Source organism: Oreochromis niloticus, linkage group LG11, assembly GCF_001858045.2.
Source record: "Oreochromis niloticus isolate F11D_XX linkage group LG11, O_niloticus_UMD_NMBU, whole genome shotgun sequence".
Lineage (NCBI taxonomy): Eukaryota > Metazoa > Chordata > Actinopteri > Cichliformes > Cichlidae > Oreochromis > Oreochromis niloticus.
This window is the reverse complement of record NC_031976.2, coordinates 9,461,856-9,533,944: the sequence shown is the minus strand read 5'-3', so window position 1 is coordinate 9,533,944 and position 72,089 is coordinate 9,461,856. Positions and strand designations below refer to the sequence as shown.

At 38.7% G+C, this 72,089-nt stretch overlaps 1 protein-coding gene and 1 long non-coding RNA gene across 2 annotated transcripts in view; both read left to right on the top strand.

Moving 5' to 3' along the window:
- Positions 1 to 45,982: 45,982 nt before the first annotated feature.
- On the top strand, positions 45,983 to 51,926 carry irx2a (iroquois homeobox 2a). Its single transcript, XM_005450549.4, has 3 exons — positions 45,983 to 46,537; positions 47,897 to 48,302; positions 49,022 to 51,926. The coding sequence occupies exons 1-3, from the start codon at positions 46,298 to 46,300 to the stop codon at positions 49,909 to 49,911; spliced, it is 1,536 nt and encodes a 511-aa protein (XP_005450606.1). The 5' UTR covers positions 45,983 to 46,297; the 3' UTR covers positions 49,912 to 51,926.
- An 18,537-nt stretch (positions 51,927 to 70,463) lies between these two features.
- The window catches only part of LOC112848282 (uncharacterized), a 15,972-nt gene continuing 14,346 nt past the window's right edge, over positions 70,464 to 72,089 (top strand). Inside the window, exon 1 of the long non-coding RNA XR_003222326.1 lies at positions 70,464 to 70,488. This is a non-coding gene — a long non-coding RNA (uncharacterized LOC112848282). The remainder of the gene's footprint in view (positions 70,489 to 72,089) is intronic.

The following is a 72,089-nucleotide window of genomic DNA, read 5'->3' as shown; positions in this document are numbered from 1 at the left end:
AAACTGATTAGGTCAACTTTCCACAAAAAAAGCACACACGAAGATACAAGATTTTTCATTTTTAATTTTGCATTAGACTTGCAAAGAATTAACGATTTAAATGATTTTGTCTCAGTAAGAGGCCATATGTGCATTTGCTCTTAGAATTCATGACAATCACTCGTAGTATTAATAACCAGTTGCTATCAAATTACAGTTTGCTGCAAAACCCATTATTTCTGTCCTCATATTAAATGTGATATCTGTCTGTACAACTCATGTCAGAGTCACTTTGGCGGAACAGTGATGTATTTATTTTTAGGGGATGTGAGCTTTCTCTCTCTCTCGCTCCCTTACTGTGTCTGTCATCCTTGCTCTCTCTCATAAAGTTATTGCTGAAACAAATGCAATCAAAATGTCATTGCAGGAATGAAAAGGAGCTGTTTAAAAATGCATCAGGAACCCGCCACAGAGGGTTCATTAATTCTGCTCAGGCTGTGTTGCGCAGTCGTGCTGAAAGCACTACTCTGAGACCCTATCCTCCGACACTCCCTTATCTTTATGGTGTAATTTCCCATTTAGCAAGTTAGCACCTAGGGAGAGCACAGTGTTGCTGGTCTAATTGGGCAAATGAGAACACAATACCAAACAAGCTCACTTACGTACTTTGTTTACAGATCCATTTGAACCCATGTGACAAAGCGGAATTACTAAGGACCCTATACAAGAGGCTTATCTTAAACTTTTATTTCACTACACAAATAGTTTGACACTGCATTGCAAATGAACATCTTTACACTTACCGAAATTATCAAAATACTTCCCCTTTAAAATGTTTCATTTTTGAAATTCATTGGTGTAGTATGACCATATTTTGTCAAGCCCATCAGGAAAGATCGATGGACAGTTCAGGATAGTTTGAAGAAACTATTCATAAAAGTAAATGAGCAGATTTGTTGCCATCCACATTTTCTTATTCACAGTATCAACTTCTCATCTCTAAAGTGATAGAAAAGGAATTAGCATACACACCATCAATAACTGAAGTCAGCAGTGTCACTTCATGTGATGGATAACAAAGGACTGGTGGCATGCTTCTGCAGATACTCAATTCAAACTGTCTTTGAGCCAGACCACACATTTGAATAAGTGACATTAGCACAAACATGCATATATACTTGTGTATCTATTTTACATGAAGAAACATACACCAGAAGACACAAAAAAACACACAAACTACAGTAATTTGGAAAAGCCTCAAGCCACCCACCGCTTTCTTTATTTTTGCTTCCAAGGAGCTGGATTGTTTTGTCTTTTTTTTTTTTTTGATCAATAGCTCTCATTGTCAACATGTATGAAGGAGGTCAGGGGAAAGAGGTACAACAGTGAGTGTATGCAGCCATTTGTTAAACATGATGGAGGCTCTGTTGTGGTTTAGGCTGCATTTCACCCAGGGATGTTGGGGATCTTGTCAAAATTAATGGAATTATGAATGCAGACAAGGACGACAGACATACAAATCCACCTGAAAACTGATTGGTAATAGCAAATTATGTATTATTTATCATGTAAATTATATAAATATAAGGGGGTGGGGGGTGGGGGGGCTCAAGACTTTTGCAAAGTACTGAAACTGAAACACAGAAGCAATGCAGTCCCTATAAACCCAGACACATAAAACCAGACCCCAGTCATTTACAGTCATTCCTCAAGTTGCACAAGAAAACAAGAACACACAGACAGCTGGATAATATGGTAGTGTAGCACCATTATATTGGATTGCTGGTGGGTAAATTAGGCACTCCTTTGTCACACAGAGTTGATTCAGGCTGATTCTGATTCTGACAATGACACAAGCAATCCCCCATGTCATAATTTCCTGCCGAGGCATCTGTACTGCATGTTTCTGCAATCAAGTCGAAAGTATGTGTTTACTTTTGCATACCTTTTCATGTGCACATGTGCACAGTTACTTATGTCTAAGCCTCCATCTGAATGTACATCATAGAGTGGACATTTCGAAGGGGTGTATTTGTCTGATGAAGACATGTAGAGGAAGAGAAGAACAGACAAAACTTGCTAGTGATCATACCCACACAATTTTTAGCAGTTGACTTATGGCCTGGCCCCTACCTGATGCCTCGACCAATCGGTCAGTCACAGCCTTTGCATGGCCAACTGAGAGCAAATCCATACAAGCTCACACAATCTACCATCCCTACCCTTTCACCATGCTGTGGTTCCATGGCTTTCAATCCATGGTAAGTGTAAAACACATCCATGTTGGTAAAGAGTCAGAATGAAGCTATGACAACTATACTTTGTATGTACGTACATATTTTGTGCATAATTTTTATGCTATGTTCTATGACCTATTTTTAATATGTTACAGTGCCATCAAAGTAACTATTTTCAACATGTTTTTTTTTCCCAAATCTTGTACTAATAATGTACAAAGGAGAAATCTCTTCTAAACTGGATTATTTAAATTATTTATTTAAAATTTTTGAAAGGTGATTTTAAAACTGAAAGAAAAAAATCTTACCCTTCAAACGATTTTGTTGTGGTGAATTTTAAATAAACCTGTAACTTTGATTACTGTAACATAATAGAAAACTGTGCTTTTTTATTTATTTATTTTTTATCTAATGAAGAAGAATACATTTCCATTTAGTTGCCAATGGCAAGGTCAAAATGAAACTTATTTGTTTTGATATTTGGATGCGATTAATTTTCATCACACATGTTCAAAACCATATCGCATTAGATAAAAGGAGGAAAGGTGTAACAACAGCATTGTTGCATTACTACTACATAGTTTTTGCTTTATATGTCTTTTTATCTGCAGTGTAGAAATTGTTGATCTGCCCTTTGTTGCTGCATGTTTTTTTGTTGTTGTTTTTTTTGTATCAAACTCAACTAAAGAGGCCAGAATCAACTTACCTGAAAAATTAAAAAGGTTCTTCGGAAAAAAAACCATTTTGGCTCCATTGTTTGGAATTCATTTTAACATAGATAATTTTGTTTTATGCATTATTTATACCGTGGTATTTCTGTTTGAAGAAAAGAAGCTTTAACCGATCAGTGGCATGCAAGTAAAATACAACTTTGCTCTCGGATAGATAGAATGTACATACATGCACATGCAGCAGCACACTCTCACAGTTCACAAGTGTCTGTATTGTGGTAGCTCCTATTTTCTGTATCAGACTTTTCAGGAAACAAATGTGGCCTTTAGCGAACACAAGCAAAGCCCAGCTGTGGCTGGAAGATACTATCAACTCTGTGTCTCCTTTTTTCACTTGAACGAGAGTGATAGAAATGAGAAACTGCAGTATGTATTAGTGCATAAAAAATGTGGCAAGCTCTTTCTGCGGTTGGTGTCAGTAACGCACAAGTCAAAAGCTATGCGTGCTAGATGTTATCGCTGAAAGCAGGCAGTGTTAAGTGGAAGAAAATTATGGCTTCTATTGTTTGTAGACTTGCTGAGGTTTATGTCAGATATGCAACAGTCAAATGCTGCTGATCACATGCTAGACTTGAAGAACATAAAAGGCATGCTTAAAAAAAAACCCATTTGTGGAATTGATGAAAAGGATACCAGCAAGTGTTTAGATGAGACAACAACATATATTCAAATTCAACCATGTTCAGAATAGTTCATACAAATGTAATTGTAAGAAGTAAAGTTTATGTATAATGAAAAGATGTTCAAACTTTGTGATTCAAATGTGTTCTGATTCTAATTCACGACGACTGTTGATCTATTTAAGGGTCGAAAAGCTGTTTCTTCAAATGACACACTTTTGAGAAGAAGAAGAAAACACCCAATATCAAAAGAGGAAAACGCAAAACTGAGACAAAATTCAAACAAATTTATTTCAGCTATGGCATGTTGAAAATAAACACTGACATGTTAAATTATTAAAAGCTCTTGCATATTCAGAATGATAATTCAGAGAGTAGCACGGTGTGAATTGCAATAACAAAATGTGCGTAAAGTGAATTATGTATAATAAAATTTGTTTTTGTATAACAAATGAACAACATTTCTCTATTTCTGTCCTGCCATCAGATTCAATTAGTGAGAGAAAATCATCTTCACAAGTTTTGTTTCTGGTAAGCATTGTTTTGTTTTTTACTTTGTTCTTTGAGCTCTATGAAGAGATCAGTCACACATATTTGCATGACAAGTCTCTCTGTGTACTGCTTTGAGATGGGTTTGCTACAGCACTGTACTGTTGTAGCAAACTGGGTGCATATATTCCACCATAGATTTCTGTATGTCTGTATATGCAGTTTACTGTAGCATACTTTTAGCTGTTTCTCAGATAATGAATTAAATATTTTAGAACCTCAATTATCAAAATGTGAAAGTGTGACTAACTGCACAAATTTGCTTATTATCTAGTTGGATTTATATTACAACGACCTCAGTTATCCGTACAAAGCAGAATAATGCACAGTGTAGCATAAGTAGTATATGCATTTCTACTTAGACGTGTTACTTTAAATGTAATCATATAATTATAAACAAAAAATACACTTTGTCATCTACATATATTGCAAACTTGGAAGTGCTCACACATATGGTCCCCAGGGTTATGTGTAAACCACACACAGGTCTACATTTGCAGGTTGTTATTTTTGTGAGTACCATTGCAAAAATAACAGCCCACTGTGAACACTTGTCTTCCTCAGCCGTTTCCAACTGTTAACCTAATCTTTATGATTATTGCAATGGCTTTAGCAGCAGGCCATTTCTGTCAGCAGACAGCAGTTCTCACTGTAGGGGATACTCCACACACGCGCACTAAGCCTTCAATCAGTGGGAAGACAGACAATCGGAGTTTTCCATATTTTGCATGGCGTTTTTGCATCATTAGATTATTTTGAGTGGACAGGCAGAGAAGACAGGTGAAAGAGTGATGAACAACAGGAGAGGAGACAGGTTATGATGAGCTTGCTTAAAAATAACATATGTTATGTGGTAACAACAATAAAAACTTGTGATTTGGGTGGTATGGTGGTTTAGTGGTCAGCACTCTTGCCTCTCAAGATGCCTGGTTCGAAACCTTGCTAGGGCCTTTCTGTGTGGAGTTTCACTGTGTACCTGCCTGAGTACTCTGGGTTGCTCCCACAGTCCAAAGAGATGTGAATTAAGCTAATTGGTGACTCTGATTTCGCCATGAATGAGAGGTAGATGAAGTGTTTAAAATGTATTGAACATCTGTTGCAGTCTGAAGACATTCAAACTTTTACATTAACTTTCTATATATATGTTTGGGGTTTTTTTTAATTTGTTTTACATGTTTGTTAACCACAGAGTGAATTTTAGCATTTACCATTTACAGAAACACCCATAAACTTCTACAAGAAAACAATGTACTAGCAGAAAATTCTTCTTCTTCTTCCTTCTTTTTGTTCAACAGATTTTTTGTTTATTTTTTCAATATATTTGACTCATCATGCACTGAGTAGATAAAAAAAATATTGTTTCTTATGAAAATCCAGTTTTTGAGCATTTAAACCACCCATGTTTCAATAGAAACAATGAACGAGTAGTAAATCTGCATGGTTACATTAAACACTTATCTCAGCACTCAAAGCAAAATTTCTCTAGTTCCCACACAGCAGTAAAGGCAATAATGTAACCATCTGAGAAATGTTTGTTCTTACTAATTATGTTCGGCAGTGGGTCTAACTCTCTGTTTGCTTATCTCTGTGATTACCACATGAGGTGTCACACTAAAAGAATTTCAGCCCAAGGCCAATGACCTGTGAGGCCCTTAAAGTACCAGGCAGCACTGCAGGAAATCACTGAAGATGGTTCCTGCAGAATTTAGTGAGATAATACGCCCCCTCCCACTGAATATCCTTCACAACAAACATCAGACGTGGGCTAAAACTAAAAGATGGCTGATAAGGTTATTAGCAGTTCACACTGGGAACAAAGGTTGACACACACAGCTAAGATCAATAGCAGATGTTAGCAGGTAGTCTTAAATAGTTTTATAGTACAAATACCCCCTGTCAGGATGGACTAATGCAAAACAAATTTTCTTTATACCACAAATACAAGTGTTTGTGTGAATAAGCTTGAGCTCCTGCTGGGACATTTAGCAATCTTAATGCAACTCCAATAAATTTATGAAAAGGGGAAATTAAGTTGTTAGACTGGCAACTAAATACCCTTGTGTTTGCATATACCTTTGCGCACCGTAATGTTCTCTGCTCATCATCACAGTGTCTTCACAGTGACAGCACTCAGTCAGGCATCAACTTGCATTAACCAAAGTTTAACGTCATTCAAGAGCACAAGATGACCTACTGAGAACATACACGAGTAAATCTGTAGCAATACAGCGCTTATTACTGTTCCCCCTCAGGCAAATACCTTTTGCTTAAGCCCCACGCAGGGGAACATTTTGTTTTATTACCTTGCAAGATAAGTCGTGAGTGAGGACAGGGGGAGGGCTGCTAAAAGAGAGAGTGAGCAAAAAAAGAGAGGGGTGGGGGCTCTTAAGTATCTGGGGAATTAAAATATTCCAGCTCATCATATCAGTGTCTTAGTTCTTGGTTTTCATGTGGGGTGCACGTAATTATTACAGCATTTTAAAATTGAGCCAAGAAGAAAGATGAGTTCAAGTGCAAATTAATTTCAGATTACCACAACAAAGACAATCAATTCTCAATGAGGACGCCAGCAAAATGCTCTCGAAAGGGCCCGAGGTCTCCTACATGCACACACACACGCACCCACACATAGAAAAGGACTAAACTAATAGCTCAAACAATTTGTGAAAAAAGCCCTGCTTAAATTACACTCAAGATCTAAAGCAGCGTACATGCTTACCTGGTACAGTCTTTAACTCTCTTTTTCCTCTGCCTCTCTCCTCCCCTACAGTCATCTCACACTCACTCAATAGCCGTCCCTCCCTCATTCCACTACCACCACCCAATGTCTCCTCTTTTACAGTCGTCTCACTCATTAGGAGTCCTATCACTAGTGTACCACTAGACCTCATTAAGGCAGCCTGAAAGCACAAGTGTACCTCTGACTTTAAACGTCAAAGTAAAGAAGGAGCAGGTGGTGGGGGAAATAAGGGATGAAGAGTCAGCCTGGCCTGGCTGAGTAACACAAGGTAAAGACAGGAATTGCCCATCTTAGATCTTTTCATCAGGCTAATTTTCTTGATAAACTCTGAGTCTAACATTTTCAGCAGGGTTTAAAGGAGAGGAGAAAGGTTAGCATAAAAAGTGGTCTTCACCCTTATGGTAAAGTCTACTTTTTAGTTTTTGCACAGGTTAACCTCTTGTGTAGTATAAGAATGGTCAGCTGATTTTAGTTATAACTGGATTTACAGTGAACCATTTAAAATGGCATTAATTACTCACTGGAGAGGATTAAGAGCTATGAAACTGGCTCCAGAAATAGCATGCAAAAGACTTCACATAAAAACATTTGTATGTGTTTCAACTTGTATTGATTACTAACCTCAGGGGTCAGGAAATGTGATACTCAACTGTAATCTATGTACATATACACTTATTCAGCAGTAGGCTAATTTCAATCTGTTTGTATATTCTGTATAACTACCAGTTTACTAACAAACTTATTTATTTATTGAAATAGAAAAGTAAACCTACAATATATATATGCTATGTAGCAGAATATGCTTGCAAGAGTGCTAACCACTAAGATGAGAACAGTGTGCTGTTGGAATGCTACTATGCAAGTAACAGCAGCAGAAGGGGTTCCATGAATAGGATGTGGGACCTATGGAATCTTTGATACCCAGAATCCAGATTGATGGCGATCTAAGAGCAGACCACAGCAACCTCCCTAAACAAGGTGCAGTAACCATCACAGTGGCAGACATCCAAGAGAAGGTCTCCAGTATGAAGAGCTGGACAACACCAGGCCCTGACATGCTTACATGCCGACTGGCTGAAGATGCTGACTGCACTCCATGAGCATCTCGCAGAACAATTGAGCCATATACATATATGTATATATGTATATATGTGTGTGTGTGTGTGTTTATTCACTGGTGATCAGATAATTCAAGAAAGCAAAATTAATTATTTAATTAATTATAACAATGATTCAATAATGTTTTTATAGACTTGTATATTTGTCAGAAACAATGTGTCAACATGATGCACTATAATGATGATTTAGTAACAGAATAAGCACTGCAATTTTACTCCAGCCATTAGTTACAATGTTATGATTTGCCAGGTAGTGAAAAATGCAGTGCCAGTATAACCAGCCTCTGTTACCTCTCACCAGTGGAATAAACTTCACATTTCATGTGATTTCCTGGAATTTTTCACAAACTAACAAAGTAGCAAAATTGTTCATGAGTTTGGCCTCCTCATTAAGTATATAAGGAGGAAAAAAAGTAAGTCACTTCAGACAGAAAACAAGTTTAGAGTTAAGAGCACTCTTACGACTTCAAAAGATTTAGGAATATGTAAAACTCTTAATGATACTTCAGATGGTAGAGATGATTTTATCTCTTTCAGATCAACTCTTGCGTTTATTTCAACACATAAGATTTAAAATGTTTCAGTTTTTTCATGCCTTATTTTTCATTTTAAGAACAGTCGAAAGCCTGTCTACTTTTTGACATCAGAGTAAAGACATCACAAATACAACCAATCAGATTATTTAGAACACATCCTGGACACTAATTATTACTTTATTATTATTAAGCAAGGCCAATTTTATTATTATTGGAATAATAGCTCATTCATTTATTGCCTCAGACTAGATATCATTTTAAGATAACATCATCAGGATGAGTAACAATTACTGTGACAGGAGGTTGACTTTGAATCAAAGACTGTGTAAATTTAACTGTTTAGTTCTGCCTTTCCAAACACTTCTTTTACGATCCCCTTCGCTTCACCAGCTTTCCTCAACTTACAATACACCCTTGCTGTGAAAAGAGGTTATCCACACTCCTGTCAAGCTGGCTCAAGCCCCACAGTCCTCCAACTATACCCCTTACTTTCCACAATCCCTTCCCCTCTCTGTCTGTCTTTGCTTCCTGCTCTCACTCCACTCCGCACTCATACCTTGACCCCTCACACCTCCTTTCCCTTCCTCTCTCACAACCTCCACCATTCATCCCTCTATCTATCCATCAACGCACCCTGACTAGAAAGGCCTAAGCATTTCTCCCATCCTGCATGCTTTTCCTTAGGGAACCTGTTGTAGAGTTGAGAGCTGAATGGCTCCTAACGCTGAAGGGGAAAAAAAGAAGTCAAGCCTCATTAGATTCTCATTACCTTTGCATACTGAAAGCAGCAGAGATTGTTTTTTTTTCTCTATAAAATTGCAGCTTCTGAGCTCCCTGGGAATTGCACTGAACACCCCTCCCCACTTTCACCACCCTCCCCCCATGTCCCAATCCTACTATCAAGCAACACCCCCTCCAATATTCCCTCTTTCCTTCTATCCTCTTCCGCCCTTCCTATATAATGACTACGCAACACAGACTACAGACTGACTTAGTGAAGGGAATTAAAGTTTTATTTCAATTCCAGTGGCACAATAAATCCCATCATTAGAATAGTCTCTTAAAGTTTAACATCTCTTGAGCTGCTCTCCTCCAGAGTCCATTAGATTGTTCCTTTAACAGCAAGTATCAAGTTTTAAAAGTCCATCATGTCTTATTAGAGGCATGTAAAAATATCACATTTTAGATCTGTTTCTCAAACAGTCAATCTCATCTTCCACCTCCTCCCTCCAATACACTAACAGACACACACAGGCATTATCACATCCCAGGTGAACGAGTCTATGTGTGTGACTATGGATGAATTCATGACCCCTTGATATGAGCAGATTGAGCTCTCCAAACTTCCAGTCAGAGTTTTAGCTCTCATACCAAGGCAGAAAACAAAGACAGACATGATCATATCTGACACGTCACATCATGATAATAACCTTAAGATTTACTTCAAATAAACAATTTACCTTATTTTACTTTTTTTTAAAGTATGTTTATTGAGATTTTTTGATATAAGGAAACAAAAAGACACAAAAGACACAAAAAAAACCCCCAACAGACAACACAACAGCAAGGGCAAAAACACACAAATAAGGCAAAAGATTACACTGCAACAACAAAAATACTACTTCAACACTGGCAATAAACAGAAATAAAACGCTAAGGTGGTAGGCGATGGATCAAACAGGACTTTGTTTTAATACATGATCTAAAAATGGCTGCCACACATCAAAGAAATTACTAAGATTGTCTGCGAATGTGTACCTAATTCTCTCCATATGCAGTAGAGCAGTACCTTATTTTACTTTAAGTAGCAGCATTGAGTTGGTGACCATGCAGTTAAGACTTACTTATGCAGTTGAGAGTTGGAATTTTTTTTCTTTACTCTTAATTCTGTTAAGAACAATTTAGAACAATTTACCATTCGACAGTCTTGCTTTGCTGCAACTGGTCAAGAAAAACATGCAGTTTACAAATGTAAATAACTGTAAATTTTTATATATATAAATAACAACATGGATGGTTCATTTGACCAGAGATTCCTTTTAAAACCTATAATCTAAAAGCCAATGAGATGAAAGTTGGATACCCAATCTTGCAGTTGCTTCTCTGTTGCTAAGACATACAGTAAAAAGATTATGTGGAATTATCAGGACCCACACAGCATTCAGGTGACAGTTTGCAATGGTTTTTATTTATATGACAACGTTGTTTCTCGATTTCAATGCCGGGTCAGTCAGCTTTCCAGCTGCTTTCCCACTCCACACTGCTCTCTCCCCTCAGGTCCCAGCGTCACTCAAAAAGGGGAGATCATGATTACTAAGTGACAGCAGCTGCCCTACTGGCCACCCTGGCACTGCCCCTTGAGCCCGCTGCACCACCTCTCCACTGCAGCAGAGCCAGAGACCACACCCCTGCCACAGAGTTGGACGGAAACAAATAGGATAAAAAACCAAGAAAATTAGAGAAAACAGAAAAACAACAGTTAAATAATTCTTAACTAGGCAGCCAGGCTGGTAGTAAACATGGTTAATTTGGTTATGGTACTTCATGGCATATCACAATAAAATTCTCCCCTGACAGTTCAAGACCACCTTTTATTAACCCTCCCATAATCCGTCATGGATTAGTGGTTACACACAAACATAGAGTTTGGTTACATAGACTGAAGCTTTCTGGCTAGCAATCTTTGGCTTAGTATACATATATCATATATGAAACAATATTTTTAATGTATTTTATTGTAATAACATCTTCAGTGTTAAGCACATTCAACTTGCATTTTTTATTTTTGTGGTAAATATTGTTTTTTTTTTTTCATGAGATGTGATTATATGTCTGCCAAAGGATTTATAAAGTCTTGCTTTACTGGATGAGCATTAAACATCCCACATTGCAGTATATTAAAGTATTAAACATTTTTCCTTAAATCATACAAAAGATACCTTTTAATATTTTTATTATCTCATTCTGAAACTACTCTGTCAAAAAAACAGACTTGAAATGGGATCTCTGTTCTGTTTGCTGCACTTCTTTGTAAACACCCCCCAGAATCCTGATCAGTCCCACATGCTAGGGTCACATGGATAGTGCAGTTACTTACAATGTAAGTAAGTGGAACACAAATTAAATGTAATTTCTTCCACATGTTCTAATACAGTGCTTAACAGTACTTAACTTATCTTCTCTTTGGTTAGTGGATTAAAGAGAAGGAAGTATTCTTCTTCTTTATATATCACAAAACTTTTGTGTTTTCTTTTAGTGGATTGTATTTTCTTATTATTCAATAAACATTGGGGGTGTTCTTACCTTCACATTTATATCAGTGCCTGGAACCCAGCGAACCACAACCTATCTGGTAACAAATGAAGAGAGAGGGCTAGGTGATTAATGAAGTGGTCCACGATAGTAAACTGACTCTGATAACAGTTTCTCTTGCAAATAATAAATTACAAACCTAAAATTCTTCTAGGAAAAATAATAGGGAGGTATGAGGGTATATGAGGAAAACGTTCGAGAGGGAGATTGGAGAAGTGTGTGTGTGTTTGTGTCTGTGGGTGTAAGGAAAGGGAGGTTGCAGGGGAAAATAAAGGGATACTTTGCAGTCATGCTCTTTAAACACAGGTGAACACATACTAAAAACGATTAAAAAAATAAATAAATAAGTAGTCATAGTTCCCTTTCCCCCTCATTCCCCCTTTCCTCTTCAGGATTTTATTCCTTTCATTTTTTAAATCAAGGATTTTGCATCCAGAGCCGGCAGTCAAAAAATACAAGGTCCAATGCCGTATTTGCTCCATATTGTGCTGTGAAAACACATTTGTTGGGCTCTTCCAGGCGTAATTTAAAGGATTTAATTTTTGCTGTTCTCAGATTGCAGTACCTACTCTGAAGTTCAATTATTATAAATAACAATTATTATAATATAATAAATAATAATTATTATTTATTATTATTTATGTTTTTTTAATTGCTAAAATAAAGAAGCACTGTGTGAAACATGAAGAATGACCTTATTGCTTCCATAGGATAGTGAGAAGGAACCAGATGTTGGTTGATAAATACAACAATGCACTTGATGAATGATCAGCAGTAACTACCTCTATAAAAGCAGAAGTTTTGGCAGTTTGCTGTATTCAGGTGTGTTAATCCAATCCCAATGAGGAAAGAGGTTAACAGTGATCTTAAAGGAGTAACTGTTGCTGCTCATCAATCTAGGACTGGTTATAAAGTCATTTACACACAATTTGAAGTTCATCTTTCTCTAGTGAGAAGGACTAACAAATTGGAAACATTCAAGACTCTTGGCAGTCTTCCTAGAAGTTGATGTCCCAGGAACAACACCCTAAGGTCAGAGAAACATCAAAAAACTGAGCGCTATATCTGACTTTACAGGCCTCTGTTAACAGGGTAATTATTAAAGCTCATGGCAGAAAGAAAAGGCCTTAACAATTAAGGCTTGTTTGGAAGGAATGCAAGGAGAAAGCTCCTTGTCTCTAAAAAGAACTTTGCAGCATAGCTTAGCTTGCTTATCTTTTCAAAATTGCATCTGATTAAACCACAAGACCCCTGAAACAATAAAATAAAATAAAAATTTCATCCTAACTGTGTTACTATGAGGTGGTGGTGGAGAGGTGATGATTCAGACTTGTTTTGAAGCCACGGGATCTTAAGTCAACCGTCAACTCTTAAGTCTTGCAACAGGGCAATGATCTCAAGCATAGCAGCAAAGGAACCAAAGAATGGCTGAAAAAAAAGAATCAAGGTATTGCAATGGCCCAGGACAAACGTCAGCCCAGGTGAATGCTGTATTTTAAAAAAAATCACCTGGCTGGATTACTTCTCAATATATCCTAACATGTAAAACCTTAGAACGGAAAGAGGTGTGAAGAAGTCTAAGTTTAAATTACATCTCACATTGAGTATTGGACACAAATTGTTGGGTTGCAAATCTTTTCCATATTTGGTTGAAATATTATGCCATCTGTGATTATTTAATTTAATTTTATGAAATTGGATGAGCTTGCGTTGCCATCTTATTGTAGGCAGGTTGAACCTAAAAAAAGAATGCTCAATGTTCAAATTGGATTAAAAAAAGAAGAAAATAAAAGCATGTCTATTTTGCATCTGGATGAATTAATTTAGTTTAAAGATGTTTGTGTGACGGTACTGACCCTGCTAAAAAAAAAAACAAAAAAAACAAAAACAGAACAGAACAGACAAACAGAGAAGTGTGAAAGATGGCAAAGACACATAGAGAGAAACAGATGGATGGAGAAAAGGCAAATAAAGGCAGATTTTGCACTATGATTGGAAAAAGAAGCAACTCAGACAGCATCACCTTGGGCCCTGGGCCCAAACCCCTGCAGCACACAAGACCTCAGTAACCAGAGGAAGTTGCCAGGCCCACAGAAGCCTTGGAGGTAATTAATCATTTTAACCTGAAGCCTGTCAAGATACCACTCTGTCTCACTCCCTTTGCTGATTTCCCTGTCAATTATATGTCCAGACAATTCGACAACCTCTCACTCTGTCTTCTTGCCTTTCTCTTACTCCAAACTGCCATCTGTAATTGTTTAAAAAAGTTACTTTGAACCTTCAACTTTTTTGACTGCTGAGTGTTTAGCTTAGTTTCAGGTTGCTTCTGAGATTGAGGGTTTGAAGATCTTTTTTTTTAAAATTTTTTTTATTTTAATGAACCCAAATACCAAATGTAAGAAAAAGAAATGAAGGAAATTAGCAGTATGCACTCAATAAAAAACAGGAAGTGTTACACTTGCTATCTGTTCTTTGTAGCTCCACTTTCACAAGCATACCAATTACTTTTTTCTTTTTCTTTTTTTAGCATGCAGTGTTTTGTAAGTTACATTGGCTCCTCAGTGAGAACTGGATATTGCAAGTTTTAAATGTTAATTTCCGCTCCACCCTTCCATGAGAAGTATTTTTTCTGGAATACTGCACAAATCTCAATCATCCCAATTCCTGTAACTCCTGTGCTGGTCCCTGACAGCTTGCCCAGTGCTGTTGTGTGACCTAGAGGGCTGGTCCCCAGTGGTAGTCTCCTGTCTCCCAATTACAGCTAACAGACTTACTCAAAACCTGCCTCGCTGCCTCCATATTCTCTCTTTCACTTTTCATTGCTGCATGGTTCTGTGTGTGGTATGAGCTTTTTCTTCTTCTTCTTTTTTCTCTATCCTTTTCACTCTCTTGTTCTCTGTTCTCCCACCATCCCTCCTTCTCTTCCTCCATCCTCTATGCCTACATCCCTCCTTGTCCTCCAGGGACCGAGTGCAGTACTAGTGCTGCCGCTATGCTTGCCAAGAACAGATGTCCAAGAAATACCAACCCAGTGAGAGAAAAGTAGTGAGAAAGAGAGAGGAAGCACATGGAGGCAGATTAGGTGAACCGTAGGATCTTCTGGTACCGTCTGGAAATGTGGGACTTCATTCAGAGATTTGAAAACCTGTGTTGTTAAGCTTATGGTTTTTGTGTTCCTACAACATTTGGGATTATTATTATAAAATATTATTATTATTAATAATAATATTATTGTTGTTGTTATTATCATTATTCACAAACAGATTCTAAAAGATAACCATATTTTTATGTCTTTTAAACTTTTGAGTACATGTAACTTTAATAGAGACAAACATCTTTTTTTCTTCTTCTTCTTTTTTTCCCCAAAGTTTTGATAAAAGACATTCAGGATATATTAATATGTAGGATAATTTCTTTCTGGTATGATGTGATATTTGAGAAAAAGTATGACAGTTGGTATTTATGTACCTACTAGGTTTGTTTAAAGTACACTGTTTGAAATAGGGATCAATTGGATCAATCAATGAATTTACAAAAATACATCCTGATAATCTAACATAACTCGTAAAGAAGGAAAGAAGACTCCTAAATGTGCTTTTAAAGTGATGAAATGCAAATTCACCCTGTATGATGCTAACATATAAGATAGATCTGCATTCACTTGTGTGATGTATCCACAAGTGGCACATGAGTGAATCCAGTGCCAAGGATTTCTTGCTTGGCAGCTTGGTTTCACTGACCTTGTGGCTTTTTCTTGAATCTCTTCTGCTTAACCTTGCATGGATGACAGGAGACATGAGTGAAAGAAAGCAAGGAGGCCTATTAACATAATGTATAGTCTATTTCACATTGGCCCTGTCGAGCCAGTGTTTTGGTAGCTGTCGTGAATATGTGAATCCGATAGCAATGTGTCATATTTCTTGCAAGCTCTACCTGGGCACCTCCACTTGAGTATTTGCATTGGTGAGAACACTCTGTGTGGACCTTCTCCTGTTGTTGTGTTATATTGATTATAAAAACAGAGTACCTAATTTTCCTGGTACTGTTTTGAATTCATGTGCAAAAACAGCATTAGCTTAAATTACATTTTCTTTGTGTTTCCAAGAATATGTGTGTTACCAGGGATACGAGTGAGCATTAAACCTTTGCCCCATATTCAAATATGTCCATGTTTTCCCTACCTTCATTTATACACTTTTATTTCAAGTGAGCTAAGTCTAATCTAGCCAAACTGTTTTTCTGCCACATTTTATAATATATGTTTATACTTGTAACGTACAACCTTGTGACCCTCCGAAAGGAAACTAAATATAAATGGGTTTAAATTTAAGAAACGGGGAATGAAGTGATAAAACCGCAACCTGGAGAAAAGAGTAGAAGGTAAAATTAGTGAGAGAGAAAACACACATAAAGGAAAAAAAATGTGCCTGGTGTGGAACAAACCAGTGACCCAAGTAACCTGAGTTCCTCCCAGCAGATTATCATGGGCACTGTGTGATTAAGGCCAGCCTTATTAGCATAATGATTTCCCATCCTCCCTATTCTCTCCTTCTATCCTGCCATCCATCCTTCCTTCCCTGCTTTCCTCTTTTTCTGGGCCCCGTGTTGTTAGCCACCAGCTCCCAGTGCTCCTCAAGTACTTTAAGCTTGTTAATAATCATTATGGGTGTGCAGTGAAGTGGGGGAAAGGAATAATTACCTCACCTGAGCCAAACCAAATTAACCCCTTTTCATTTTTTTTCTCCTCTTTGACTGTTGTCAGTTACCCATTCCATATCCCCACCCACCCATTTGCACATGTGCACACACACAGACATAGCATTCACCTGGGACCTATTAGGGCTGTCTGTTATTAAGTGCTGAAATAATAAGTGCTTGCACACACCATTTGCTATTTGGTAGCAGAGGTACCTGTTTGGATTATATCTAAAGGGTGCTGTTTCACAAAGAAGGAGCCAAGCTGAGTAAAACCAAAACATGCTTTTTGTCCGTGGTGAAGAGTTATATATACACACCCATGCACCGGTGTATATAATATATATATTTATATAAATATTTATATGTATTTTCAACTCTTAATTCACATTGAATGTGCAAATTCTGATGTATGTCACCCTCATTAAATGCATTTAAAACATGCTTTTTCATGTTGTTCAGGTCATTCACAGCATGACAGTCAGTAACAAGTGAACAAATTTATACAATTTTCTAAACTTTTTTCAGTATTTTGTTCATAATAAATCCAATTTCCTCCTCTCAGCAGAGGGTAGACTAAAGACATATGTCTGTAATATTATAGCCTGATGCTCAAATAGAGATAGATTAGGGGCCATAAGAAATGAAAAATGTTTAAATTGTTAAGGGAGAGGGCTGATATTTTCCATATTTCACTCTGCGTATATCAAAATGACATAATCTTAAATGGGAGGAAACAGAAGCGAAAGCTCAGTACATATTTCTCATTTGAGTCAGCTGAGAAGTCAAGGGGTATAATATAAGGCTTGCTTAACTGCATTAAGAATGTGAATAGAAAACAGATGTTGCCCTTTTTCTTATGTCAAAATGTGCAGCATTTCTGTACTCCAACAAATGAAAATCATTGATGCTGGATAAATGGCTTCCAAAAACCCCAGATTATACCCAAATAGGAGCATAAACCTGATTAGCACCTTGTCTTCCGTTTTATATTTGTGTACTGTTGTACCTTTATTTTTACAATAGCAGTGAGGCAGTACCCCTACCTACCACTGTAGTCTTCAGACAGGGTACTTATTTATACAGTTATGCTGTTAGGGGAGAAATTTGTTCTTTAATGTAACAGAACAGAATTGACCTTTTAAAAAATGCCTGAAAACAAGCTTGTTAGAATATCTGTAAATTCTTAACACTTACGTCATTAGTGAAAAATCCAGACAGCATTATCTAGATATAAAAGAATGAGACACGTTATGTGGCAGAGCTCAAAGTATATTGAATCTATTCATATGTACATTACAAACATGAGCTTTGTTTATGAAACAGAAGCTATTAAAGAGTTTGAAAACCCCCTAGAGCCCCCATCACTGCTTAGTTTTGCAAGACAAAACATAAGCTCCTGAAATGATCTCCACTAAATGCCTATAAGCAAATTAAACATGGGTGTCTCCGCTGCTCATCAATGACAGCATTCATGGGAGGGATATGTAATGAAAGACTTGGAGTACAGGGGGATAACGCTACAAGCACAGCCATCATCACTCAGGTGTGTGGCTGAGATGAAGGATCAAAGGCAGACTCTGCCACTGGCATGCCTCTGCTGTGCTGCCGGCCCTGCTGCCAAAAAATCACTAGGTTTATTTCAGGGGAGATAAAGTAAGGATTAAGAATAAACAAATGCTTGAACTCACAACATCATTTACACAAGAAACAACAAGCTGGAGATGTGGGAGGCCTTCTGTACTTCAATTTGAGTGCTCAGTCTGAGGGAGAAGGTTGGTGTGAAAAGGCCTGAAGAGACGCTGACATTGCATTCAAAGAGCGCGCTTTTTTTATTGTTGATCCATTAAAACCTGCTGAGATGTAAAGGTATGAACAAGGTTTGCTGTTGAGACAGTTTCCTGGTAGAAGATGATGCTCACTGATTAACTTTAAATTCTTTATTTGTCATTTTATAAATCAAGGTTCAGATCTTTCTTAGAAATTTAGTGATTATGTGATGGTAATCAGATTCTGTGTTTTTCTTTTGACAAAGAGGAGTGTGCATTTGTTTGTTACCATTACTATAAATACAGTATATCTATATAGTTGTTAGGTTAAAGGACGTTGACACATGCAGCTATGCAAGTCATGATTAACCCCCATAACCAGTTAACCACTCTTTAGACTCATTCCCTGGTCTCTTTCCATCTCTTCATCCAAGCAGTAGCATGTTGTTTCACAGGCACAAGCCCGTGTTTTGTTTTGTTTTCCCCTCTCTTTGTTTTTAATTGCTACCGTGGAGGTCAATTAATTTCACTTCCCCCCCCACTCTCTATCTGCAGCCCACACAGCTGCGGCACAGTGTGTTTGTTAGCCCATCTCCTTCCAAGCCCTAATGCCACATCACTTCAAATGGATTAATCGAGCCACTTTGTTGTTTAATCTCGCCTCGGCAGAACTAGTGGGTGGGTGGTTTAGGGGGTGGGTGTGTGTGGGAGTGGTGTGATCAGAGATGCACAGGCTTGTCTGTCTTTGTCGTGGACAGACATACTGACGGGCAGACAAATGATTGCGCAGGCAGAGGAAGGGAAGGACAGAGGGACCGAATGATAGGCAGAAACAGGCACTGAGGAAGACAAGGGGCCGGAAATGCAGATGAGGTGGCATTACTGATAGACACATCCAAAATGTAAAAAAAAGGACAAATAGCTGCAAACTTGTCTGAATAGTCATATTTTTTTATGTAAAGTTGTCAGTAATTTTTTAGTGTTATGAAGCTGCTCATCTCATATCAGTTTGTACAAAACATAAAATTACATCTAGAAGAACACAAATTCATGCGGGCCTGATGAAACATCCACTAACAATCAAAGGCCTGCAGACACGCGATGCCAAACGCTGTTTCTCTCGACACACATCCACACATGCACGTACACACACACACAGAAGCACAATTAAAGGTCCTGTTTGATGTTTTGATGCTTTCATGTTCCTGATGACAATTTCATCGAGAAGGAGGGAGGTTGCATGGTTCGAACCTCCTGGCTACGAGTGGACAGACATTCGCAACAAGAAAAAAAAAAAGACACGGTGCCACCCTGACAACACACAGTCATAAGCACACACAAACCACATGTACACACATATGTACACAGCCAGCCTTCCGGCTACTAGCATTGCTTTTTTTCCCCCTCTCTCTTCTGATCTGCTGAGTCAGCCCAAGCCCCTTAAGATGTTTTGCCTTTACTAGATATCAGAGAGTGCAGAAGAAGAGAGAATGTGATGGGAGAAATAGAGTACAAAAAGGACAGATATTGGTCTGGGGACAGTCAACAGACCTTTGTGATGTTTTAATTTTTTTCTCTTAATTTTGTTTTCCACCCTGTTGGTTGGGTTGAAGCGGCGGGGTATCTATGACAGTTTGCATGCATGATTTGTAAGTTGTTGAAGCTTCATATGAAAGAAAAAAACATTGCCCAAATCAATCTTACTTGAGGCATTATTATTATTATGGCATTGTAAACTGTAAATTGTAAAGGAAAAAACAGGCTTATAAGACTTATTTGATTATTCATCAGATTAAAAATGTCCAAGCTTGAAAACAAAGCAAAGGTCATTATTTTAGCAATATTTAGGTGTTTCAGGTGCTTTGCATTTATGATCAGTTTACTGACAAAACAGTCATTTGAAAGGCAAAATATACGGTGTATCTTTCATATGAATGCTAATCATGTTGTTTATTCCTCATTCTGTATTTCATGAGCATCCTACTCAAAATGAGGACAGAGCCTGTTTGGGTGACCTCAGCAGAATAAGGCTGAAATATAGGTGGCATATTTTATACGTGTGTGGATGTGCACGTGGAAGTACATGCTAGACAAAAGGAGCACAGACACACTGTGGTTTCCTCTGCTCTAAACGCTGGGCTTTAGGGGAAGCAGTGAATAAACGGTTTTCAGTTAGCCCCGAATCAGAAGTTCCTTTGCTGATAAGGAGAGCCAGAGAGCTGATGAAGAGGGCAGGTGAGAGAGAGAGCGTGAGAGAGAGAGAGAAAGAGAGAGAAAGAATTGAGGGGCCAGTGTGGTTTTCTGCCAAGGTGACAGTTGAGTAATATCAGTGTTGCTATTACAAGAATCAACACCACCGACATCTAAAATCAGGTCAGAAAAGCGTCTCAAGATGCAGATAACTATGGAAAACAAGATAACTTCTGTTTGTTGTTTTTTCCATTGTACATCGTAAATGTGCTTTTAAACCCAATGACAATTTTCCACAATGCAAATAATATATGGATATCAAAACTGGAAAAAAAATGGTATGGCCTATCTGCCATAATATACATTTTTAGAAAGGAAAAACAAGGAAAGAAAAAAATCAATTACATAAAGAAAAGGAAAAATGTGCAGCCCTCTTTCATCTGCTGGCGGATAATCCTTTATTACATGAAAACCAATGCTCAAATTACCAAATAGCCCCCTATAAAGCACCATAACTTTATAATCTGTTCATAATTAGCATTTCAATTATCCTACACATTAATGTTCGACCTTCAAGAACTCTGACCTGCCTCTAATTGGTGCTCATATCCAATCATTGCAGTATATGAAACTAGCCATGACCAAACAAATGGACCTCAGGTACAGCTAATTTCTGGAGCAATTATCTTTTCATGTTGAGAGATTTAGCTGATTATCTGCACAATTTCACACAGTTTTTTTTCTCAGTGTGATTCTAAATGGCATTACATTATAAAAATATTTTTTTAATCACTTTTTAAAGCCTGCACAGAGCACGTTCAGATGGTATAAGTCTTAATGCCTGATCGTGTGGAAATTTTCTAAATGCCTGTCCACTCAAGTACATAAAACCATGAAAAGACCTGATATATTTTACCACAGAGAATTTTGAAGACATGAAAGACTTTTGACCAGTAAAAACAGTGGGCACTTGGCATTTTTAAACAGTTATTAAGCCTCTTTTTTGGAGATTTCAAAGACTAATTCATATGTATCCATTGCTATATTGAATCCAAAGAGATAAAGGTCAATTTATGGCTGAAAACTGATTTTCTCAAAATGACAAGAAAAAGTTCTTATGCTGCTTGAATGCACCTACGTGCTGTGTTCAAGTGGGCTGAGACATCATTTAACATTTTCTAATTGAATGCTGTCTTTAATAACAAAAAAGTAGAATAGTTTATGCTCAAGTGTGAAAGGTGGCCAGATGGTATAATTAAATTCAATGTACATCGAGTTATTATAAACATCCTTTGGGCAGGCAACTGAAAACAGTGATTATAAGGTAAGTCATTGAGGAAATTACTATAGCATATAGGAAGCTCCTTGTGTGGTCCAAAGTCACTTCGTGTAATGTCCCCATTAAAACCAGGGACAGAAAAGCACAATGACAGTTTTAAAAGCGGGCATAAACAGTGATTAGATGCAGGTGTATTGTAAGTGCTCTTTACACCTTGATGAAGGCAGTGGCACGGGGAAAAATGGCAGTTGTTGGTTAACCAGCATTAGGAGAAAAATGGTTGGTATCAATGACAGAACAGTTTACATATCAAAGAGTTTTCATACCGTCATATTCCCCTTCAGCTGCGCGCTGTGCTGTGTGCTTCTTAGTGCTACCAGATATGATGACGACGTCAGTGTGATTCCCCCTCCATAAACAAGGCCTTTAATTCACAGATTTTGTATAATGAGAACATTAATTGTAATGCTTTGAACCACTAAGGCTTTTGATAGCTAATCTTATCAATGCTGCACAACATAGGGTTGATCAAATGAATGCATTTCCTGTGGTGGGTCTAGCAAAGGGGGTTGGTGGGGGGGGATACTGGATTATTAAATATAAAGGCAGTCTGAGAAAATGTAAAAGTTAAGAGGGAAAATAAAAAGGCAGGCGAAAAAATAAGCTAATATGACAGAAGTGGGTCTGAATTCCAATTGGTGTGCTGGTTTCTGAGTTGCAGGGGTCAGATCGGGTCACCTTGGTTTACTGGTGTGCAAAAACCAACAAAATACCCCCCCCCAAAAAAAGAAACCCTACACAAAATCAAAACCAAAAATGTAAAATAGATTAATTCAATTTACAAGAGAGCAAAACGTAAAGCAAAACATAAAGAGCATACTAAAAAAAACAAGTAAGTGAAAAGAAAATTGCACTTATTTTTATTTTGCATATAAGGCATTTTACTGAGCTTTTTAAGAAGGTTTATTCTATGAATTTGATGAAGGTGGACTGAGAGAAAGAAATTGTGTGTGTGTGTGTGTGGCGGTGGGGGGTGAGGAGGGGGGATTCACCTCTTAAAGAGATCACTTCAAAAAATGCATCCTCATAAATTGTCATCCCATCCACTGCTCGTCCAATGTGTATTTTTTCTGATGCATGAGAGGCCATATTCAAATTAAGGAGGGGAAGACCTTTCACACACACGGCGAGCTATAATGGGGGAAAGCTTAGCATAACTTCTGTCTGATTTCCAATGCAAATATTAGCAGTCAAGTTCAGTGTGTGGTTGCAGATTATAGTTTATCCCTCTCACACACCACAGAGTTCTTTTACGCTCTGGAAACATTTTTGCTTATCAGTGCAATGCAACGATCAACTCTCCTCATATCCTCTCACTCCCTTGGAGACTTCAAGAGGGATGGGGGGTGGGTGGGTGCGGGGGGAACAGACGATGATGAAGCGGCGGGGGTGGGTGGTGGTGGTGGTGGCAGCAAGGGTTGGGGGCGTGGGGAGTGTAGCAGAATTAGAGGAGATGAAGTGGGGGAAAGAGAATTATCAACATTCAAATGTAGTCAGATCCACCCCAAACTTTAGCCACAACCCATGATTATTATTTTTTTTCTTCTTGTCTGAATCCTTAGCGCTCAAATCCTTAAATTAAACATCTTAATTGCTGTAAGCCTTACTATCAAATAGGGAATTACAAAGAACTCAGAGGATTCTGCAGCCCCCCTTTCCCCAAACTCCCCCTCTCCACTCCTAATAACATATCACATACTATTGTTTATGTAATTACGCTGCGTGAGATGCTCCAGCAACATCCCTCCCAATCTCCCCCTGCTCTTCTTGTGTTTGTAATAGTATAAAAGCAGCATGACTGATGAGTTCTCACATCAAACAATAGATGGAAAATAGCACAGATAATTCTATTAGCTTATACAGTTTACTCACTCGGTTGTTTGATATGTTTGAAGCATACCCGTTTATGAATATTATCTTTTTCTCCCTTTTACTCAAGTAATGCTCAATTCATGTCTGACACAAGCAGTAGTCTCACTTCCTAACATGAAATTGGTCAGAAAAAACCTATTGTCTAACTACACTCACTGGTTAGTTTATTCATTCTAGTTTGGACCCATTTTTGCTTTCAGAACTGCTTTAATTCTTCATGGAGTAGATTCAAGGGGGTGCTGGACAGATTTCTCTGAGATTTTGGTTCATATTGGCATGATAGCATCACACAGTTGCTGCAGATTTGTCAGCTGCAGGTCCATGATGCAAGTCTCTCATTCCATCACAGCCAAAAGGGGCTTTATTGGACTGAGACATGGTGGCTGTGGGGACCATTTGAGTAGAGGGAACACATGTTTAAGAAGACGGACCACTTTAATGTCTAAGGAGCTTGGAAAAAAAAGTTTCTTGAAGACGTTTCACCTCTCATCTGAGAAGCTTCTTCAGTTTCTGAGGTCAAATGGTGGAGAGCCCCAGATTTTAAGCCTTAGAGTCTTAGAACTGAAGAAGCTTCTCGGATGAGAGGTGAAATGTCTTCAAGGAACTTAAAAAAGTCCAGATGCTTTTCTTTCCAAGCTCCTTAGACTACTGAGAACCTTCACAGACACTATTTTAATGTGTGACCCTCCAGGAAGAAAGCACCAGAAGTTACCTTGTGGTCATAAAGAAATGGACATTGTTAGCAACAATACTCAGGATTTAAATGCACTGGAACTAAGGGTCCCACACTGTGATAAGAAAATATCCCACCAACTTTTATAGTGCCCAGCTTGTCTGAACCACTGATTCAAGGCAGGAGGGATCAAAGCCAAATTCTGACCTGACCAACTGAACGGTGCACCAGAAACCAACACTCATTGCAATAGACAGTGTTTTCCCAATCTTCTTTTCTGAGCCCATACAAACGTTAGTGCCCTGTTCTTAGCTGACAAGAGTGGCACTCAGTGAGATCTGCTATGTAGATCATCTGCTTTAACGTTCAGTATGCTATGCATTCAGAGATGCTCTTCTGCATATCTTGGTTGTAATTTGACTTGTTCTTAATTTGACCATTCTCTTCTGCCCTCTGGCGTCAACTAGCCATTTTCATCCAGTGAACTACTGCTCACTGGATATTTCCTCTTTTTCAGGCCATTCTCTATAAACGCTAGAGATGGTTGTGCAATAAAATCCCAGTAGATCAGCAGTTTCTGAAAAACCCACCAGCCTATTGGGCACTAACAACTATGCATCATTCACAGTGATTGAAATCACCTTTCTTTCCTGTTCTGATGCTCAGTTTGAACTTCACCTTGACCATGTCTACATGGCTAATAGCGCTGGCTAGCAGCAAAGTGACTGGCTGAATCAATGTTTCTGTTAACCAGTCGCTGCAGAGGTAACTAAGAAAGTTTCCGGTGTGTGTGTGTTGATATACAGTACAGCATGTAGTGTAGTGTACCGGCACTACAAAAAAAATGTTCAGGACAGGCGTTGTTCCCAAATGTGATCATTTGCATACATCAATAAATTTATCTCAACAGCATGTCTGGGTCCTAATTATTAGTTTGCCTTGCGGTGTAATGCCAGCTACAGCCTTCCCACTCTCTCAGATACAGTATGAATCTATTCATTACATTCTTTCTTTCTAATCCAATGATTATATTTTTCAGTTAATCAGTAAATCACTGGTTCTATGAAAGGTCAGTCCCTATTGCATGTTACCAAACACTGATTAGTTAATTTGAGTTTATCATAACAGTTAGATCAAGCGATAGAACATGCAATAGCTGCCCATTTGTCTGCCGGGTGTGGAATTATACGTTTGCCTACCTTTTTTTCCCATGCCAATAGCAATCACCATTATGTATTTGTATATTTATTATTTGTTATTGTTAAATATTTCAGAAGAAAATCTTTTTTGCTCTTTATCACAGTAGACATTATTTTCAGTAAGCAATATTTACATCTAAAGTACTTTTTAAAGTTGTCAAATGTTCATCTGGCAATGAGCCGTGACTATTGTGCCTTTAGGCAATCCGTAGTAATCTATCAACTGATACTGGAGCAACAAAAAGAAAGGCTTTTTTTTGGTTGATTTTTGTACTCCAACACTCATAGCTCTCACACTAGAGGGGTGGGTAAACACAGAGCACTCTGGCAGCAGAGCCAATTAGAAGTTGTATAAGGTCAGGCCAGGGCCCAAGGGAGTGGAGTAAACAATAAATAATTTGGAGGGTAAAAAGCAAAGTCTTGCCCAGTACAAAATGCATTGTGTTCTTTAAAGTCGTGACAATTTATTTTCTCAATGAATTATACATGTGAGACTCTGCTGCAAACATGCATTGCCCAGTGAGGGGGAGATAATCTTCAATCTTTGTAAGTACTTCAACAATGGTGTGTATGACAAACACTGGATGAGATATGGTGCTGGATGGAGACGTGAAGTGCTCCCTGCATTGTAGACGTGAAGTGCTCCCTGCATTGTAACATCTCCCAACAGCTTTGGAAAACAACAATCCAACTGCACTTATCCTTAGCCAATGTTTACTGATTCTTTCATGTAATGGGAAAAATACTGTATTACAGCAGCTTGTGGAAATAACCGTTTGTGTCAGTATTTTTTTTTCTTAAATAACTGTTTGGAAGCAGAAAGAATGACAAAGAAAAGATAAGCATAAAAAATAATCTGTGTGGTTTACAAAATGAAAAAAAAGTATTTTAAGACAAGCATGTTGTCTAAGTTTACACAAACACTACTATAAGTTGTCTGAATGATGATGAATAATCAGTTGTTAAGACTGTAAGCTGTGGCAATTGTGATTCCAGTGCCAGTGTGAGTGAACCTAAAGAGCAGATTTCGTTTTTTAAAGTTTTCAGCTGTGAGATTAAAAATTTTCAGTTGGATATATCATTGGGAACCTTGCCTCAGAAGCGAACATATTCTTTTCAAAGCAAATCCAGTCACGCGGAGCCATTTGCTGCATTCTACTTTTCCCTATTCTTGTTTTCCAAAACATTAGTCTTGCTAACTCTAATGCGTGCAAATGCAAGGAGTCGAGCGGGCTGCCTGTTTCTCTCTCGCCCTCTCTCTCTCTCTCTCGTGTTTCTTTTCTTTTGCTCACGCTTCCTCCTTCTGTGTTTAGAAGGCGGTGAGTAAATCATATGGTCAGGCTTGTGCAAAGCCAGAAAATAACGGGATCATATTCCATTCTCTTCCGCCTATCAAAGTTTCATACAATAGCAAAAAGCCTCTACTTTCAATACCCAGGAAATTCTAAAGACTCTGACAAATCAACATCCCTCGACAGCTACATAATGTATTGAGCTTGTGGATCCACAGCTACACTGATTTACCGACACACGCTGCCAGTTGCATTGGATAGAAGGCAAAGGACTGAAGTTTGTTTTAGGAGGTAAACAGAGTGTTGAGGTAAAAGTAAGCTAAGCAAAAGTCAACTGCTTTTAAAGTTTCAACGGACTTTCAATGGATCTCCCATTAACGGTGGGTGTTAATGTGAAAAGTGTGGAAATATTTTCATATGACAAATTAAAAATGTACATCACCATCAGATAATGTGATTCATTATAGCCTTTTCTTACATATAAAATCCCACCATTTGGCTGTCCTACAAGCAGTCAAATTGAGCAGGGATATTTCCTGCTGACTGACAAATACCAACCCCAAACTCCAGTGGAAATGACAACGCTTTCCAAAACCAGCTTGCCTCTTTTTTTTTCTCTTGTGAAGTGTATTTTCAAGGACATCTGGAAAGCAGCACTGTAGAAAATGTTAGAATATAATCTTTGCATGGATGCTTTCTTCAACAGCTGTGCCGCACATGGCACACCATAGAAATTGTAAGGAAATCATAACATGCCCGGTGCCGAAATTGCATCGTAAAAATTCCCCCGTACATGCACGCAGTGACAGAATAACCAAAAGAAATGAGGGCAGACAGGAACTGCACTTCATAAAGCACATTCACACATAAAAGCACACTGATCCCGAGCCACACATTAGGTGAGACATCTCATTTAAGTCTCTGTATAATTTAGTATATCATACATGCGTCAGGGTCTTGCTCTTTACTCATGCACGCTCCCTCTAATCCAACATTTCCTGGGGTCAAAGTGGAAGTGAGTGGAAGTCATTTCCAGCAGAAGCCGTCTATTGCACATGCCCTGATGGGGTTGATTAATCCGCAGCAACTATGGTTTGTCTTCTACAGCTGAGTGAACAACTTCATTTCAACTGATGAGTTCAAGCTCAGGTCAGGGTGGTCCTCATCTGTGACATTACAACCGCCACACAATGAGAATTAATTTCTCTTACTCTGAAAACAACTATGCGGTACTGGGACCTGGCTTTGGTGACATATTGCAATTAGGATCAAACAACTCGGAGAGGAGTTATATGCTGAAGTGATATCGCTTTGTGTGCCCATGTGTGTGCGTGTGTCCTAAAAGATTTTTTTGTTTTTTTTCACTTTGTTCACTCTTCATGTGGCTTTGGTAATGTTGGTCAAGTGTAAACAATGATGTTTTTTTTTCCAGACCTTCTCTGCATTTGACAGATGATTGTTTGGAGTCTGTTCCTCTGTAGTTTCCAGCTCCCACAAATGAATGTACTGAACACAAACAGGTGAAGCAATCTGCAATACTCATTTTAACAAAAAAAAAAAAAAATGTGGTGCCAGGGAAAGCAAACTTCAAGCAATGTTTGTCTTTGTTTCTGAGACTACTCATTCTGTAGTATGGGTTCCATTTGCATCTAATATTACCACTGCAAAATCAAAGAAAAACAAAAACTATTTTTTGATTTCTGTATGGTTTGCCATCTGCTACCATACTTCTGAATTCTGCATTGTGGGTCTCTAAGGCATTTACTCACTTTCTCTCTTATTCACAGCTATTTTTCCACCCCACCTCTTTCCCCCTTTGCAGTCAATCACACAAAAAAAGCCCAGCTATGAGCTAGCCTCTCCAGCATCACCAGTATCCAAGCTTCATCAAAATATTTAAACCTAAGCAATAGAAACCTCATGTCCTCAGATCTGTGTGAACCTTTAGTTTGTTGTGTTGTGTGCTGAAATGATACAGCCCATGCATACCAACGGGAAAATGTTAACACTACTGTGGATATTCACAAAAACAAACCTACACACGTACAGTGTAGGAGGACATAAGGTACTGAAAAATGAAGTCACTCTTAAATGGGGAAGCACTTATAAATCTGCGGGGCCTTTCAATGGACTGTGACCTGTTTTCTGCAGCTTTGACTGAATGTGCTGGCATTATTACAAATAAATATTGGTTTGAATATATAGCCCTGTCAAAGCTCTGTATTATGGTTATGGTTTCAGGAATAATTAAATCTGTGCAGATGGTCTGATCTGGGTAAATTAATGGATTGTTCCAAGGGGCTGGTGCATACAGAGAGGTCCAAGGTTTAGCAATTGTGATGTGTGGAAAGTCATTTCACTATTTAGCATGGAAGGGCATAATGTAAAAATGGTGACTGGTGTCCTGCGATGTATGTCACAGTCAGTTTTATCTTGAGCATGATGAAAATCAAGTGTCTCCGGGGTTTGAAACAACACTGTGTGTTATCTTTCCTGTGGAATATTCATTGCCGCAATTATTTAAAACTCGAATAGAGCCTGTCTGTGTTTATGTGCACTGAGGAGAAAATATGGCGCATGAAAAGTTATTCATAGTTTTACACATAAATCAGCATCATATTATGAAAATCAACACACAGCTACATAAAACCTCACAGTTGATAAGAAATGCTACCTGCAAAGCAGCAGAGAACTCAGCGTGTAGTGTAAATTAATCCTGCAGTTTCACAGACCGCCAAAGTTAAACCTGCTTTGATAAAGTTTTCCATTTGGCTTCCGAGTCTGCTCTTCATTTGAGTGAAAAAATAAGATTTGTAAAAGAGACAAGGGAAACAGGCCAGGAGTTGTCAAGATTGAAACGATAGAGTAAATGTCGCCTGTGCTCTATCTGCTTCCACTCGCATGAAACACAAGTTGGCCGGAGCAAAGACAAAGAGCTTGTCTCCTTCAAGCATGAAGGAAGACAGAGAGAGAATATGTAACCATCCTTAAGTAATTTTGTTTACTGGCCCTGGCTCCTGTGCACTCGGGGTAAAATCTCTAGGCGCTCTCCCATCTATTGAACAAAACTAAGCAAATTGGTACCTCAGGTTTATTTCTCTTTGAGCTCTCTCACCTGGGAGTCGGGGGAAGAATTGCCTTGTAGGCCTGAACTGCAAACAGCTTTCTCTCTGATCTGCTCCCTTCGCCCTCACACTATTTGAACTGTGTTTTCCCCTGGCATTCTGGGAACCGTTTGCTCTCTTTCTCTGTGTTCAGAAAGAAAAAGGCTGTGTTCTTCATACATTTTTTAAAGTCTGGTGTATGTTCCCTCATGCAAACCCAAACACATACAGTCATACACATAGACATACTTTCTCCTCTGCACTCGTTGGCACTTTCAGGGCAATTCTGTCAGTACCTGGACGTCAGATTTTTTTTGTTGTTGTTTTTAAAGGAAAAGGTCTACTGACTTGCCCCAATTTGTAAACACGTTTGGACGACATGAACGCATTAGTGTCGGTTCTCTGTAAATTCAGTGCTGAGAAATGCCAAGAACGTGTATAACATGGCGCTCTGATGAAGCTGTCATCGATCAATAATTCATCACAACTTTGCTTGGCTATACAACCATCTCAATAAGTTTCTAAGCAAATCAGAAGAGAATAAAATGAAAGCAGAAAGCTAAGAAAGGAAACACGCACACAGGTCTCGTCGTGTTTATATTTAAAGGCTTTCTTTCTTTCTAGAAATGCCACAACACACTTGGTCAGCACATTTAGACGGGGCGAAGGGAAGTGGAAGACAGGAGCACTAGTGTGGGGGGTGTCTGAAAAACAACTTTGTACAAGCACCTCTGGTTTGTTCTCATTTTGTTATTTAGCGCCATAAAGACAGAGAAAAAAATTGCTTTGGCCACCATCTTGTGGTATTTCCTGCTAATCCCCACAACCTCCTGCTCAGCGGTGGTGCTGGTTTGTATGTTTGTGTGTGTGTGTGTGTGTGTGTGTGTGTGTGTGTGTGTGTGTGTGTGTGTGTGTGTGTGTTTGCATGTACATATGTGCACCTGCATGTGTGCTGGGGCTTTAGTTTCTAGTGTGTGGCCAAAATCTAAATCCATGCCAGGACAGCAATCCAGTTTGAAAACACAGCTCTAATCCTTTAACCTTCAGAACAAGAGAAGAGGGGAAAACAGCTGAAGGGCCCCACGTGGTGAGGCAGAGGGAGCAAGACAGACACCCAACTAAGACCAGACCAGGAGGCCACTGATATTCCTTCAGCCTGCCTGTCTCCTCAAGGGAGGAAAATGGATTTCTATTTCTGGTGGCTTGATATCACTGATCATGGTTCATAGCCCCCTTTCAGGGCCTGGAGTTAACATTGCGGGCCGATGTCAGGATGCGAACACTGATCAGAGCCAGAGAGATGGGTCCTGATGGCCTTCCAATCTGCCAAAGCTGTGATGGCTGCTTTGCTGATACCATCATACTAAATTCTATCACTGTCACTCTCTGTTTCTATCCAGAAGCACTCAGACTATGTGTTGGCACATCTTAGTGTGTACATTAGTGTGTATGTGCCTTTTTCAGCTGTCCGTGACTGACAAGTTATCTGATGGCATTGTGCTCTCTGTGATGTACTGTAGCTTAACCTCAATGATGCAGTCCCTTGAAAACTTGAGCAGCTGGATTTACAGGTGCAATGGCTAATAAGAAAATGAGTAATGTTGCTTTGTATTTGTAGTGTAACAGTAATGGTAAAGTGACACATTTTGATCAACAGAAATGATAAGTGGCACTCAACATGAAAATAGGATTTTTGCTATTGGGGATCCAAATTTGAACATATCTCATTTACTAATATCAGTAAGACGACTTATACCAACACCCTGCCAATGTTGGAATAGCTTAAACGTGATTAAAGCACAATCATGCAATAAATGTGTTTGATTTCCTTTCTAAGGTTGTCCTTAAAACCTTCTATTGGTCCGTTTACATGACCACATAATGGTGTAAGCAGCACACAAGTCTGTAAAGTAGTGCAGCCGTGCATCATAGCTTAAACCCACAAACTTGCAATTCTTCATCATTTTACATGCTATCAGAACTCTCCATCCTTTGGCTGCATTGATATTTATGCTGACAATAAATAAATAAAATGTTCCTCCTACTCTTCTGTGTCTGTATAGCCCCCAGCATATTCCTGGGGCCTCAGTCTAGGAAAGGAAATGCATAAACAAGAAAAGATCTGAAGAGACTTAGCCAGGGGCACTGACTACACAAACCCACTCACAGGGGCGCGCACACACACACACACACACACACACAGACATATTGCATATGCAGTCCCCACTCCAGTCTCTCCCCTTCACACACGCAAACATACACACTAGAACATTAATGGTCAGCAAGCCAACTACTTAAAGTAATCAAAGGGTCCTGAATTCCTTGCTGATTTTTTTTCTCTACCAACTTCTCAACAAACTTGTTCAGAGTTTAACTTGAATGAATTTATAAACACATGACAGGAAGTGCATTTGTATGTGTAGGATTGGGGTAGATCACAGCTCCAGAGTGCAACTGCCATATTTTTTTTTGTTCCATCTGTCTTTAAAGTCGTTTATTGCAAGACAGATAAAGTCCGCATGCAAACAAACATACAATACATAGAGGAATCTGACATCCATAAGTATACTTATAAATTAAAACCTAATATTTTTTGGTTCATTAACTGCAATCTGAGCAACCTGAGTTGAGTCAGAATGCTCAATAGTCTTTTTTTTTTCTCTTCACTGTTTACATAACCATAATCGAAATAAAATTATAACATGTGTGACCCAACAATGGAAGAGAACAGTCTCTGATAAAGGCATGTTTTCCAGAATATATGCTAATTTCAAGTTAATCTTACTTATATTTATTGTGCAAAGAGTTCACTCTGGATCTTCAGTATAATTCACTGTAAAGATATAAACAAGATGTTCCTTATGTGGTGGAGGAGGCTGTTTCATACAGTGCATTACATCTCCAGTGACAGGCAGTTTCCCTAGTCCTCCATACCATTAGGACCATCAATGTTGACAGAATCAATACCTGTGTTTTGGCCCCAGTGCCCCTGCCAGAGATAGCATGTCACTGCTGACAGACAAATATCAGCGCTCGGCCCTTTGACAGAGGGGAAATCATAGTACTTTCCCTTTAAGATCATCCAACATGGTATTGATCTGCCCTGTGCTAATCATACATCAGAGCTGAATAAATGGCTCAGAGGCAAAAGTTCCATTGTTCACGATTGGGAGATGTAATAAAAAAGAGAGACATTTCTTTTATTGCTTGTAACTTGGGGCTAGTCACATAATCTTGCTTTGACAGAAAAAAGACCTGGTTAGATTGAGGTCGGTCAGGATGTTGTTGCTACTTTTTAGTGATGATCCATCAGCTGACCCAGGTTCTGATTACAATTCATGTTGGTGTGTGAGGGAGGGAGGGGTTTACGTATTGTGTTGGATGTAAAAGAGCAGATTACTATCAGATTACTTGTTGTACTTACTGTATACAAAAATTGGAACTCCAAATTACAGCAATAGGAAAAACTGGAATTTCAGTAATCTAGTCATATCATATCAAGCTCTACTGGCCTATATTACTTTACATTATTATCATATGTTCAAAGTTATTTTTATCTGATTTAACACTTGTGAGTCTTCTTTAGATATGAAATGGATGTCCTTAGGGCTGTGCGATATATCACAATATTTTTTGGCTATATCACAATACATGATATATATCACGATATGCTTAAAAAAAACTCCAAAAACAAATGTTATTTTCAACCATATAGTGCCTAAAACGTCACTGGTATACTCATTCAAACTGAACATTCAATATTTTTATAACAAAGTAGTTTTGACATATACCATCTGTCATTTCTGTTAAGTAAAGGATGCCACCTCTTCCTCCACCATTCTGTGTGTGTTGTAGGACTAGCAATAAGTATCTTCATCACACCTTCATCCCTCAGCTGGTCAATAGTATCCCCTTTAATAACAATTTTTGGGTTGGCACAAGAACTTCCACAAGAATACTCTGTGAGCCAGAAGTGACAATATGGTGGAGAGCTAATTTATCAGCTAGCGCTATAAAGTCTAGTTAACAGACTGCATCCATAAAGTCTAATGGTGTATGGGAGCAGTGCACCAGCTAATTAGTGCACATTAAGAAAATAAAAAAATGTATTCACAATTGTTCGTAGCATAACTTCATTAAAATACTTAAAAATTCTCCAAAAGCAGGTTCAGGAATTTTTGTGATAAAGTCATGAGGGCTAACTAGTAGCTAGTAATCAGTAACAAGGTTAACACGTTAACTTTTCAGCTTATTCAAGACTAAGAACAATGATATATGTGTGCACTCGATTCATTTCAGGTTAGTATAAGACATTTTACTGCTGTTTCGCTCCTCTTCTGTGCTATGTTTCTCCCACAATTTGTGTATGTGCTCTTTGCTTAATTTATGTTCGCATCTCATGTGTTATGGTAAAACAGATGCATGGAGTGAAGGGCACACAAGGAGAGACAGATGAAGTGAAGATAACATTACTTGACTTTACAACAATTTATTTCACTTCTGCAAGTTTTAATACAATTGTCAAGTGTTCTGTGTCTGTGAGGTGCCCACACTTGAAAAAGACCAGACTTTGAATTTCACTCAATTTATTTTTTGACCAGTTTCTTAGGTAGCTTTTGCTGGATAGATAGATAGCTAGTTAGGTGAAAAACCTTTAAACACAAAGATAAAGACCATTCCATTAATCATTCAGATAAATTAAATGCATTATACAGAATACATAACAAAAATATATACACTTCAGTAGAGCCACTTAACATAGACAACAGTATTTAGCTTTAGCTAAACCATCATTTAACCCAGTTTAAGTTAGTTTTACATCCACTGGTTTTTAATCACAGAGCTGAATAATTTAAAACAACGAAGATGTGATTGCAGCTGAGCTTGAACAGTTCCAGTCAGGTCATAGTTCAGTGGGTTTCAGTCACAGCAGATTTTCTGGTTTTATTTTTGTCTCCTGCTTATTAAGAAAAAAACTAACTTTGACAGTATGGGTTGCTTCTATTGTGCATGTACTTGTGGTCCTGTAAGGCATCTTTTGGGCCAGTTTGCATATTTGTAGTCATATTAAGACATGGAGGAATTATTGCCATGAAAAAGAAGCAAAAATTAAAACAGTTGAAATACATAATTTTAACGAACAGAGATAAGTTTAATTAATGCCAGAATAGGAATTTTAAAGGTTAGAAATGTTGCTATGTGGCGATGGTTCCACAATTATTTGAAAAGCAGCTTCTCTTGATCTCCTGTTTCCTTCCATCTTTTCTGACTAGACCTACTCTGTTATCTGCACAATTTCATCAAAAACCACGCTGATAACAGACTGGAGAACTCAATTGACCTTGACTGTGTGTGGGAGAGTAGACACTTGTAAATTGAGGGGAAAAAAGGGCAAAGGAAACTGTTAACACTTACTGTCTGTCTATTCTGTTTTTTGCAAATGACACACTTACATTGTTGTAATTGTAACAGAGCTGTGGGTCAGTTAAGATTCATTTTTTGGTGAAATCATTTGAGGTTAGACACGATACATTTTAAATGATAATAGAGTGCCCCTGTCAATCTAAAAAATCTTAGATGATGTTATGCAACTTATGTTATAACATGATCTATTGCTGATTAATGATTAGCTCAAACCCAACTTACATCAGTTTTTGTTTTATTCTTTTATAGCGTTAATTACGTAAGTTTCTCCTATTTGGTCAGACAAACATCCAGCAACAAATACTACATGGTGATTGTGTCTTTGTTACATTATTCTTTGCCATACCACCAGCCTGTTAAGGAATCATTACTTGAGAATATTTGGTCATACTATCTGAATATGATAGGTATAGGTAAATTTAAATATCATAGCACCCATAAAATAATATGAAATTTGTGCTGTTTATGTAGCTATTTATTTTAATTTAATTGGCATATTATTATTATTATTACTATTATTATTATTGTAACTGACCATGCTATTTTGATTCACGTGCTGTTAAATACACTGTTTTGTCAAACTTTGTCTGACAAACAAGATTTAGCGAGATGCCAGTTGGGTCTATTCCACTCACATCAGTGCTTGAAAAGGACCTTATGGTGTTACATTTAAACAATGAGTAGGAGTAATTTTTCAACATATAGAGTTAGCCGCAAAGAGGTATATTCTAACCCAAACCCCAGTCTTTCCCTATACCTAACCATTTCTGCTGTCAGTGATTAAACCCAAGCATTATTTTTTTTTTTACTTTCCATTTTGAACAAGTAAAACTGAACGTGAAAAGTTGTTGAAAATTAAATAAATTAGAGTGAAACCCAAATAAAACAAAGTTTATAAGACAAAGCTCACAAAAAAAGTGCAAACTATGGTATTCTTTCTGAAAAACATCTAACGTATTTCATACCCATGCAGACTCCACAAGGAGGGCTACACTATTGATAATCAAGCTAGCAATTACATATATGGGACACAAAGAAAAGTTTAATCAGTGTGAATCCTGAGTGCTACAAGAGTTTTGCAGGTATGAACCATCATTGCTACGTAAGTTTCCAGTACTGCTGAAGAATTAAAGCACAGATTCCAGCACTCACCATACATAAGTTGGAGATGCTGTTGTGCTTTCTTAAACATAAATAAAATATTTCATTACGCAGTGCATCTGTTCGGATGTCAAACATGTTCGTATAATTTATTCACCATTTATTCAAGCATTCTTTGATGTCTCTACTTTCGAGGAAAATACTTTAAAAAAAGGATTAAGCATAGCTAAAACAACACAGTATCCATATGATATAAAGATACATATACAGCAACTGGTCTATATATACACAAACACACACACACACACATACATTTAATGGTTTTCCTTTATATTTACTGCTCTATACATTGTAGATACTCACTGAAGATGTCAAATATATTGAAGCAAGATGTAGAGAATTGTGTAGCAAAAAACTGGATAAATAACTCAAAATATATTTTAGATTTCTCAAAGTAGCCACTCTTTGCTATGTTGACAGCACTGCAAACCCTTGGCCTTCTCTCAGTGAGCTTCATGATGTAGTCACCTGAAATGGTTTCCAACACACAGGCGTGCCTTTCAAGGATTCATTTGTGGAATGTCTTGCCTTCTTAATGAGGTTGGGACCATCAGTTGTGTTACACTCCATCATTAATTACTTACTTACTTGTAAATTTATTACAAAGGGTGGCTAAATTGAAGACTCTAGAACATGTTTTGAGTTATTTCACACTTTTTTCTTTTCTGCATAATTCCATATGTGATCATTCATAGTTTTGATGCCTTCAGTGAGAAACTACAATGTAAATAGTCATAAAAATAAAGGAAAACCATTAAATGAGAAGGTGTGTCCAAACTTTTGACTGGTAGTGTATGACATCCTCTTTTACTAGCTTCTCTAGTGACTGACTTCTTTTTAAGGAACTCTAGACACCCCAAGCTGCCAGCTGTCAATACAGTGGAAGAGTGCCAAATGTAAAAATCACAAACCTTTAGCCTGCCACACACAATCATGAGTCTCCTCAAAGAAAAACTGCTGACCATTAAATTATTCATATTCACGCTATGAATAAATAAAATAAACAGGCCCTGCTCTCAGTCTACAAATCTAGGAAGTATTTACCCATTTAATCATCAAATTTTAACAGAAGCTGCAACACATTGCATAAGCACTCAGGACTCCTGGGACAGTTGCAAACTTGACCAACTGCCAATAAGTGGTTGTGCCTAATTTTCAAGAGCCATTTGCCTCCTATCTAATTCCTTTCCTCATATCAAGGCCCATAGTATAAAGCTTGTCTCTCCATCCGTCCCTAGATAATTAACTTGGCTTTGTTCTGAACAACACACGCAAATGTATTTCTAATTAGCAAATCTAGAACTACTATAGGATATTTAAAAACACCTAGTAGTATTAGTAGCAGAGTAATAGTGTTTTTTTCCCCATGTACCTAATGTAGGTAAATCAATAGTGTCAGTAAGTCGCCGCTAAATAAATTTCACCCCACACATGCCTTGCAGCACAGTCCCTAATAGTCCCCTTCTCTACATGTAAATGACCTCCTGTTCTGGATCTTTGATTGCAGATCAATGACTGTTTGCTTTATTTCAGCATTCAGAGCTGGTGAACCACAATGCCACAGGGGCAAATGTTGAACAGAGAATTTACAGGTTTACTATTGAGCACTTTGAAACAATAAAGCTGCTAGTGAGCTATTAAACAAATGAGAAAATAAAGTGACTGCTGTGGACTGAGATTAACATGATAGATACAGTGTCGAAAGGTGTAATTATTCTTTACTGACACAAACGTTTAGCCCCCAGAGCGGAACAGTGTTTACCACAAATACTGCCACCACGCTTGACCTAATCAGTGGCTGAGATTTACCTGACTACACTGAAATGCATTACAGCTTATTTCTATGTTGGAGCTTATAATTTCTAGCAGTTCTCTCACTGTGTATGCTCATTTTTTAAGTAACCAACACTGTTTATAGTATGATAACTTCTAAATATATTATTATGATAACAAAAAAAGAAATAAGAAATCATGGTGAACCACAGCATCACACATATCCATAATTTATGGGGGACTTTGGTTCAATTTTTTGAGTTCTGGAGATTTAGACTGCATTTTATCATTTCTGTCCAGCATCTCTTTGTTACATTAACAGCAGACATAGCAGGCAAGATCAAATTACACTTTGTTGCACTGTTGTGTTTTAATATGGCAATAGTTAGTATTGTAATAGAAGTGGAAGTCGCTCATGCCATGTTCCCCAATATAACCACAAGAACTGGCTTTTGAATTCGACTTTTGGAATGCATAACCAAAATCAATCCAAATTACTCCAAAATGTTGAATTGTGATTCTTTAGACCAAAATTAATCCACAGTTCTTTGTAAATGAGTGACACTGTGAACAATCGCAATGATTTTTCAAAGTTTTCATGATCCTATGCATTAATTTAAGACATATATGAAGTATATGCGTTTTAAATACAGTGCCATCTGAGAGCCCGGAGCTCATATTCTCACCACATATAATGAAATCACCAAATTTTTTGAAATTTTACATTGAGAAAGGTTATTCCTACACTACTGAACTATTTTATCTCTTTTATGAAGCGGTGAAACAGAGTTACAGTGTTTAACTGTGGTTATACATAATGTTTCTGCTTGATTGCTATAAGCAGAACGAACTACTGACCACCAACAATAAATTTTGTCCCTGACCAAGCTTCTAAATTTGATTTCCAGATGCAGTTACTTGGGCAGATCAAATTTCTCTTTCTGGTTGTGAAGACAGGAGATGCTAAATACATATCTGGTGAATTACTATTTCAAAATCATAGCTTTAAAATTCTGCTTTGTTCAAAAATAGTCCGAGGACTCACACTCGCTATGACCATACCTAATGTAGGATGGATGTGTATAATTACAAGGTGGGGGACTCCACAAGCATATACGTAAATGCACAACCAGACTAGCAGGGACAATAGAGGACAGACTTAGCCATTACTGCCAATTCCTGACTGCAGAAATATGGCAATCTCTATATTGTCCTGCCAATGTATTAAAGCCATGAGCTGCATTCCAGGTCTTGATTATGTGTGTACATGTACCACTGTCTATGCATGCGAGTGTATGCTGTACATATTGCATTGTTGGCACACATGTGTTCATGCACTGATGTGTGTCTGTTAGTTGTGTGTGTATAGGTGAGCGTGCATATTAGTTTGTAGCCCTGCTTGTGCGCGTGTGTGCTCTAGCTGGCATGTCAGCTGATGTCCCCAGTAATCCAGCAGTGGGCCTGTTGTGGATTAGTAGCAGGCTCCAGGGGATGGGAATCCCATTCCCGTTTACAGCTCTCCCTGGCAGGAAGAAAGGCAAGGATGCCTTCTCTCCCCTGCCTTCACACCAGTTGGAGCCTGAAGGTGTGTATGTTTGTGTGTGTGTGCCTGAGTTTTTTTGTGTCTCTGTGTGTGAAATGGATGCTTGTGGATGTGTATGATGTGTGTATGTTGTTTAACATTAATTAGAGTTTTCTTCCAATCTTATTAGATTACATTACATCTATTTTACATAAGCACAGATTCAGTTGGCAGCAGTTATACATAAAGAATTTTTTTTAAAGTTTTTAATCTAGCATCGCTCATATGTGTTTTTATTCAACATAAAATTTTGGTGACTGTTAAAAAATGTATGCTATTTCATGTAAAACTCACTTTCTCGTGTTGTGAAAAAGAAGTGTTTTCTTCCTTTTTCCTTCTCCTAATACAAAATGTCGCTTTATTTTCTTGCTCTTTCTGTGGACAGAAAATGCTGTATCTATCTGGGGATGTCTCAGAGATACTCCTGCAGCAACGTCACAGATGGGTGGTGATGTTTTCATAATGTCCACCTCAGACACACAAATTATGTGGCAACAACAAATATTTTCCTCGCAGTTGGATTTGTCATGCAAAAACCATCCAACACAAGAGTTGACCTCGTGAACTTTGAGATACAACTTCACCTTCTCCCCTGTGACAATTTAAATGCCACCTTTCTTCCACCTGGAGAAACAAAAAAAACAAAGAAAAACATTTGTGTGTGTCTGTGTGTGTGTGTAACTGGGACTTGCAACTTGATAGCACAACAAAAGAGCTGTGGTGGCAAGTCCCCACGCAGACATTATATGTCAGCATCACCGTCATACTGTTAGCTGTCCCAACTGTACAAAGCCATCCTCAATCAGGGCACCTAACCAAGGTCAGCCTGGATTAGCCGTTAGTAACCCTATCAGGTCCAGCACAATGATTACAAAGCCCAGTGACACTGGCTGTCAGCAGACTCTTTCTAGGCAACCCTATCTGCCCGACCCTTGGCTACAGAGCCACTGGAGAGGGTTAGTCCATTTCAAATTGTTCCCCCTTTGTGTCTCCCTTTATTTCCCCCTTTGATTTTCGGCAACTCATTTCGTTCATCAATCAGTCTGTCTGGATGTGTCTGTGTTTGAAACCCATGCTGCACATAATTCCTATAATTTGTGGATTCTTTTTTTTCTTCTTCCTCTTCCACATAGCCCATTCTTTGTGTTTGTTACTTCTGAAGCCAAAAGCCATTCCACCTAAATCCCCCAGCCTGCAGATGAATGAGCCCTGTAGCTTTACGCTTTATAGACCACATAACATACTCTGAAATGATCATTTCTCAAACGCAAATAGTAAGAAGACTTTTATATCTAACAGTTTTGGTTTAATTATCCTGTAACTTTTTCAAGTTCTACTCTGTATCGTATACTACTTCATGTTGAATACTCTGAATTGGTGAGACAAGGTTTAGTGAAGAACCTCTATTCTTGCAGTTTGCAAGACAGCACTTGGGAGGCATTTTCCCCATGAATTAGATAGCAGCCGCATTGTTCTCCATGTCTTACCAACTCAGACAGCATGTCAAAATAAAAATAAAATAAAGACTTGTGTTTTCAGTACAAGCGCAGTTGTTGTTTCCCTGCTTTTCTTTCTCTTTTTTTCAGGAGGAATTACACTTCAAGCCCATCGGTTTACTTCTTCACTTTTCCTGCCTGAGAACAGTTTCCTCCAACATGCATGTCAGTTAGCAGCATGTCAGACAAATCAAACCTATAAAGAAAGAGCTTTCTACTGATTTAGTTTCTTATAAACAAGAAGAACAGCAACAACAGCGCTAGCAGCATAATGTATTTGAAGCAACGTGGCAACCGATGTTCTCCACTTCAGCACATCAGAGGCGTCCCTGTTTCAGTCACCCTAAAGGTACCCGTTTACAAAGTGATAGGGCTTAGGGTTTTTAACTCGGGGCGAGGAGCTGATTTGAAACCCCCTTTGCTGCCAAGCACATGGACGGCTGCTGATTAGAAGAGGGTTGGCAGCAGTGGGCAGATGCCAGGCGGGGAGAGAGACGACGGCCTGTCGCCAGCCTGCCACCCAACCCCTCACATCAGCCATGAGTTGCCCCCTCCCTTACTGACCCCTCCCCCTCAATGTACAAAAAGAAAAAGGGGAAGGAGATGAACTGTAGTAGCGCATCAAAATTCAACAATTGTGACACACTGACAGATAAACAAAGTCGTGTACTTCAGCATTTTGTTTTTTTGTTTTTTTTTTTCAAACTGATCTCAGGAGTTTTGAGGAGTTGTTTTGATCACATAAAGCTCAAGTCTGCTCAGCTAACTAAGTTGCTGAAGGAAAGATCACAATGCAGTTTTTCTGCTTTCCTGTGCACACCCACGCACAAACATGAGCATAAAAAACACACATATGCTGTACTTTGGGCAAGCTTGGGATACTGAACATTCTTTCTCCAGCCCACAGAGAATAAAATAGTTTGAGCTTTTTTAACGTGTTTCAAAATTTGGGACTATAAATGTTGTTAGAGCATTTTACACACTTTTTTTTTAATGACACAAGATTAGATGAGCAATAATGACTGCCCAGAGTACAAAATCACCAGTACGAGTCCAAAAGAGACAGACCACAAGACAAAAGCCGCTTTTCAGGGAGGACAAACTCAGTGCACTCTGCCTTTAATCGTTCTGCTATATTCCAGTCTCAATTGAGATTTTACATCAGCTCAATATGACTACGTAACAAGTCCATTTCTAGCTCTTGCCATGCACCTAGAGCTACGGATAATTACAGTAAGGGAGATACATCCATATTTCTTCATTTATCCAGCTGCAGCTAACTCTGCCCCTAAATGTACACAATTTGTGAACACAAGCCTCAATAGTTGCTTTCATTGCGCACCATACAAATAAAGTTTACAGCAGCCATATCCCAGAGGTTCAAGAGTGTATGAAAAATTAGAAATCAATATTAAGTCATTTGTGTTGAGAACAAATATCATGACATAAAGGCTTTATCCTTTAGCTATTTAGTTTAACTCTGAGCAATTTACTCTACGAAAAGAATTAGCTGCTGGTAATCATTGTTACAAGCAACTTTGCCACTTCATTGTTATTTAAAGGTAAATTTTGTTGAGGAGAAATACTTTGAGAGAGGAAATCAATAACTGTTTCTTTTATTCATAAGGGAAGAGAAGATTTCTTATAAAATGGCGCCTGATATTAGGCAATCATCAGTGAGCAGAGACATTACAGCTGCTTTTAGCCTTTAAACAATCAAAAGCATCAGTTAGTTAGGCCTGAAGTCTATTGATTTTTTTTTATAAAAAGGCATTGAATAATAAAAAGAAACACAAAACATATTTTTTGTGTATTATCCTTTTATAATTATTAATAAAAGTAAAGGTAGTAAAGGTCTTGGCATCACAACAAGGTACTTTTATAATGGAGTCAAGTAAACTGGCGATGTGTTCAGTTCATATTGAAAGGTCCACATCATTTTCCTCTCTGCTTCTGTCTGACCTCATGCTTTTCTGTTCCTCTTCACTACTTTAATTTCTGTTGGATCTATAAGGTCTTTCTCTGGCTGTCTCTGTCTACCTCATCGCTCTGTCTATGTGTCAATCTCTTCATTGCCATCTCCTGTATCTTTATCAAGTTGGGACTAAAATATCTTTGGAGCCTTTCTGAAACTGAGACCTGGAATGCACTACTGTGGAGTTTAACATGCACCCACATAGACACACACACTCTCACAGACACACAAACTTATGCACTTTAGCCAGCTAACAGGTGTGCTTTCACAATACCAAATGGGCACAGACTTGCATTTACGATTTAGATGCACGTGCATATAATTTAACCAGTGTATATGCCTTCAGATATAAAGCCTCACAGACCATGCATACATATACACACTTGTTGGTACAGTACTAACAGTTAGCCCATGCCCTGTGTGTAGAGGAGACAGTGCCCCCTGGTGTGGGCCACTCAGTACTCCCGGTCAATAATATCTTGACCAGATCTATTTTGAGAGCACTCATTTACTCTTCTGGGATTGATTACTCCTGCCTGAAACATGGAAACCAACTGCATGTGCAGGAAAAAAAAAAACAAGCTGTTCTGTATAATTCAAATAGATCATGAGATATTAGATGTATTAAATAATCTGTAGTTCTGTAATCTATAAAACAATGTAAAACTTCCTCAAACAATGAAACAATTTAAAAAGGTACCTACAGTAAAGCTTTACTTATATTACCCTTATTTTGTATGTATTTCCGTGAACAGAGTTTTTAAAAAGTGTTCTAGAGGTCCAGCTACTATGGAATTTAAGGACAACAATGTTAGGTGGTGTTAATTTTAAGAATAATCAAATGTAATTTTCTGTTGAAAAAAATGATAATAATAGAGTATGTGGTTAAAATTAACAAATGGTAACTTGCCTACCTTATGCTATAACCGTATGTAACGGTATAGTTATATGCTGTTATAAACAGTATCAAAATGTGAAAATACAGTAGATGCATTGTAAACCAATATTCAGTATTTTCTGTTAGTTTTACTTTTTGGGCAACACTGTGTGTAAGTGACTGATTTGTTCATTTTTTTCCTTTTTCTTTAAAAAAAAAAATTAATGATTAAATATATGGACACTTTGAGTAATTTATGACAGATTGTTGCTATTATTTTTTATTGGTATTGGTAGTAGTACCAGTAGTAGTATCCACATATATAGTATTAATCAAACTATAGTTCTTTTACATTAGATTTTATGTTAATTAGGTGTGAGGCCTATATATAAATTATTCACACATGCTAACAGGGCACCTGTTATAGACGAATTAGTACAAATGAAACAAGTTAAACTGATGCCCATATAAATGTACAAACAGATCACAAAACATCACTATTTTCCAGTTATTATGCCCCCAGAACAGACTGTTTTACAACACTGCCACCCCACAATGCAGCGAAGGAATAAGTAACTTATTAGATGAATACACATTCATTTGAACGAATCCAGGCTACACTTTTTTTCCGCCAACAGCTGCCACCTCGACTGTCTGTTCCAAAACTGGTTTCAGGTTGTCGCCACGGCGTGTTGTATCTCTTTTCTCCAACAGAGGTCATAATGCGTGTAATCACAAATGACTATGCATTAATTAGCAAGAAGACAGGCCTAAGTGCACACAGATATACTACAACGCGGACAGGTGAGCATCCAAACGCAGTGACCAAGTAAACAAGCTTGGTTGGAGTTGGTGGTTAATCTTGGTGTCTGCATAGAGGAAACACCACCCTTGATGAAGCGACAACAACCCACAACCGCCTATGTTATTACTGGCGATGAATGAAATTGTAATAATAAGCGGAGGCCATGCAGATGCGCTAAGTAGTGAAACTTGGGGAGCAGTGTACGCCTCCCGCCGGCCAGAGCGCGCACTGCGTGAGGAGAGCGCGTACACATCGGAGTCCACATACGTTCATGGATGTGTCGGCTTGTGAACTACAGGCAAAATAACCAGGTGCAAGTGGAGAGCATTGGCGATTTTATACTCTCGCTCCTGTTCGATCTCCCCCCTCAGCCTTTCCTTTGTTATTGGATTGGATTTAATCACACAGGCACCATGTACCACAATCAACTTAGTTTTAAAGCAAAATAAAACGACAAGGAAAAAAAACCTGTCAGTAAAACAGATGAACTTTTGTTTCTCCTCCCTTTCTCCGCATGTCATGTGCTGCAAAAATACCCAGCCTAAGAAGCCAATTAAATTGGATTTAAACGTTTTTGAAATAATGAAACTGAAACGGACGTTGCGAGTCGATTTTATAATCATGGTGAATTTCTCTTGAAACAAATGGAAAATGAGCTATAACTGCCCAGCTTGGACTTAGTAATTTGCATTGGCAACAAGAAGATCACTATAACGTTTAGTTGGAGGATATGTCTGATATTAAGGGGGTGAAAAAAAAGTTTTAAATAGCCTCATTCCAAGTCAAACGTCTATTCATAGGACGAACGCTACGTTTCTGCCGTGTGGATTCTTTGGTTATGTTCCGAGGCTCCATTTCTATCAGGCAGAAAGGGGGCGGGGATGGGATATTCAGATGAGCCGGAGTGACAGCTCCTGTTTCCCCCAATGCTCTGTGTGTCTGAAACTCCACTGGCTCGTTCCCTCCTAACTCCTCACTTCATAGTGCTGCGTACTAAAAACATCGGACGCTAGGGGATCAAGACGCATGCCACATTGCCTCTATGTGGGCACTTTAACAGATCTTTCGGGGGGTTTTTCCCAGTAAGGGGGCAGTGGAGGGAGGCCTTTTTTTTATTTTCACTCTCTAATGACTGTTTGCACGGCTGATTATTGAGTTGATTGTTTATTATTTTGGCCGCTGTTGTCCGCCGCCTTGTGCGTTTTTTCCTCTCCCTTTTTGGATTCGGCGACCTAACGCGCGCTCACCAATGTCCTATCCTCAGGGTTACCTCTACCAGCCCCCGGGCTCTCTGGCTCTGTATTCATGTCCGGCTTACGGGGCCTCGGCTCTGGCCGCCCCGCGGAACGAAGACTTGGCGAGGTCGTCGTCTGGCTCAGCCTTCAGCCCATATCCCGGGTCAGCTGCTTTCTCCGCTTCGGCCGGTGCAGGCTTCTCCACTCCACTGTCATACTCCACGGATCCAACCACGGGATTCCCATCGTACATGGTAAAACATCTTCTATGTGTTTCTTTATGATAAAGCTTCAAAGAAGGCGATTGTCGTCGTTTTAAAGTCGCAGGCCAACAGCACAGCATAAATCGGTTTGCGTTTTTTTTTTTTTTCATGATTCACTCCACAGAAAGTAGTTGCGGAACTTTTCCATTGAGTGCTATACATTCATATCTGGTGGCCTCCTAGAGGGGTCCTCGCTAAAAAAAAAAATCTTTGACCTCCTTGGTTTAAATGGGATTTTTGATCGTGAGCCGCAGATCGGAATGGCTTTGTTGACGCTTAACACTTCCGCAGTTAATTGTGTAAAATGGAATACCTAGGATTTCCATTTAAGCGTTTGGCTTCTAAGCATCGACTTTATGCGCCATAGAAATTGAATATAATACAAACTATGACCCTTTTCTTCTTCAGCCACGCACTAAAATCAGGAATGGATGAGGTGGTATAATTCTTGGTTAAATAAACTACATTTTAACACGAAAAGCATGACTCGCAATGTTAATGACACAGGGCACCTCAAGCGTTCTAGGAAAGGTGCACATCAAGTGATTCGCTAATGGGATTTCTAATGCTGCAAAGAGACGATATGTTAACACATTGGGGCTGCCACCATAAACAAAAAGCAGCCACTGAAAGGAAATGAGTTGGTTAATAGGTGATTAAAGAAAATTAAAATTTCCTTTTTGTTATCTTAACTGCTATATAAAGGGGAACCCTGTTATTAGTTAATCCGATAATGATCCTAACCATTAGTTAACCATTACTCCTCGGCTTTCTGTGGCCTGCTTTTGCCTGCGATGTGTTCAGCATCCCTGTTTACAATTACTCCTTTTTTATTCATCCCGACAAGTGGGTTAAACCATAACAACAATAACAACAATAATAATACTTAAACAATTAGTTATTATTTATGCTTTGTTTATTTGAAGCAGTCCACTGCAGTCCGAAATCCTGAGACGATATTTAAATCACTTTATAATATATAATTGATATAAAATGAAGATAAAATCTGGTACTACTTTTATATTTGAGTCCCGTCATGTTTCTCTTGTTTGGACACGTTTTTCAAAAAGGAATGGTTATAGGCCTACTTTTTTTTTAAAAATCACTGTTGAATAAAACGTGTATAGTTATAGCTACTTATGATGTAATTTTTGTCTTATCATTTATTATTATTCATCAAAATGTGAAGTTTATATATACACATTTGTGATGTTGTGCAACGTATAGGAAGTTGGTTTTCTATATAAGTCACACATTAATGCCGATTTTTTAAATTCTTTTTAATGTCAGTTGAACTCAGCTCTTGACTTTTTCTTTCTTTCTTTCTTTTTTCCTCCAACTTTTATCCAGTCCTCTCCATACGACGCACACACCACAGGCATGGCCGGGGCGTTGAGTTATCCCCCTTACGGGAGCCCAGGATACCCCTTCCAGCTCAACGACCCGGCTTACCGCAAAAATGCCACCAGGGACGCCACGGCCACCTTGAAGGCCTGGCTGCAGGAGCACAGGAAGAACCCGTATCCGACGAAAGGAGAAAAAATCATGCTGGCAATTATCACCAAGATGACCCTGACGCAGGTCTCCACTTGGTTCGCAAACGCCCGGAGGAGGCTCAAGAAGGAGAATAAGATGACATGGGCACCCCGGAATAAGAGCGAAGACGAGGACGAAGAGGACGGAGACGGCGAGAGAAAAGAAGTGGAGCGCTCAGAAAAAACGCTGGATAACAGCGAGGCTTCAGCGGAGGATGAAGGTGGGGTATTATCCGGCGACCAAGCCATGATCAATTCAGAGTTGGATGGGAAGGAGGGGGGTGCCCCTTTTATTTACTTCACAAGTTATGTGCTGCACTGCTGCTTTTTGTCAAAATATCAAAAAGATGAAATTCTAACGCAGTTACGTGAATTATAGTTCTAACACACACACACACACACACACGCACACGCACACACATACAAACACACACACACATATATATATAACATTTAAATATGTTTGCAAGACAGTCGAGTCCATGAACTATTTAGGTAGCCACGTTGATTGATATCAATTTTTAATGAAAAACGAGGTTCTAAGACTCAAGCTACACGTAATGACCTGTTAGAAGGAACATTTTATTTTCTTTAGCGTGATTAATGACAGGTCACTGGCAAGCAGACACCGAGCATAGCAGTAGCCATAAGTGGTCTCAATAAAACTAGACTGTTAATATTGTTACGATGAAAACGTCGACGTGTATGATTATGTAAAAAAAGAAAAGAAAAAAAAAGACAGCACAATTGTTATGGTATAAAATATACATTAAATCCAGCCTACTTTATAAATTATACATGTGCCACTATTTAAGTGCGGCTGGCTGTAAAGCATTAACGATTAATGGACTTTATAAGTTTTATACATTTTAATTTTGAGACTTTCTCACTTTCTTTAACACTTGTAACTCTTTTCCATTTATTTGCATGCTCGTCTTAGGCATCAGCTTGCACGTAGACACCCTGACGGACCACTCCTGCTCGGCAGAGTCAGACGGGGAGAAGGTCAGCTGTGTGGGCGAGCTTGGCTCTGAACAAGCCGGCGACAAATGCGAAGAGGACGGCGAGGACCCAAACCGCGACCAGCGGGCTCAGCTTTCACCTAAACCCGTCACGTCATCACCACTGACCGGAGTAGAAGCTCCAGTTCTCAGCCATCACCATCACCACCACCACCACCTCCACCATCTCCACCACCTCCACAGCCAACGCGAGGATTTAGCCCGGAGCCTTGTCAGTAGCAACAATATTAACACCAATAAATCCTCCTCATGCCTTGACAACAGGCCTTCTTCGGGAGCGCCTCCTAACCCCACGGTCAAACCCAAATTGTGGTCGCTGGCGGAAATTGCTACCTCGGACCAAAAGCAGCAACATCAGCAACAGCAACTGGGGCAGTCAACTGGGCAACCAAATTGCCCCTCCTCCAGCGGTGGACTTCTCACTTCCCCAACGCCTTCCGCAGCCTCCCCGGCTGCCAGTTCGCCCTCCCTCTACCCGCCCCCCTCTATCCTTGGAAGACCTATTTATTACACTTCACCCTTTTATAGCAATTACACAAACTATGGCAACTTCAGCCCCCTGCAGGGTCAAGGGATCCTGCGGTACACTAATTCATCTGGAGTGAGTCTGGCTGCTGCCGCCGCCGCCGCCGCCGCTGCTGCTGCAAACGAGGGTCTCAGTTCTTCTCAGCAGGCTCTGGAGGCCAGCACAAACCCCAAACACAGGCCAGACTCTCCCCTCGTTAAAAATAATCCAAACCAGATTGTTGTTGAGCAGCAGCAACAGCATTTCAGAACCGCAAATTTAGAAGCAAAGAAAGGTACGTAAAATATGACGCGATAAACAAATAATGATAATGATTAAAAAAAGAGAGACTAACTTATGAAAACTTATTTAATCTAGTGTTGAGTCCTAAATTTGTATTTTAATTCAACCTTGTAAGGAAATGGCGCCACGCTGGAGGTAAAATGAGCTCACTTGTTTCCAATGCAAACTAACTGGTTTTCTTTGTCACTTTCATGTGTCACTGCAATGACACCAAAGCATGATCTGAATTCTTTAGCCTTGTTTCGAGAAAGAAAAAAAAAACACAAATAGCAACAAAACAGAACAAAATGAAGCCTTCATATTCAAGCGATCTTTCACAAGAAACAGCTAACACTACGTGATTTTTCACTTGTGCTAAGACGAGTACATTTTTAGGACTGAATATGAGACTAAATGACTTATTAAGTTGGACATTTTTCAGCGCAGTAAGGAAATGAACGCGCACTATGGCCTGTTATTCGTTTTCATTGCAGTAATCTCCCGGAGTAATCAATTTATAATTGCCCACCCCCGCTTAAAAAAAAAACTACGCATATTTTGATCTTTCCGATGATCCCACGGGATCATAAGAATCCGCTGACGGGATTTCTATTTGCAACAATCTTGCCTTACAAAGCAGTAGGGATATAACATACAAGCCAATTGCAAACAAAACTTACAAGATCGCGTCTACAGATACACATTAAAACAACACTATGAAGGACGGGCCTTAAATAAGCTTATCCATGCGCTCAGACGCGCGCGCGCACACACACACACACACACACACACACACACATTGGGCACCCTGTGAATCCAATAAGCAGACAAAATGTTGCCATAGTTTTGAGCAGGAATCCTATTTTTAATGTTTCCTGTGTGTGCGCGCGCGCAGCGGGCCCGAGACCTTATCTTTCAGCCTGGAATAATTCTAATTACACAGGGTCAGCCAAAAGCAAACAAATGAGTTTGTTTGCTGTGTGCAGTCATCGTGGAACTTCACGTTTTCAAATGTCACTTAGGTAGCTGTGGTGGTTACTTTCCTTGCGCACATTTAAAGCTTTCCCTACACGCCGACGAATAGCTTAAGGACGTTTTAGTAGCAGTATAAGCAGAGCCCCCCCTCTCTCATTTTTAATGAGCACTTGCAGTATAGAGGTGTTTTTGTTCATGTTTTCTGTGGTGATGGAAGAAATTGATCATTTGATCGTGTGGGACTTTCTTTCTTTTTTTTTTTTTTTTAATTTCCATGGTCTGCAGGTAGGTGTCACAATTGCTTTGACTATAAAACGACAAAGGACGCCACCCCCTTAGCCTCACGTTTTAACCCACATAACCTTTACTCCAAATCGGATCTGGTGCCACCATTTAGTCGGAATGACAGCTGCTACCGCTTTCTAAGCCCCACGCAGACTGGGACTTTTTCTTTAGCTCACGTTTGTCAGAATGTTATTATTTCCGCCGTTCTGTTTGAGGCAATTTGGACGACAATTACATATGCTGGTTTGAAACCGATCTCCCATTATATGTGATTTACATGTTATTTCTCAGGTTCCTCTAGTTTGCTTATTTGCCACGGTATATTATTTCAGTATATATTTACGTGTGAAAATAAAAACTAAAATTTGGCCTGAAACCGAGGTGTCTTGGGGACGCAAAATGGACCGAATTGAACTGAAGTGAACTTGAGGACTTCAAAGTGGAATAGCCTACATTTGATATTTATTTTTTTAAAAGGATGGCGAAACGATGCCTATAATTTATGCAAGTTGTATTGCAAAAATGGGAAACTGACATCGTCTGTTTGTTTTGTAAATATATATACATATATATATATATATATATATATATTATGGACGGTTTTTATTTGAAACGCATTTGGGGAAAAGGCGACCCAATCTTGTTATCAGGAGTACTTTTACTAATTTATATCTTTGAATGTAAATAAAATCAAAACTCGCTGGTAAAGATATACTGGTGGGGTATTACATCCATTATTCAAATGAGAAAATATTAAACTGTTTTCCCAACTATTACATTCATCTTTGGCAGTCTTTCTTTTACTCATAACAGAAGCGCATTTAACACTGTTGCATTTTTTATTCCTTTTTTTATTCTCTCTGCTCATTATTCTTTTGTTTTGTCAGTTGCAGATGGGAGATGTTTGATGAATCTCACTTTTCATAAAGATTATGAGTTCTCACAGATTGCACAATCCATTCTTTCTAAATGGACAATCATTTTCTTTTAAAGCGTCTGGTCAGGGGATCTCCCTCGGTCACATATTCAGGACCTTGATGGGGATAAACGAGATGCTTATTTTATTTCATTTTTCTCCCAGCTTCCCTCTCCCTGCCACACATTTATTTTTCAGTGTGATTAATACAGCCGTGGGACGCATCGGGCATTATGGGCTCCCAGCGGGGCCGTCCCTGGAGCTTTTTAGCCTGGTTCAGGATGGGTCAGCACTGCCTGCTTCATTACGGCACGGCATTGAGCAATCCATAAAAGTCTATCTAAGCATCTGCCAGCTCCAATGGGCTGTGTGATGGGCCCTAATCGGACAGGCTTTTCACTGCTTTTCATCATGGCTGGGTATTATATGACACATCTAACTGAACAAATTAGAAAGAAAAAAGGTAGTCTTTAGTTATTATTATTATTATTAATTGAAATATTTTGTCACTTTATTGTGATATAAGGTATGAAATACTCAAATATATAATACTGACATCCTCCAAGAAGAGGCCCCCATCGTTGCTCCCAGCTAGACTAAAAGCTAATCCTTCATTTTCCAGTTGAATTTGTGCTTTGGAGTCCAAATGTCATGGGACCCCCACCCCTCCCCATACCAAGGACGTAATATTTAGCTGCTACCAAGGGAGCAGTGGAGGGTAAACCTACCTTAACTCACTTAGACCACCTTTTAAGTTAACATAAGTCTTTGTGACATAAATGCATACTTTGCTCTAAGAGTAAATAGTGTTACACTGCCAGCATGGTGTAAAAGTCTCTTTTGGATTGTTTTTGAAACCATCACTGTTTTTTGTTTTTTTGTTTTTTAGGTTCTTTGGTTCATCAGTGCTGTGAATTGAAATATTTTATCATTTACCTCTACCTCACTAACAGACTGCTGCAGTAGATGGAAGACATGAACGTTATAGCCCCTGGCCAGTTTCTTCCTCAGTCCAAATGCTTTCATTAGCAGCTGATTTATTGAAATGCATACTTTATTCTCAGGTGGGCTCCCCCAGGGACACGGCACTGTTGTCAAATAGCACCAGAGGCAGTCTCGAGAGCACATAGGGGCCCTGCCTCTCACTCGCTTTTTCTTTCTGTCACCTGCTGCTGCTCCCTTCAAATGTCAACATTTGTTCGCAATAAAAAGTGTTATTGTTTCATTCAAAAAAAAAAGAAAGAGAAAGTGCTCGGCAACCAGTCACCTTTGAACACATGAAAAGAAACTTCCACCCCTCCTCTTTGTTTGACTGAGAGCAACGGCAGGTGAAAATAGGAACAAGGCGGCCATTGCACATGACAAATCTCAAGCTGTGAAACCCCTTATGAAACCATTGTGAATTTATGCCACAATTAGTCACAATTGTGCAGAGGAATTCCTGACTCTTTTGAAATAGCTCTTCTTTGGTCCACATCCATTCAGACTATTTGTGGAAGAAACTAGGGTAACCTTGACACAGCCTCGATATTGATCCTCAAGGGCAAAACAGACGGTTTGCTCAGTACCATAAAGCAATGTTTTAGTGTCGGGGAATGATTTAAACTAATCTAGATATTCTTTAGTTCCATGCACTGCATACCAAATAAAGACATAATCCCATCAAATAGCCTACCAACAAGGATGTGATCGTTACTAAGGACTAGTCGTCATTGAAATCTACATTGATGTTATCGCAGGGCTCATAGGCTTCATGCGAGCACAGACTTGAGAGCAAGTGGACTCATTCCCCTTATCGCTGATCAAATAAGTAGCTCGCATATGCAGATAATTCATGAGCTCTGTGTATCTTTTATCCTCCTATCAACACTTTCTCCTCCAAAATGGCTCAAGCGTTTATCTCTGATACACACCTGCTGAAGCTAAAGTTTCACTGTAGCCAATTACTCTTTTACAATTGTGTTTTACTGGAGCTGCAGTGTTAATTTGACGTGATGTTAAGGAAGACTATTAGGCAGTTGACTGATTTGCTACAGATGCCCATATGTTAAAAGAAGAACTGACACTTGCGTATTATTTTAGATTCAGTATGCATGGACTTCCACTTGTGTCTATCATGGGCAGACAGAAGCAAGAATAATTAGCCTTTTTTCTTGCATTGAGGATGTAATGCAGCTATTCTCTTGCATGATACAGTGAGATCATTTTTTTTAAACGCATATAAATCACTAAAAATAACCAGCTGAAATTCCAAGGTGTGATCTTAGCTTTATAGAGCTATATCAGAAACAATACCACTTAATTTTTTATAGCAAATTTGAGGTCTTGTGTAAAAGTAAGGCAAAATAATATGAAAAGCACCATTAGCCTTTAATTTAACCTGTCTTTTATTTTAACCTGTTTGATGCTATTAAACCCTCCATGGTAAACTCACCCATTAAGACCTATCAATAATACTGCTGATGTTCAGAGTCAAAGGTAAGTACTACAAATATTCAGGGAAAAACTGAGAGACCAAAGAGAGAGGCGTACAAATCAGGTGCAGTTGTGTTTAATAAAACACATCAAAGTGAAAGAGGGGGGACGTTAAAAATGAGTCCAGGGTCCTGTCCTCTCGTAAAGGTGTCAGGTGAAATGTTCACTACTCTGGGTGATCAAGGGGAGAGTAAGTTGTGCAGGATTTCATAGTGATCCTAACGTGTCTCACTCCACACACACACACACACACACTCGCTCTTAGACTGAGACACGCTAATACATGTCCGCACAAAAGTCTAAGCAAGGCCATTAGGAGCCTTGACTTCCACTCTTAATTGACAGTTATGTTTAATGCCTTTGGTGAGTAAACACTTTGCAGTAGTGGACTCCACCTTTAGGTTGTCAATCATGCAAAAATTGGTAGGCGGCTGTGAAATCTCCTACAAAGCTGAACATAAAAGGTAAGGCGCAACATACATGCGATGCAATTTATTGAACTATTAAAGGCTCTGTGTGTGCATGTGTGTGTGTGTGTTTGTCAAAAGTAGTTTGTGAAAACACACGCAACATAGGTGTATTTATTTGACAGCGTTTTGCTCACAACTACACCATAAGTTCAAAAAGGAGTTCATAATACTGTATATACTAACACAACTCGATATCTAAGTATATACTTACATACAGTATATGCACTATAATGAAGACAACATATATTGTTAACAATACTATGAGAAGTATTGCGTTTACATGCATACTTTAACTGAAACTCCACTGATAGTGCTACACCTTTTATTTTTCTAGGTTATACAGTGGGACATTAAATGATACACATCACATTATCTAAGTATCACACATACACAACATGCTTGTTTGCAAACACAAATGGTGCACTCAGTGCTGGACCTTGTTAAACGTAAGAAACAGAATGAGTGACAACATGGTGACATGAAGCATACGATCAGAACAGTAAAAGATGCCACTGTTACGTAAGCCTCACTACTGTCCCCATCCATCCATCCATCCATCCATTCGCTTCCGCTTATCCTTTTCAGGGTCGCGGGGGGCGCTGGAGCCTATCCCAGCTGTCATAGGGCGAGAGGCAGGGTACACCCTGGACAGGTCGCCAGTCTGTTGCAGGGCCACTACTGTCCCACTTTGTCATTTTTGCTTCACGCTCTCAATACACCACATAAATACGTCCAGTGGTTACACCCACACAAACACACACACACACACACACACACACACGCACACACACACACACACACACACAAACAAAGGCACAAAAAGAAATCTGTGAAGAGTCGCTGAGTGCTGAAGAAACAAACATAGCCTTAAAATACAAATTCATGCATATAATGAGTCTTAGGAATTCATACACATACTGTATATTGATAAAACTGTATGCAGAAGAGTAGGGTCAAGACATTTCTTCCATGTTTTTGTAAGATATAGACAAATCTGTGTCCAGTACAGCTCTTCAAGTCCAATATTGTGTTTGAATTAAGGATGTCTTCAGATTTATAGAAAGAAAATAAGCCAGCAGGGATGATACTGTGAATTATGAGGTTAAATCTGGTATGTGTGATGTGCTATTTATGTGCAGCAGCTCTTTTGCATTATGCTATATAAAATTTTTAATGTAATTGAACTAATATTCAATTTGGACTTGTGTGTTTGTCTGCACATGTGGGAAGGTAAGGTTTCGAGGATTCTGTCTATCCATTGTACATTACTGCTGCTCTGCAAATTGTGATATGTTAAAGTTAAACCTCCACACCCTGACCTGTCATCTGTCAGCTTTCATACCATTGAGTGCAACAACTGGATGAGGTAAACATAGATTTTTTCCGTCTGTATGCTTCAAGTGCTTCTTTTTTTTAAATCACAACATGTCTGCACTGAACCTTCTTACTCCCATCACGTGTTCTGTTAGACATATCAGGGAAGTGATTCATGTCAAATATCTGTCAGACTTGTAGGCTAATTAAATGAAGCTTTGCTTTAAGGATAATATTTAATGTCACGACTTTTAGCATGACCGTAGCTTTCAAGCTAAACTGCTTCCACAGAGTAATAGCACAGTGTGCAAATAAAAAAAGCATTAATGTGTTGAAGAAGCACTGTGACCTAAGATGATCATTTAATGAAAATATCCAGGGAGACATGCCTCGAGGCACAGTTTGAGGCACTATATATTAGCTGCCAAAATGTTCACTTTAGGCATTCTTTAAACATATTGGGTCACTTCAAATTATATCTAGATGTTATGAATCAAAGGAAGCTGAAAAGCTTCTTGGAAAGGTTGGGAAACATCTTTAAGACCAAAGAGCTATTTCAGTTATTTTGACTGCAAAACATGACCTTGCTAACAGACAGTCAGAGAAAGCAGGATGTTCAAACCAAATATCATTTTTTGCCCTTTCAAATTAAATTGGAGGCATTTACAGATGAATGAAAATTTCAAAATAACCCCATTGCAACATGATGTCAACTTTGGAAAAACTAAATTTTCGAACCTTGACTGCAATGTCAGTGATTGTTTTGGATCCTGTGCCAGCTTATAATAATCCTTTATTTAACCATGAAAGTGGTGGCATTTTTAAGGTTAGAGAAAACATGGATTATTTATTTTAGTTGTATCATGTTACTAATTGCGAGGCATATCAACACACAATTAAAAAAAGTCTGCAAAATCCAGTCTTTTGTGTGGCATTAAGACATGCTGTACTCTCGTATACCACTCTTACATCCACAGTCAGTTGATATTGGACATAAAGCTTAATGTCTGATGTTCCTTGGCATAATGGGTGTTTTTTACAACTGATAGTAAGGTAGTGATTTTTTTTTTTAAAGATAACTGATCATGTTCATTTAAAAGGAAATAAACTGTGGTGCACAAATACACAAATTGGAAAAATTCTTAAGCCTTTTATGAGTAGTTGTTATAAATTTTTATCATCATTTTACCAACTGCCATGATTGGTTTGCCAAAACTAAAGAGTGGACCATCATCACGGAGATCAGGTAAGCTGTAGCAACAACAAATGTGGTGGTGTGGAGGAAAAACCTAGAGTGTGCAAGAAAAGTTTCTTTTACTTCACATAACTAAAAGAAAAATTGCATTAAGTGAAAGGGTTGCAGTCAAAAAAACAGACCGGACCACCAGAAATTACCGGCATAGGCATACATCGTAAGGGTCATCAGTGTTTTTGTACTTGCTGCCAGAAAATGGGAGTCAAATGTTACGTACTGTAAGTTTAAACTGCTACATTAGCTTGTTGTGTTTAGTCTGTAGCTTTAACATGAGTTTTAGAAATGTTTTAGATATTAGTTTTGAAAGGTCAAACCCAGACTTCTACAGTGTGCCTCCATCACAAACTAAATGAAACACAAACCTCAAACCAAAGCAGTCTAGGGCTCCAGCTCTAAGACCAGCCAACAAATGTCTCTCTAACTCCTTCCCCTTTTTTTAAAAGCTTCATTTGTACTCCCTCCTAATCGGGGTTATTCCCCAAGTGTTGTACTGGGGAGGACTGGGAGACTGCACATTGCAAAGCACATTGCTCTCTCTCCTCACATTCCTCCATTGCTTTCTCTCGTAGGACAATCCCCTTTTGACTCCAAACCAACCCAGGAATATTAGTCTTATTGCTTTTAATCACCAAAGTCTCACACCCAAAATATGTCAATTCATTAAAGGCACTCAGATATTCAGGCCAGCTGCTTCCTGGCGACGGGCTAAAGACAAGGTGGAGACAGACAGACTGTGTGTGTGTGTGTGTGTATGTATACGTGTCTGTGTGTGTTCTCTCTCCGTCTCCCTCTCACTCTCTCTTGATCTCTCTCTCTGCGGAGACAGGGCTACCCAATCCTCAGCAATGCCCTGGCTGTGCTCAGCACAATTCAGCGACAGCTATACCTAATCACACTACACAGAGGTGGTTCTGCTTATACTGTATGACTGCATGTGTGACTGAGGTGAAGAAATATGTGTGGAAGGATGCAAAGTGTGTATACACAGAGAACTGTAGATGCACATACTGTATATGTACACACACATACACACACACAGCTTTGCAAGGCTTTTAAAGGACAGACTGTTGATCCCTCCACAAGCAAGCGAAGCGGCTTACATCTTTCTGTTACAGAGGATTGGAGGTGCATTCTAATACAATTACGCTGACGAATAAAGTGCTTGTATATGAGGAAGGAGGTGCTCTAGCAACATCTGCAGCTTGAAGCTGTCCAAAGGCACTTCAGCGGTGACACATGAAGAAAGAGGCAAATGAGTGGAACAAGGCCATTGTTGCAGGCAACGCGACTGTGGTTGAGACAGTCATGTGAAATTACATTTGGAATCCAGAACAAAACAAATTGAACGTCCTTTCATGTGTCTCTGTTACTCGTTTTTGGAAAGAAATCTGTTTCCCCTCTGAGCAAGGGCATGCGAGAGGCAAGTGCAAGGGTGTCTGCCCTTGTGTGTCTTTGTGTAAGAGCTGGCAAGAAAAAAAGATGATGCTTGTGTGTTCATGTGTTTTTCACATTCACTCGTATGTGCTCACCTTTATGTGTCATTGTGCAGTTGGGTATTACCAATATACCCGATAATTTAAGGTCAAGATATGCTTTGGGGTTGGGTTAAGTTTAAGTTAAAGTTAGGTTTAAAAGGGTTGGGAATTGTTTTTTGATTTATGGTTCTATAGTTAGGACAAGGGTTAGAGCTGACTAACTGTCAGTCAAAGCAGTGTCACTTGAAATCTTGGTAATGACTGCTTGTGTGCACATATGTTTGAGTGTGTAAAATATTCTGAGAGACAGAACAACGCATCTGCACACGTGGCTGTATGTGTGTGTGTGTGTGTGTGTGTTTCACATCCAGAATATATTCCACAGACCAGATGGCTGCAGAGTGGCTTAGGAATCAATATTTAAGAAGAAAACATACCAACAATGCATCTGCATGTGTTTGCTGTACCCCTGTGATAAAATATTGACTCTCTGGTTTTTGCAAGAATTATCGGCTGTGGTCAAAAATAGGATTTGCGGCTTACCGGCCTGTATCTGTTTTGTGGAAGCAGTGATGATGGCTACACATTTGTGTCAAATGTGGATGTAGACAGGCAGTGTGGATGTTTGTCATGAATTACTGCCACCATCAGCAGATGTCAAAATGTGTTGCTGGCACTTGCAGTTACTTCTGTTTGAATGAACAGAAATTGAGAGAGTGAGAGCGAGAGAAAGATAGATGCCACACTCAACTGTCCTAAAGCTATGTTTATTATCAGAAGCTAAGCCCGAAAGTGCTTTCAGTTTGAAAGATTAAGCATGTTGGCATTTTATATTTTCTGATTATTTAACCCCTACAGGCTCAAGAACTGAAATTCATTCTCATTTCTTCCTTCTAAAATTGGCTCATTTCTTTGAGATTGAATTTAGATGTATTAATTTATTTAAGTTCTTCCTCACTGAACAATGGCACAGTGTTTTAATTAGCAACTGATATAAAGCATACATTGTCAATCTTGTATTTTATTATTTAACAAAATTGTTATTTCAGACTATTAAAGCCAAGGCAAGGGAAGCTCATTTAGCTGGGTAATTAAAAAGTGCTTTTGCATTTTAAAGAACAAAGTACAAAAAATGTCATTTAAATGGCACCCCGGTGCCATCGGGGTCATGGTGTCAACACCACTGCCTTTATTAAACTTGCATTTATTCAAATGACCGAAATGAGCTGTTCACTCCTCACTTTAAACAATTATGTTTTATTTGCAGAAACAAGTGAAAGAAAACAAAATAACAAACATAAGGGAGAGTTTCACCCTAATATCATGAGGTGCTGAAGGACAACATTCAGCAGAAAGCTACAGGACTGTGGTGCTTTCCATCATTTGCCAAGACAAGAGTTCTTTTTGGCCACACTGATATAATCTCCACTCACCACCAGCCCTACTAGCCAGATTTGGCTTCCTGGAGTTTCTTCCACATTCATATTTGGAAAATGAAGTTATCCTGTTATAGATGGGATTTAGCGAGTATTACAAAGGCTTTCATCTATGGGGACTTCCAGGGAGCAATCTAAAAAATAGCTGCTGAGCCGATATCATGACAAGATGACTTTGAAGGCGAAATTTAAATCAGGCATGGTTTTTGATTTTTATGGGCTGATTCCATAGAATCGGAAAGGTTCAATGGTCTTGACTGACATAGAGCTGTCAGTATGACAGTGTTAAAGGGCTAACATAGAAAGACTGACAACCACAACACCTATTGCCAATTACAATTAACAATTAATCTAATCCACTGATGCGATAAAGCCAGAAAGAACCCATGCAAACAAGGAACACTCCACACAGTAAGGCCCAAGCCAGCTGGTGGATTCAGGACCTTCTTGTTGCAAGGTGACAGTGCTGATAACTGTATCACTGTGGTGCCGGAGTTTTACAGTTAGGTAGTTTGGTCATTGGAAGGGAAGTAGCCAACTATTAAAAAATAAGTAAAGAAACAAATGCATTTTCCCATCTCCGTGACAAGATATCTTTGTTGTATTTCACTTGATAATGATAATCCTCCTCTACCAGTGCACATCTCACATATCATATGTTTGACCTGTGAGACGTACACCAGTGGACATGTACACTTGGAGAACATTTTTCAGTTGACAGTATCTTAACTGGAACCTGACCTTGGCGCTCTCCCTCCTCTTTTTACGAAGAGTGAAACTAACCTCTTTATTTTAAGTCAACAATAAAGCATGTGAATGAACGGCACAGCTGATAGAGCTGCTATGACATATCACAGATTTCACACTATACACAGATTGAGTTCTCTCTCTCATGAGAAAGTATGCAGTTAGGACATTTGGCCTATGAGAGGTATGACTTACATGATACTCTGAATCACATCTGAGAAGAGACCAAAAATCAGCAAGAGACCACAGAGTGGATTGAATATCAATGAAACATATGCACTGTTATTCAAGTATAGGTGACTGAGTTGTTTTAGAGATTGGAATGTACACTTACCAGACGACTACTTCTATTTTAAAATAATGCTCCATAACACAGTTGTTAGTCTTCCCTAATAACGTTTTTTTTTATGGTATTCACAACATATAACATATTAATAGAAATGACTACTCTTAAAAGGTTTATAAGGGGGACTTTACAGTCACAAGTCACCAGCCAGTACTACACATCCCTTCCTTTAATGTGATTTGGTTTACAAATATTCTTATGTTATGCAAGTAACTGACTCTCCATCACTATTTAACAGGGGTTATTTAACACTTATTTAACATATTGTGCCTGATTTGTTTTAATGCATTTCTCACTATATGTCTTACAAATGCTTTGAAAGTTGGTGAATATGAAAACAGTAAAATGTAAATGTAAAAACAAAGATATTTAAGTCAAGAACTGAAAGCATTCAGTTTTGCAATATGTCTCAAGTTCGAACAGCTTTACTTTTAAAGTCAAGCTGTTATTTTGAATAATCCACAAAAGTCTTTAACCCGCTGTACTGTAAAATATAGTAAATTAGTGAGGCCTGAGAATTTCCCATATGGAGGTGATTTTAAGAGGAAAATGTTGTTTCTCCATAAAAAAGTAAATGAGAGAAAAACTGAATCTGACCTTCATAAAATCATCTTGCAGACAAGAACTGCCTCTCCAAAATTTTTAATGATCAATATTGATATTTAACAATATCTCAGAGTTGTGACAGCAAAACAAAGTATTTGCAATCACTGTGAACTGTTCTTGAAGGGGAGTAGTGACAAAAAGCACATTAAACAACTGTTCCAGATATTTCATTACATGGTAATATTAAACTATGGAGCGACCAGAAATCTGTTTAAGGTTTAATTCACTTCTATGACGGGGATAGACTCCAAAAAAATAGACAAATTTGATTTACCTTATAATAATAAAGATGTGCTTTATTAAAAAGTATGAAGAAGGCATTACAGTAAATAACAAACAGGTATTTTGTTATTGGGGATTTTTTTGTGAGTGTGTGTGAAATTATGTATATGTTTTACACAACATTGTTTCATAATTTAATTTTTTCCTCACCAGCTCTGTTTCTAATATTTTAGCATATATCTGATAGTCATGGATCAACAGTCAAACATCAGGAGAATAATGTGTGTAAAGTAACAGCCTATAAAATATTTTATCCCATCTGGTTGGAGTGCAAATATTTGACATTCCAAATCCAACTGATGGCTCTGCATGTACCCCCTCTTTTTCCCATTTGTCTGTCAACCCCATTTGTTAATGATATAACAAAGAGGATCTGACATAAAATAACATTTAAATTACACACTGACTTGCTCAGAGCACACATCTGAAGATTCCTGTGCCAAGAAGTAGGAACAGAGACCTTTGAACATTAATGAGAGTGGAGTGGTGGTCTCTGAAGAGCCAGTCTCTTGGATCCTATGTGTCCCTGTACAGTCCTAGGCGACTGGGCATGCTTTACAAGATCTGATTAGGTGTAAATTAAAACTTCATTAACCGTCAGGCCTGATTAACAAAATGGTGGAAGAATGCTTTTGTTTGAGTTCATTAAACTGGATATAGCCACGTTGCCTCTTTGATAATGTTTGCATGCATGAATATATGCATTTACATTCATATATATATATTTATAAAAGTGATATCCCTGTATGTCTTCAGCCTTCAGCTTTCATCACACACATTCAGTATTTATTTATTTTGTTCTCTACATGGTTTAGGCATATTCACAGACAATTAGTTAAGCAGGTCACAGTTTAAAATAAACCCAGTTTACCACATATACCAGTCCAAGTATTAACGAGTAATATTGAAAACATGGGCCAGATACAAATGTGCATTACAATGAGCTGACATCAATATTACACGACCATAAAACTCAATTCTTTTAAGTTAAAAATAATCAAACTTTACAATTGTTCATGGAATTTTTATTATTTGTCTGTTTACTACAGCCCATTATGTGAAGCGTTATGCATTATATGTATAAAGCTGTACAATATAGACTCACCAGCTTCTCAGTTAGGTACACTTGCTAAACTGCTCAGTAACACAAATATGTAATTAGTCAAATGGCAGCAACTCATTGCATTTGGCAGATGCAGACAATGGTAAATGTAGATGAACAAGACTACCTGTTCAAACAGAGCATCAGAATGGGGATGAAAGGTTATTTAAGTGACTTTGAATGTGGCATGGTCATTGGTAGCTGGCATGGGTATATCAGAAACCTCTGATCTACTGGAACTGCCCTGGACAATCATCTCTAGGGTTCACAGATAATGGTCTGAGAAAGAGGAAATATCCAGACAGCAGTAGGTCTCTGGGCGAAAATACTTTATTGTTGCCAGAGGTCAAAGGAGAACAATCAGACTACTGCAATCTGTCTGGTTGAAATCAACCAAAAGCGACAACAACTCAAGTAATCTCTCATTGTAACCAAGATATGTAGAAGAGCCATCTCTGAATGCACAACCGAGGGAACCTTGAAGCAAATGGGCAACAGTAACAAAAGACCACACTGGGCACCACACATTATTATCTAAGAGCAGGAAAAATTGGATAAAATTTGCACAGGTTCATAAAAATACGATAACAGAAGAGTGGAAAAAAATTGCCTGTTCTGATGAGTCCTGATTTCTGCTGTGACGTTTGGACGTTGGGGCCCAAATTTGGCTAAAGCAGCATGAAAACATGAATTTATCCATTTTTATCAACATTTCTAAGATGGTGGTGGTGGTGTAATTGTGGGAGTGATATTGTCTTTTCAGATTTTGGGCACCTTGGTGCCAATTGAGCCTGTTTAAATGCCACAGCGAACCCAATCATTTCACTAACCATGTCCATCCCTTTTTAGCAACAGAGTACCCATCTTTTGATAGCTGCTTCCAGCAGGCTAACCTCAAACAGCTTTCAAATGGCCTATATGGTCATCTCAACTCAACAGAGCTCCTTTGGGATGTGGTGGAACAGGAGATTCACATCATGGATGTGCAGCTGACAAATCTGTAGCAACTGTGTGATGCCATTGTGTCAGTGTTCTTGTTTCAGCTGCTCCGTAGTGGATCATCTGCCTCTCTCTTTATTCCTAGCATTTATGAATCTTTTTTGTTGTCTCCCTATTTTCCTCTTCCCTGGCAGCTTCATACAAATCCACACATTTTATAACCCGTTCTAGCTAACCGAAAGTGTTTCTTGAGGCATATGCAAAATAGTGTGTGTGTGTGTATAGGTGTGTGTGATTGTGTGTGTAAGTGTGCACAGGCGTTTGTGACACCAGCTTTTTTTTTACCGGGCCATTGTCCTCCCCCACTTATGTCTCCTCCTCCTGTTCTCCTTAACAATCCACATCTTTGATGTGATCCAAAAACACATGCACACACCCAAACACCACAAGGATGTGGAGTGCATCTGCTTCATTCTATGTACCTGAACTGGCATTACCTTAATTCACCCCATAACACTTGCAGGCCTCCACCCACCACAAACACATTCATAGTTGACTGTGCAATGGATCACTCAGTGGCTTTGAACATGAAAGTTGAGGTGCTTGCCAGCATAGTCCTGAAATCCAGCAAGTCAGGTTTTAAATACACACACAAAAGTACAGCATATGCTTTCTCATAGACCACACACACTGAGAACATTATATTCTAGTGATTGCACAAGCAATAAGTAGTCATTGTCCCATGTTGGTGATCAAGCTCTGGCAACAACTTCTGTTTAACGAAAACCAGCGCCATCGTGTCAGTTTCTTCTGTTCACCTAACGAAAAAAAAGTCAGGTGACTACATCCTGATTGTGCAGATGTTAACCTCAACGACTAACACTCAAGACATTCACAAAAGAGAACTAAAATGGGTGAAAAAAGTATTTCTAGTTCACTTTTCTTCCAAACGCCTCAGGCCTTTTCCGTTAATGGAGGGTTTAAGCAAGTGCAAGCTGTTTAAGTTTATACACACTCGTGAACACATCAAAACCTCTGCTTAGGGCTTCTGCTCAATGACAGTTAGGTTACAGCCCACTAAAAATTAATGATGAAGACAAATTGAAGCAGCACCTGGCTAGCTATTTATCAAAGCCCTGCAGCTGAGATGGTGCTGTTTGCCTGTGAGGGAATTTGGCGTATTTCACCGAGAATTGCTTTAAAAACACAACAGAAGCCTGGTAAGAGCAAAAACAGACAGAAAGTGAGACCGACTTCATTTGTTGGCTGATTGAATTAGAGAATAATTTACGAGTCACGGACACATTTTTTCTTTGTTTTTTTTAAAGAATGACTCATGAATTGAGGTAAAAGCTCAATTTCCAAATCAATCCCTGCCTTTCAAATCTTGTTCGTCTCACAAGTAAAAACAACACATGAGAGATGAGAGTAAGACAGAGATAGACAAGTAAAAACACGAGAGATCAGTGACTTCTTTTTTTTCCCCACCTGTGAAATTATTAATAAGATTCTTGACCACAATTCATTTTGACAAATCGCTGCGCGGGGCATCAGAGTAGTTTGACTGTGTTGAACACTGCCTCACGCCAAGAGTTTGATAACCTCCCCACCTGCACATGCTCTACCACAAGCACTCCTCCTGCAGGATATTTGATGGAAAGATAAGCTCAGATGCTTAAGATACATGTTTTTTTTTTGGGGGGGGGGTTCCCCTACAGTGTAAATTTTAGTTGTAGCTGGAAAAACGTTCAAGGCGAAACATGAAAAAGATGTAGGAGTGGTTCACACACTTGAGATCTTGAAATACCTGTCAGTCTATCTTTGAGGGGAAAGATGAGTGGGGAGAGCTTGAGTGAGGCTCTTTGAAATCACAAATGCTCAATTAGTTAACAGTTAGGTGTCATTTTCTTTCACCATTTTTCTTAAGTGATTTTTTTGAAGCTGTGTGATCTTCGGCAGGTCAGTCCCTAGAGCACTTCAATTACTTTTGGAATTTTGATGACTGTGTGGCTGCACCTCCCTGAAATCAAATTTCACTCATGATCCTGGCGAGACATTAGGAGGGGAGTCTGGAGTTAATTATAACATGTTAAACTCACTATGATGTACTCGAGGTGATCGTAAACCTTACATCACACAGTGAATTTACTGTGATTGCTATCCAAAATCAAATAAAGACATTACTCAAAACTGTTATTTAAAAGAGATTAACAAACAAGTAAAGGGTTCAGCTCCTTCAGTGATTCATAAGAGGAGGACTGCCTCATTATAAAAATGTCTGATCTCCACCTGTTCATCGGTCATGATCACAGAAAACAATAAAATGACTCATTTGAAGGTTTGTGTTTTCTTAATTAAAGGTTAACAACTACATTTTATTAGTACGTTTTTCTTTAATGTCAGAAAAAGTAAAACTCTACTTTGTGATCTGAAGCCAAGGAACATAATAAAATGCGAGGCATGAACAAGAAAACAGGAAAATACCCACTGATGTTACAGTAACATGCTTTATCTTTCTGCTACAATGCATTTTTCTTCTTTTTTGTATATATCTACCTTATGTTTACAGGGTCCTGTCAGAAATCTCAAGGAAAATTAATGATTAATTGATGATCTCAGATTAATGAGTGAGAAGACCATTATGCTTTCTGACCCTTCAAATGCATGTGGGTCAGCTATCAGCCCTGCTTAGAGGTATTTCGCACTAACACTATGAAATGCACACACGGCGTTGCACAGTTTAGATGGTACAGATAATGTTAGAATAAGATTAATCTACTCTGACTTTACCTCAGGCTGGCTGTGGCTCCGCTACAGTCATGACCATGGAGTATGTCTATGCTGCCATCCACTTGTACTACAGGAGTAATCAGTCATGCATCTTGCCCACACCACACCTCACTATGGGCCAAACAGTACTAATCCATTCACTCACTTCATTTCAGCTCGATGATTCACTTCATGTACATCTACTTGACACAAACAATAAAGCAATTAAACTATACCAGTCGTGTACAGTCTATCTGTGTATCAGGATGTGCATTAGTCAGGTTGATTGCACATTTGACCTGTCAAGCTGACTCTGCAGAAAGGAGATGGTGGAGACTGCTTTAAAATGCAGAATTTTCTCTATATTTTCAATATCTGGTGCTTTATCCCACAGAAGTACTAATGTAAGGTTTGACCTGCTAACATTAAGCTGTTGTCAGGGGCTTATTGCTGAATTCACCCACATATTTCCCTTTAGTACTCACAGTAACGCTTTCTTTTTATGTAGCCTATATCTGTGCGCCACTTCTATAAGTTTAATCAGTTTATAAGTTTCAGTTTCAGGCTCACGGCTGCCCAAAATTGCACACACTACTCATAGCCACTAAAACTCACACATCTGCACACAACACACCCTCTCTGCCGTTCCAGTGGCTGTACACAGTGTACATCACTAGAGGCAAGGTTACCTTTGTTGTTTTGGCTCTCCTTGCCAGATGCCTTTTGTAGGTGCCTCGCCCCCAAGCACTTTGTGGATCCTGGAACACACACTCACACACAGACACAAGTATGGCACAGTGTGCACTCAGTGATGCACACAGACACATTATCACATGCAGACAAATGCACGGTTACATACAAGCTCACTCATATACACTCATGTACCACCTCCACCTTGTGACTCCTCAAACACACGCACACACACACACACACAAAACCCCACACAATCTACCCCCACCACCCATGGGTGATGAACAACATCTGCTTACCCGTCCCTCCGTCCCTGCCCCTGGCGTGGCTGTTGGCTTGCTTCTGGCTTCTCTGCCACAATGTCATCTTGTCTGCCTTTCTGTCACCCATTACAAAAATGTGTAGTGACAATCAGTTTTTTTTCTTCTTCTTTTACACAGACCCTTTCACTTACATCACCTTGGACCAGTGGTTCCAGCATGCACAGTGGCCTGATAAAATGATCTAGTGTCATCTTCTGGCTGCTGGAAGCATTCCCATGGATCAGGACAAGACTTTACATGATGGGGTCTACATTTTTGTTGTGGAATTATAATTGATAAGCCTATATTTGGCACTTTGGAACTTTTAGACTAAGGAACATTTGTCCTCATTCACCAAAGTTTTCACTGTGAACAAAAGCCCCCCCCCACTTGCCACCACCAATTATATTAAAAAGATATAAGAAAGTAGCACAAATTCAAGTTTGGTAGTATTTTTTTTTTTTGTTAAAAATCTGATTAGATTAGCAACAGTTGCTACATTCCACATGGACATATTTGCACGTTTAAGAGCAGAACATTTGTTCACGAGCAACTAACTTGTTGTAAAATCTTTAATAAGGAACACTTTATATTCGAAATGTATTATCCATCCATTAACTACAATAAGAAGTAAACATGGAATCAAAAAATTGATACCTTATAAACATGTGGCATTTTAAAGTTGAGCTAATCAAACATTGCTAATGAAACCAAGGTGATACAGTCTTACATTGTTTTTTGTTTGTTTGTTTTTTTCAGGTTTACTTTTGTGTTCCAGTTTGAAGAAATGAGCAAGTTCCATGACTAATGGCGAGTTGCTCTCTAGATAATAACTGGATGTCATTGCACGTATGTATATGTGAAGCTATTATTTCAGAATCCTTTCTCAAGCTAAAACCAGGCTGTACAGATCTGCTAATGCTAATGCTCGGTGAGCAAGACAGACAAGATGAGTTTTTCTGTTAAAATGCATTCAAATAGCGGAAGTTTAGAATTAAACAACTCCATACCACATTCCCACACACTCTAGATTTAAGTAAATCAGTTATATGGCTACACTGCAAAGTAATACGAGTTTATGTTTCTCTGTTTCCAGAGCTCAAATGTTTATACTTCCTGGTTAAAAAATGAATAAAAAAGAGAAGGATGCTTGTTGTAGATATAGCTAAATGTTAAAGAATTAGTACTAGCCAGTAAAAAAATAAATAAAACAGACACATACTTAGTTGTATTGTTATGATCTATGTTGTATTTCAGTGATCATATGTGTGATTTTATCTTTTTTTTTATTTTTATGTATTTATTTTTTGGGGGAGGGGGAGGGGGGGGTTGCATCTTTGTGATAAAGATATCGGTTTGAAAGCTTGAGCTAACACCAGAGCTGGACTGGCCATCGGGCATACCGGGCCGCTGCGATTTTTTGTTTTTATGGGCCGATGGATTTTTTTTTTTTTTTTTTTTTTTTTTTTAGGAAGGGTATATATAATGAAAGGTGTTGGATTGGCCAATTGGTCATGATCGACTCTGGGCTGGACCAATTACAGCCGAGGAGGCCGGATGCACCCTCCCCCTTGTTTAGCAATCTTATAGACGAACTAAAGAAAATGGAGAACAAAAACAGGAAAGGAGGTGTTTATGAAAATATCACTAAATCTGTCATTTATTAATTTTAATATTAATTAATGATCATGTCTCACCTCTTGTGTTCTTGGTCTTAATTTAAGGTTTTTCCTATAGCGATTGACAGATCACGTGACTTTCGCGCATTGCATGCCGGGAACTCGAGGCAAAACAATCCAAGTACCGCATCAAATGCAAGCATTTGCAGCACTGCAAAATGTTCATTCTCCGGTTCCAGTACCTTCTTGGTTTTTCTTTGCCGCACGAAAAAGGAATGTACAAAACGAAGGAGAACAATGCCGGTCCCTACAAAGACAGACTCGACGAAAAGGCAAAGAAAAGATACCAGGAAAAAATCAAAGGAGTGAGAGGGTCAGACCCTTATGAGCACACAGAGTGGACAAAAGACGTCAGCGTGCTGCCCAACTTTCACCACGCTCAGATTTATAATTATACGGTTCTTGGAGTGAGTGCATACACTCATGAAGTTTTTAGTAACTTCAGGTCACTGCAACAAGCCCAGGTACAGTTTACCGATGGATGGGTACAGGACCTTGAAATGCACCGTATAGAACGACCATCGTACAAACAAAGGTAAGTTTACCAGTCTCACAAATCCTCGTCATAAATACACAATCGTTAACCGTTTATTAATATAACCTTTGAGCTCAACGGTAATTAATTAGTAGTGGAAATAATTTCTGGTACATTACAGAAATGTAGCAGTGACAATAATATTGTATGTTGTAATAGCACTGGACAATTAGTGATACAAAACAACTGTTTTATCCTGTGAATAAAAGTATATGTTTTTGTCAATGTACCGTGGTAATAACAGAAGCGAAACGCAATATTGTGTCAGGACAATTCACTATTTATGCACAATAAATAAAGAAGCATAGCGCGACAATTTCTGTTCAGCGCCAGACTTGCTTGTAACCTATATCACCAATTATGTTAAGAAAAATGACGTATTAACTGCTACAAAACACTGACCTTTGTGGGAATGCTTGGAGCAGACTAACATGTGAGCTGGAGTGTTCTGAGACGTTATATTTGGTATATCCAGACCATCCGTCAGCTCTTACTTCAGAAAAATTTCTCTTCAACGACGTAATCCGATAAAAAAAACGATCTCTTTACCCATCGGCTTCCCGTGGCTGTCATGCGACCGGCTATTGCAGTTAATAATACAACAGCTTCTTGCCATTTTTTGGGTTTCTTTTTATCGCTGTGTAACGGAGTTCAATTGAAAGCCTGCGTGCGCTAATACCGCTTGCCTCAAGTTCCCAGAATCCTTTGCGGTTTTACCCCTGAATGACGTCACATTTTCGATCTCTATCCTGGTGGGCCGGTCTCTAGTCAAAATGCCCGGGCCGGTTTTTTGTCCCAGTCCAGCCCTGGCTAACACTATAGCTCATTCCATTTAAAACAGATTAGAGTAACTGGTTTGTGTAATAGTGTCCAGTTTTGAAACATGGGTCTGTGCTATAACTGGTCTATTATATGTTTTCGAAGGTACCCCCAGTGTTTCTCATACTTTTCAAAACTCTGTGTTCAGATAGGCTGGTTATTCACTCTTGTTTGCTTTTATTTTTCATTTACATAAACATGACATTTAAGAATTAAAAACTAATTTTACATTAAAGTATTTTAAATAAAATTGCTCTTTTTATATACCTCTTTCAATGCTGTTAAATCTAATTAATCTCCCATAACAGTGACAACACACAGAATAAACAAAGGTAAAGATTTACTTAACTGATAACTGATAATTGATATCATTCTATGTATGTGCTAGTTACAGTATTTTAACATCATTACACAAATATAAGTGAATTTTCTTAATCATATAGTATAAATGTGATATTGTGACAGCTCTAGGGTTAGTCTACAAAATCATCAGTGACATTATATAAATGAGACTAAAAGGTCACTAGCAAAAGCTATACCATACCTCTAACTTTCTTGACTGTAACTAGGCTAAAATGTTACTCAAAGGTGTTTTTATATGAAAAAATTACCTAAAACAAAACCAGCATCAAGTGTCAAAATAAACACTGTCCTGTACTTGTACAAGAGCACTGCAGAACCCTCTGCTTTGGCGTTTCTGTGTCTGCCATGGCAAATAAACTACTGTAGCTGTAGGGGGCAGGTCACAGAGGATGTTGCTGTAAAAGCACATTCTCTCTCGC

Bases quoted from the DNA above. Each gene is read 5' to 3' on its own strand.
- irx2a (XM_005450549.4), top strand. From the start codon at position 46,298: ATGTCCTATCCTCAGGGTTACCTCTACCAGCCCCCGGGCTCTCTGGCT. The intron at 46,538-47,896 runs GTAAAACATCTT...ACTTTTATCCAG, and splicing joins CGGGATTCCCATCGTACATG to TCCTCTCCATACGACGCACA. The intron at 48,303-49,021 runs GTGGGGTATTAT...TGCTCGTCTTAG, and splicing joins GGCTTCAGCGGAGGATGAAG to GCATCAGCTTGCACGTAGAC.